The 72,089-nt window shown below is 33.7% G+C and overlaps 3 protein-coding genes and 1 non-coding gene across 7 annotated transcripts; 2 read left to right on the forward strand and 2 right to left on the reverse strand.

Annotated features, from left to right (window-relative positions):
* The first annotated feature begins 22,124 nt into the window (after positions 1–22,124).
* Positions 22,125–33,842, forward strand: LOC145555930 (potassium channel SKOR-like). Its single transcript, XM_081617644.1, has 14 exons — positions 22,125–22,397; positions 22,524–22,815; positions 27,284–27,508; positions 27,614–27,677; positions 27,911–28,250; positions 28,793–29,088; positions 29,209–29,289; positions 29,913–30,011; positions 30,356–30,577; positions 30,752–30,940; positions 31,406–31,481; positions 31,634–31,928; positions 32,230–32,351; positions 33,059–33,842. The coding sequence occupies exons 2-14, from the start codon at positions 22,535–22,537 to the stop codon at positions 33,298–33,300; spliced, it is 2,532 nt and encodes an 843-aa protein (XP_081473770.1). The 5' UTR covers positions 22,125–22,397; positions 22,524–22,534; the 3' UTR covers positions 33,301–33,842.
* A 9,549-nt stretch (positions 33,843–43,391) lies between these two features.
* Positions 43,392–44,138, reverse strand: LOC145642840 (uncharacterized). The gene has a single exon (XM_081694007.1). It carries the CDS (start codon positions 44,136–44,138, stop codon positions 43,392–43,394), a length of 747 nt encoding a protein of 248 aa, XP_081550133.1.
* A 1,922-nt stretch (positions 44,139–46,060) lies between these two features.
* On the reverse strand, positions 46,061–55,656 carry LOC145641774 (putative mitochondrial saccharopine dehydrogenase-like oxidoreductase At5g39410). Of its 4 annotated transcripts, none has more exons than XM_081692722.1 (4): positions 55,189–55,656; positions 52,920–53,296; positions 50,126–50,811; positions 46,061–46,355 (listed from the first exon to the last, which is right to left on the reverse strand). In XM_081692722.1, the coding sequence occupies exons 2-4, from the start codon at positions 53,205–53,207 to the stop codon at positions 46,322–46,324; spliced, it is 1,008 nt and encodes a 335-aa protein (XP_081548848.1). In that variant the 5' UTR covers positions 53,208–53,296; positions 55,189–55,656; the 3' UTR covers positions 46,061–46,321. The 4 variants fall into 4 exon arrangements, with proteins under 4 accessions (XP_081548848.1, XP_081548847.1, XP_081548851.1 ...); XM_081692721.1 differs by having other exon boundaries at positions 46,061–46,364; XM_081692725.1 differs by having other exon boundaries at positions 46,061–46,364; positions 50,119–50,811.
* A 16,051-nt stretch (positions 55,657–71,707) lies between these two features.
* Positions 71,708–71,814, forward strand: LOC145557071 (small nucleolar RNA R71). The gene has a single exon (XR_014092147.1). It is a non-coding gene; the product is annotated as a small nucleolar RNA R71 (small nucleolar RNA).
* The last annotated feature ends 275 nt before the right edge of the window (positions 71,815–72,089 follow it).

The raw sequence follows: 72,089 nt of genomic DNA on the forward strand, positions 1-72,089 counted from the left end.
TACAAGTATAAATTCCCTTTAAACATGCATAAAAGGTGTGATCAAGCAATAACAATAAATAAGCAACAAGCAACATAGTAATCATCATAATAATGATCAAAACAATAATCATCATAATAATAATCAAAACAGTAATCATCATAATAATAATTATAATAATCATAATCATAATAATCATGTTAAAGCATAATAATAGCAAGACCCTAGGCATGATACTAACAAGATTAATAACAACCCTAGCATGTCACTAAGCAATAAAAATCAAATTTTTAACCCTAACATGATACTAACATTAGAAATATTAGGAAGAACATAGGAAGCATCGCAGGAATCATAATAAGCATATTTGATATTATAACCTTTTCCCTAAACATGATACTAGGAATATCATAATAACAATATAAACATGATTTCTACATCATAATATCAATTAATCAATTAAAGTACTTACTTTAATGCTTCGTACCTCTTTCTAATAACAAAATACACACGTTAGTAACTTCAAGGAAAATAATAAACAAAACAATTAAATTAAATAATTGAAAGAGAGATTTGGGACCAAACCCTCAGAAATTAAACCTTTCACGTCTAGGGCGAAGGCAACTTCGAATATGGCTAGGTGTTTCTAGATCTTGTGAATGCGGAATTTTGTATTTGCACTAGTACATAATTGAGTTTATGTAACATATTTTTGGTAACACTTTTTAAAATGCATAATTATAAATTTATAAGTAACACTCTGGTAACACTTTTGTAAAAGGTGACACTTAAAGTAACACTTTTAACGTAGGTAACATGACAAAGTAACACTTTTAAAATAAGTAACATTTTATGGTAACACTAATTTATTTATTGACCCAATTACAAGTAACATTTTATATAGCCCTACGGTTTTCTTGGAATTACCCGATTTTCATTGACTCTTAAAAAAAAAAAAAAAAAAAAAACTTCAGCCTCTTTTTTCACTCTTCTTCTTTCTCCTCTATCAAGCTGATGGTTCGATGAAGTCCTTATCGAAGCTCTTGCTCCATCATTGAAGCAACTTTCTAATCTTTTCCTACATTGAAGCGACTACATTCTAAACTCTCTTCGATCCTCCGCAAATCTGAGCATTCCTCTTTATTGAAGATTAGAAACGGCTTAAGAGGTAATGTTTTTTTAAATCACCGATTTGCAATTCAAAATCCATGGTTCATCGTCAATTAATTGAATTCAATTTTCTGTCTCCTACATACATATTGATTATCATATAAACACTAAAGTACTATGATCGGCTTCCGAATCTAGATGGTTGTTGGGGTTTCCTTTTCTTTAACCAACCTGGTTGTATTAGCTCGCCGCCGCTGGCTGACTATAGTGCCCCCTTGAACCGCGCGAAAAACCTTCATCTCATAATGGATGAGCGAATCATTGGGTTCAGATTGAAATTAGGTGTGTTTTCTTTTTAAATTAAGGCCTAAAATTTTCAAATTTGTGAAACTATCTGGTAATTTCCTCTGTAAATTATTTTAGCTTGAATATGTGGGTTTATTTGATTTTAATTTAAGCATCAATAATTTTATAAGAATGTCATCTCCAGTTTCCTCTTCCCCATTTTTAAAAATTAGCTTCTGTTTTGTGTACCTGTATTACTTATTTGCTGAAATCAATCATGAATATCGGTATATATATTGTTGTATTGTTGCAAAATTGGGTGTATATTGATGTATTGTTGTAAAATTGGGTGCCAATATTATATATCTTATATTTCGTTCTGTTTGCTGCCTGGGAATAAGTTTGTGCTTTAGCTTGTAAATAAATGCGATGCTTGGATTATATCACATATTGATAGTTGCTGCGATTTTCTCATGAAATGATCTAGATGTAGCAAAATTTTCTGAAGAATACAGTGGTCAAAATTCACCTTATCTAACAAATTCAGTTTCTTTATTGACGAATTTCTTTGAAAAATTCTGTCATTTTCTGAATTTGAGTCGTCGATTGGTGGTAGACTCCTTCGAATACTCTGTCTGTGAGCGTGGAACAGCTGCTAATTTTCTAGACCGTTGATATGCTTATCTTCTGTTCATTTTTCTCCATAGTTGATTAGTTGTAAGCTTTATACGGTGTGCTTCAAATAATCTTGTAATGATCAGAATTCTCTTACTAATTTTCTTGTTGGCTTTGCTGAGCATAACATGTTGCTTAAGATTGAGTATGGATAGCTTGTTCAAGTATCTAATGTAAAAGTAAGCTATATTGAAAGTTAACCTGTTTTTTGGCTTAGTTTTTAACTGGTATTTCTGATTATGGATATTAGCCTATTTCATTGCAGTGAAACTATGTATAATCTATTGAAGGATGCATTTGAGTGAGAATTTGAACTATATTTCTCATGTAGGATTGAAATAATACCTTGTAAAGTAACTGTGTATGATATTCTGAACTGAATTTAAAGCCTATGGGGTATAGTATATTTTCTGATTAATGTGATTACCTTATCAAAAAACTTAGGTTTTATTTAAAAGCTATGAGTGCTAATGAAGGATGCAAATAAAGAAAAGCCAAGTACTTGGCGGGTCTATCACTGCTTGATCATAGTCATCTCAAATATTGGCTCTGAATTGTGGCAGCAACACTTTTTATCCTCGTCTCCCCGGTAGCAAATCACTTTAATGCCTAATAGATTGGTGAATAGGATTGCAAAGGAGTTCACTTTTAATGTATTTTCAGGTATGAGATGTTTTTTGTACTCTAGATGCTTTAAATTTTCATTTTGAACTAGATCAAATAAAAACTATCCTCGGTAACTACAACTGAAAAAAATTGAAGCCATGTGTATACCAACAATTTAGTGTCTCATTGAAGAGCTTTACTCCTGGTTCATGCTATGTTTAATGTGTTATCTTTCCCTTAGTAAAAATGATCATTTTTCTACCTTTTAGTTAATTGAAACCACATTTTCTAGGTGACTAACATCTAATTTTGTTGGGTTTTTTTTTTCTTTTTCAAATTCAATATATTTTCCAAAAAATTATCTCGCTTCTTTAATTAAGCTGGTAAGCAAAGAATTATAGTAACAATAGGCATTAAGAATCTTTGGTTGATATTATAACGTTTTTGTTATCCTCAAGAAAGTATTGTGAGCTCTCATGAGGGTAGTTACCATAAATTATGAGATAATCAGACTTAGTTAGGTATGCTAAAGTTAATGGTGGGGATTGAAATACATTTTTTTAAAAAGAAAACTTATTGATCAAAGGAAACTTATGCATCTGGCTCCCCTCGATCATCAATTGGTTTTATAACTTTATCTTATGAAATAATGCAAATAATATTCAAGTAATATTAAATTGCTCGTAATTAATCATTTGTTACTCTTGTGCTGCTATATTGAAGGGTGATGAATGCTTAAGAAATTTTAGTCTTAATCATTCATTACTTTGCCAAAATATATTAATTAGTGCTTGAATTGTTAATTTAAAATCATGTGCTTATACTACTCCCAAGATGAAATTTTCAGTCTCATTGACTTGAGAGTTTATTGACAGATGGCCTGTAAAAAGGTAAAACTCGCAAGATAAAATTTTTATTCTCATTTTCTGAAAGTTCTTACTACATCACTAACTTGATGGCAATTGCATGTATGAGGCAGCTGGAATATAATGGAATTTGTGTAGATTTAAAAAATATGGAGCCGATCATATGGAATATAATGCTAGCACAATTACCATATGGGAGGATGAGGGTCAGTAACTCAGTATCAACAGTTCATGTCCTAGGTTAATGTATTCTCTTTTAAAAAGCACTAACTCCTATTATTGCATTTTCATTTTTGTTTTAGTGGTTTGATATATGATGTATTCACACCAAGGATCAAATGGATAAAGATGAAGGATTGGGGTAACAAGTGATAATGCTAGAAGAAGCACTTACTATTACTGTTGTTTTGCTGCTGCTACTACTGTTTGTTTTGCTGCTACTACAATCTGTTGCTGACTCCTTCTACTTTTGTTTGATGCCACTGATGTGTGCTATTGTTGTCTGCTGCTACATACTGTTGTCTGCTGGTAGCTTCTGTTACTGCTGATGCGTTCTGCTAGCTAGCTGCTGCTTTATCAATGTTGTTTACTGCTATCACGCTGACTATTTTTTGAAATTTGGAAGTTTTTCGTATTTATTTCCTCACTTTTTGTTTGGAATATTATATTGTTTGGCCAAACATTAAAATTGGTGTTTGTGGATTTTTTTGTAAGATTTATGAAATAATTTCATTCAAAATTGTTGTCTATCTTGTATGTTAATATCTCATTCATAGTTGTTGTATATATTAATATTATTTTTATAATTTAAAAATAGTTATAATGAATGTTATAATAATAAATAATAATAATTATAATAATAAATGTTACCTATTAAATAATAAGGTGTTACATTAGTTTGCAAAAAGTGATACATAATATTGAATAAAGTGCTACCATATGCCAAAAGATGATTGACATATGTTACCTAATAATCAACAATGTGTTACATTAGTTCAAAAAAGTGATACATAATGTCGGATAAAGTGATACCATATGTTTGAAAAATGTTACTAAAGATAAGTTAGTGTTACACAAAAAATAAAACGTAACACTTTAAAAATGATACTAATAATATAAAAAGTGTTACATAAAAGGATTTATAGTAACACATTTGAAAGTGTTACCATACGTTACCCAAAGTGTTACATAAGACTTTAGGTAACATGGGCGGAAGTATCACCCAATAAAGTGTTACCTATTGTCTATAATATCACTTTTACCTCTTTATGTAACACTTTTTGGGTGTTACTTGAGGTTAATTTTTTACTAGTGTTGAAAACAAGGTTTGTTTAGAAAAAGAGAGAGAGAGAGAGAATAATCAAGAAAATCTTGATGAGAGTTGGTGAATGATTAAAAGAGAATTAGAGAATTAATGATTGCGAATGAAAACTGATTGTAGGTGAATGAAAACGGAGTTTTTAATACATTATTTATAGAGAAATCAGCCAAAAAGATAAAATATCAAAACACAGCACTTGGCGCACGCAAAACGAGGTTGGCGCACACAAAACAGAGCTGGCGCCAGCACCAGCTAATTGGCGCCAGGCCTGGTTCCAGGCGTCAATGCCTGGAGTCAGGCGCCAGGCCTGTTTTTGACGCGTTTTCGAAAATCAGATAAGTTTGCCGTGCTGGAGGATAAAATCGTATATTTTCCTCAAAAATGCTATTTGATTTTAATTAAAACTCTGAAAAGTCAACAAAAGTCAATTTATTAATGCTAATTGAATTAGGAATGAAAAGAACCTTCTAGAAGAATCTAGAAGACTAAAACCATTCCTAATTGCATTAGGAAAGATAAATCATATTAGGCCCTCCCCTAGATCATTGGGTCGCACATAAGGCTCAAACCGGGCCCAGTTTAGTAAATTGGTCATAACTTCCTCAATATTCATCGGAATTGGGATTATAATATATCGTTGGAAAGCTCTTTGCAAGCCCCATCCAACTACACTACTATTGGACCCATATCATGGACCAACCAAACTGGATTGGCTGTTTTCCTAAAATAAGTTTTCAAAAACAAAGAGAAGAGAAAAGAAATTAAAACTATCCGCAACACTAGACTTTCCACACTTTCGCTTCATTCGATTATGATTCGACGCGAAAGGTACTCATCACTGGGTTTGGTTTTGGGGAGACACAAATGGGTGTCTACAGTTAGGCTTACCATTTGATTATTATAGCTAATTAGAGTTTATCAAGGATGAGTAAAATTTTTACAATTTACCACTTAGAAAATTAAAAAATATGATGTTACCAAAGAGAATTTCCCTAATTTTTATCTCATAAATATAATCCAACCTAATTAGCACTACAAAGCATATTTTCTTGCCAAAGCTAATCGACAAGATGTGCAACAATGGTATAGCTACTAGCTTAAGGTTTTTTAATATTTGCAAGCTAGTCCCTTTTTCTAACCATTGGAGTTGCTCTAATATTTGCCCCATTGCAAAAATATGGTTTAAACTTAATTATAAAATTTTGACCATGAGTTCCCGTTAATCTATAAGTGATAATATATTCATGTGGAATATTATTAAAATTGTCTCATTGTATAGTTTATTAATATCAAATCTTTTATAATTTTTACGCGTATATAAATAGAGATATATACGTTTGAAAAGACGCATTTTGAATACCGTGAAAAGTCAAATGTGACAAAAAATAAGAGACTAAGGGAGTAGTCCATTTAATTTTTGACAATGTAGTGATTGAGTAGTTTTTAGTAGAGAAGGTACAATATCTTTTTTGCGGGTGGGAGGAAGGCTAGCTGACAGTTACACGAGGGCCTTTTTATTTTACCAGTGGGGGAAGGGTTTTGGGGGAATGGGAGGGGCATCGAGGGGTGGGGGAGGTGCAACGAAAGGTGTGTGGTGGTATAGTGGAGTGGTGGTGGCTAAGTAATGGGAATGGAAAATATCGAGGAGGGGAGGTGATTCAACTTGGAAGTATTTGGGGGAATGGAGAAGGCAAAGAGAATGAGAAAATTGGTGGCTAAGTAATGGGAATGGAAAATATCGGGGAGGGGAGGTGAATCACCTTGGAAGTATTTGGGGGAATGGAGAAGGCAAAGAGAATGAGAAAATTGGCCTAACAAACAACATCAAAAGGAATAAGGGTAGTTGATTTTATTTCCGAATACCCCAAACCAAACGGGCCCTGAACATTTGACGGAATCAATGCTCAACTACAACATTTCCTTCTTTCATAATTATTTATTTATTTATATTTTTACAAAAATGGGCTCCAAATTAAATTGGGTCTTATAAAATTTGAGGCCTTGTGCTAAGGGTTTGTTTACTCGGTCTTGTTAAAATATAAATTGCTTTAGTTTTCCTCCTTCTCTTGATTCTATATTAAACCTTCTACTCCGAATACTCCAAATCATAGTCGATGTTGCGTATGACCTCAACATGAATGTTGATAATTCTGAGGGGTTTGGTCCCAAGTCTATATTTCAATTCATATTTGATTTATTTGCATTATTGATTTAATTTTCTTGAAGCTTAATTACATGTGTATTGCTTTAATAGCAAGAAGGTTGAGGCATCAAAGTAAATAGTTCGATTACTTGATTATTCTTTCGATTTTGGAGTTGAAATGATATTTAGGGTGTTATTTTGATTTCTAGCTAGTATAATGCTTAGGATAACGTGTTGGTTTTATTTTTATCATACGTTTTAGATAAATAATATGTCGTTAGAAGATCTGGAAGCCTAATTTCCAACCCAATTAAAATCATATTGATATCTTTTTTAGAATTTTAGATATGATCAAAATAGTTGAAACAGTGTCTGTTTTGGATAGAGCTTATAGTTATAAAAATAAATAATAAAAAAAAACACAGACACACATACACATTTTGAAACCGAGTTATTGGCACCGGTTCTTAAAAATCGATGGGGAAAAAATTAGGCAGGATTTAGTATAATAGAAATGGCACCAGTTCAAACCAAACCGGTGGAAACCACTGGTTTGAACTGATGGGATTACTAAAAAAAACCGCCCTATTTTATATATAAACCCTTAAACCTAGCCTCTTGCTCTTCTCTCTCCTCTCTCCCCTCCCTTATCTCCTCTCCTTCTATCTCGTTCTCCTTCTCTCTCCTTTTATCTCGTTCTCTGCTCTTTCTCTCGATCTTCTTCTCTTTCATCTCCGCAACAACAACACCACCAAGACCACCTTATATCTCCTCAAAGCCCTCATCTTATTTCCTCTCTTTCAACCACCTTATATCTCCCACCACCACCACCGCTACTAACCATTGCTGCAACAACAATACCACCAAGACAAACATCAACAACAACACTGACAATTCGACATTAATATCAACAACAATTTCCGCCTTTTTTCGTACTTTCTTTTTCCTTGTGATGAAACCAAAGGTTTTCGGGTCAAATTAAACCATGAAAACTCTAGATCTAGAGTTTTCATTGTCGAATTTGGCCTCGTAAACCCAATTTCAAGGTTTTGTGCGGTCGAATGAAGGTATGTGTCTCTTTTTTATTAAATTTTGTTGTTTTATGAGAATTTTTTGAATATATGGTTATGGTGGCTGTTGGAGTTCAGGTTTTGGAGGTAGGGTAGGCATTTTAATTTTTTTTTTCATTTTTCTTTTTTTATTAATTTTTGGGTTGTGATTTGCGGAGGTAGTGGTTTTAGGTGGGTGGTGAGGCGGTTTGCTTGGTTCAGCCGAATTTGTTAGGGTTGGGGTTGTAGATCTGGGATCATTTGGGTTGTAGGTTAGGGTTAGGTGGGTAAGGATTTTGGTCCTGGAGGTTTATGCGGTTAGGTTTCGGTGTGGTGGGTTGTGGCTTGTTGTAGTGACAATGAATGGTGGTGGTGGGTTGTTTAAAATTGTAGATTTAATTTTTATTTTTATTTTTTTTTTGTTGTTCTATGTTCTAAGTTTTGAGGATTATATATCAAGATTAATTTTGTTTTAATCTTGATTTTGAGGATTATATTACTTGATTTTCTACAAGATCTGATTCAGAGTATTAAATTTTTTTGGTTTTAGAATATTAATTTATTGTGGGTTTTATTGTTGGTGTTTTAATTTATTGTTCCTATCCCGAACAACAGCTTCAAGATCACTCTCCAATCTCCATGAACTTAAACAAAAGATGCAAGATTCAAGAACGATGTTGTATTTTTTTTAAAAAAAATTGTAAATTAACAATTTATTGGTGAATATATATGTGATTTATGTATATTATGATTATATTTAAGTATCTACATATTTTTAGGTGAAAAAAATGCAATTTTTTTTTATTTTTTATTGCATAATGGGCACCGGTTAACCGGTGCTAATAACAACAAACAAATGCGCATAGGTTAACCAGTGCTATTAACTAATACTGCCATCGCTTTTGAACTGGTGGGAATAATTTTATTTATTGGCATCCCTCAAATCTAAATCAGTTCAAAATCGGTGTGAAAAGTCGGTTTTGAACCGATAAAAGCCGATTTTGAACCAGTGCTAAGTTACAATTTTCTACTACGGTAATTTAGTATTTTAATCATATCTTTTTTCGTTTCTAATCAGAATTGGGCTTATAACATATTATTGGAAAGATAATTTCATGGGCTATCCAACCATCCAAAATTTGGATTAAAATTATGAGGCACAAAACTCAGAATGACTCGGTTTAGTATTTTGGCTATAACTTATTCATTTTAAGTCGAGGATTTCGTAATCCTTGAATGTTTCTTTTTGTCAACCAAGTACATTTGTCTTGTTCTCAATAATCATATTATAAAAACACTACGGGCCTTAACTGATTGACTGAACTGAGCTGAACTGAAGTGAACTTATTGGAGCTGAATTGAACTTAACTGAATATTTTTATAAGAGAAGGAAATTAAGAACTGATATGATTTGAACTAAACTGAACTGAACTGAAAATAATCTGAAGAGAACAGGCCCTAAGTCATTAGAACCTTATCATAAAGTTCATCTTGTGTTATCATAAAAAAGACAAGGGCAATATCATGGACAACCAGGCTTAGGTCCTCTCGAGTCCATCAACATGATAAATTCAAGCGATCATCACCTTATATATAGGCCTTGTTTGGAAAATGGATGTTGGCTAGTTCACTTGGCTTGTTTGACCAGTTGGAATATTTGGCTGTTTATAATGGCTTTTGAAATTGGATGTTTAATCTGGCTGTTTATAAAAGTGTTTGGTAAATTAATTGTTGGTTGTTGGTTGTTTATTAGATAATTTGTGGGCCAACAAGCCAAAAGCCAACAAAAAAGCTACTCAAAGCAACTTTTTCATTTTGGCTTAAAAGCCAGCTTTTTCGCTGACTAAAAAGCCAATTACCAAACACATTTTTTGGCTATTTGACCACCTAAAAAAGCCAAAAGCTAACCAAAAAGCCATTAAAAAACCAATTACCAAACATTGCCATAGTCCTTATGTGTATAAGTAAAACTCATACCATTCAAGAATGCTCAAACCAATTGCATGTAGAACGCTTTGTGTAGTGTCATCATAGTGGAATATTTCAAATGTTCGAAATAAGATGATCTTTCGGATCTTAGACTTAACATATCGAAGATTAAAGCCATATTCGATGGATTTTGTGTGGTTTCCATGACCATAAAAACCACTGTAGTGACTCTTCAATTTTGTTATGCAAAGAGAAATGTCCAATTACAACCTCATAGAAAGAGGCCCATTACAAAAAAAAATTGTTTTGTGGGTGAATTGGTGAAAATTGAAAAGTATGCAAGGTTGCAAAAGTTATCAAATTTTTGAATATTGCAGGATGAATTAGATGAAAAGCATTCTCACATCTACAAAAACTTGTAAGATTGTCTCCAATCAACAAGCTTAGTGCCTGGTTCCTACAGGTGCCTGTACCGTGCATCGTACAGACGTTTCTTGTGGAAAGAACATATTATACAAATGTAAAGAATATACAGCTATAGTGAAATAATTTACATACTACTCCCTCCGTTTTTTGAATACTTGCTCCATTTCGCCATGTGCGGAGTTTTAGGAGAAATTGGACAAAGTATTAACGGCTATTTCACCAAATGTCACTGAGTAATTTTAAAATTCACCAAATGCCATCGGACTTTTCATAATTCATAAAATGCCACCCAGTTTTTTAAAAAATTCACCGAGTGTCATTAATGACCAACGGCCGTTAACTCCGTTAGTCATTAGGGGTTAATCATGACACATGTCATGATATAATTGGTCAATTGATCTTAATTCATAAAAATTAAAAAAAAACAAAAAATTAAAAAAAAAAAAAAAAAAAAAAAAACCCAAAATTTTCCCAGCCACCCCCACCACAGCCAAACCCTAGCCCCACCCTTATCTCGTCGGAAAACGGCCGGCCACCACCTTAACCACCAAAATTCGGTTGCCCGACACTTTAGCGCCCCACCTGACCCAGCGCCGACCCCCAAAACCACCCACACAAGGTGGTGGTTAAATCCCAATCCTCTTTCCCTGCGCAACGCTACCCACCGTCAAATCCCAATCGCCGGCGACCCTAAACCGACCCTAATCCCTACCCTGTCTCGACCTTTTCTCCACCTCGACCCTAAACCGACCCCCAACCCCTACCCTATCCCGACTCTTTCTCCACCTCGGCCACCACCAGAAATCACATCCCCTTTTGCTGAAACCCGTAACACCCAAAATTAGCCATTTACATGGGTTTTAATCCAATTTCAACAAAAAAAAAAAAAAACTTTACACAAATTAATTCATGGGAGAGGGGGTGGTCGAATTTTGCAAGGGACGGGGAGGGATGGTTAGTTTTTTTAGGGGAGGGGATTAGGGTGGTCGATTTGGGGATTAGGGTGCAGTGGTCGATTTTTCATGGGAGAGGGGGTTGGGGTGGTCGGTTTTCATGGGAGAGGGGTTAGGGTGTGAGTTCTGGGTGGTCGTGGTGGTTAAGGTGGTGGCCGGCCGTTTTCCGGCGAGATAAGGGTGGGGCTAGGATTTGGCGGTGGTGGGGTGGCTGGGAAAATTTTGGGATTTTTTTTTTTAATTTTTGTTTTTTTTTAAAAAAAAATTTGTTTTTTTTTTTAATTTTTATGAATTAAGATAAATTGACCAATTATATCATGACATGTGTCATGATTAACTCCTAATGACTAACGGAGTTAACGACCATTGGTCATTAATGTCACTCGGTGAATTTTTAAAAAACTGGGTGGCATTTGGTGAATTCTGAAAAGTCCGATGGCATTTGGTGAATTTTAAAATTACTCAGTGGAATTTGGTGAAATAGCCGAAGTATTTAAATATGGAGATAGTGGGGTTGGTATAAGGTGAATTAGAGGAGAAAGAATCTAAAAGTAATAAAATTGGGTCCACTAGTTGAGAAAAATGAATTAAATATTATAAAAACTTTCCAAATAAAGAAATAGAGCAAGTATTTAAAAACGGCCGCAAAAGGAAAGTGGAGCAAGTATTTAAAAACGGAGGGAGTATTAAATTATAATGAATATATACCTGAAGAAAAAAGAACATATGTACACTAAAAAAGAGTGAAAAGAACATATGTCCATGTTCTTTGATTGTCAGTATATTGTACTTTTATTTGTGATATAATGTTTGTTGCTTATTGCAAAAGGTTCTTTGAACTTTGTCTATAAATTATGATGGGTATATATACATAATGTTCATTGAATAATATTATCATGTTCTTTATTAATATTGCAGATGTTCTTTATATATATATATTGGGGGGGGGGGGGGGGGGGGCTCTCGTAAGAATAGGTTCATATGTGAGAATTCATACTTATATGAGAACTAATCTATAATTTAGAACACGTGAGTAAAAATTTAAAACATGCGACTCAAATTTAAATTTAGAATTTATGACTAATAATTTTGAACATGTGTGTGAGCAATAATTTAGAACACTGATTCAAGAATTAGAACATGAGAGTAAAAATTTTAAAAATTTGCTTTATGCAATTTAGAACATATGATTAAAATTTAGAACATCTGATTTAAAATTTAGAACATGTGAATAAAAAATTTAGAACACTTGGTATACTCCCTCTATCCCAGTTTACTTGCAACATTTTGACTGAACACGGTTGCCGATGCACATGTTTGACCGTTGATATATTTTATTATATATTTATATAAGTTATAAAAAGTTTTTATTAAGTAACTATACATGATTACATTGACTTTCATATAATAATTAAAAAAGATGGTCAAAGGGAGATGTGTGAATAGTGCAAAAAGTCAAACCGTTGCAAGTAATTTGGGACAGAGGGAGTAAAATATAGAAAATGGGAGTAAAAATATTGAACATATAAATAAAAATACAGAACATGTGAGTAAAAATTGGAACATATGCTTTCGAATTTAGAACATATAACTAAAAATCTTAGAACACACGCACGTTTTAAAATTTAGAACATATAAAGTTAAAATTTGGGAATAAGTCATTTGAAATTTATAACATCTAACTTAACTAATTTATGGTTTAGAACATCTGATTTAATTTAGAACACCTAGGGAAAAGTTTAGAACATCATATTTAAAATTTAGAGCATACGAGTAAAAATTTAGAACATAAAGAGTATTTTTATGTGAGAATTTTTCTTATGTTAGAGTTAATCTTTTGTGAGAACACACTTTATTTTCTAAATTTTTACTCGTATGTTTTAAATATTAAATAAGATGTTCTAAACTTTTCTTTAGGTGTTCTAATTTAGTACTCATATATTCTAAACCATAAATTAGTCAAGTTTGATATCATAAATTTTAAATAACTTTTTCCAAAATTTTAACTTATATGCTCTAAATTTTAAAACGTGTGCTCTAAGATTTTTAACTATATGTTTCATATTTGAAAGCGTATGTTCTATTTTTTTACTCGTATGTTCTAAATTTTTTACTCACACTTTATATATTCTATATCAGTTTGTTTTAAAATTTTATTCACATGTTCATAATCTTAAATTAGATGTTCCAAATTTTACTCATATGTTTAAAATTTCATTCGGCATAATTTTTAAATTTTTAATCACTTGTTCTAATTCTTAAATCAGATGTTCTAAACATTACTCACAAAAATGTTCTAAATTATTACTCATATGTTCAAAATTTTAATTTGAGTCACATGTTCTAAATTTTAACTCATTTGTTCTAAGTTTTTACTCACATGTTCTAAATTTTAGATTAGTTCTCATATAAGTATGAATTCTCACATATGGACCTATTCTCACCAGATCCCTCCTGTTCTTTACAAAACAATTATATGTTCTTTATAAAATAGTTACATATTAATTTCTCGTTTTTTGTCTGTACCAACCGTGGTACCACCGCCTATACCTTAAAATTTTCACTTATATATTTCACAGTTAAAAGTGGAAGATATTATAGATATTTACTCAACGACCATAGATTCAATATATACGTTATGAATCTATTATATATTTTCGTAGATGTCGTATGATTTTTTATTAATAGTAAATTTAACAATCTAAATATTGCACTTTTAAATAAAAAATAGGAATTTTTCCGGCAAAAAGACTTGCGTGGACCTGGTCCACAATAATATTATTGTAGATCCGAGGTTTATACACACGCAACTGACTTTATATTGAACATAGTGACCATTATTTTTAACATAGTGTAGGGAATAGTTTCAAGCCTTTAAAAATCCCACTAGCTCGAACCCCACTGTGATCATACACTAAAGTACGGTGGCGTCCAAAAGGGAAGAAGATAGAGCAAAAGAGTCGCCAACAAGTTTTTTAGGAACTTGTAAACCGTTCACGATGTGAAGGTTACACCCCTTAACGATCCAAGAGATCGTCAACTCCATAAGGTCATGAACCAAATAAGGGTTCGGGGATGATGGTACAAATCCAACCTAAAAGAGATTGAACCTGCCCTAATAATAGGCCTCTACTTTATTCTGCTCGTATTCATGTGCGCTTTCTGACTAACATACAATCAATAGGATTAACCCTAAACCTGTTTAATCTATGTTGGTTGAATTTAATGCACAAATAAACTATTATTGGTGATCACTTGAATTATAATCAAAATTAACCCTAACAAGATTATTAATTATCTTATTAAGCATGATTGTAAGTACCAATTCCCTTTAACATGCATAAAAGGTGTGATCAAGCAATAACAATATATAATACATCAAGCAACAATAATAATCATCATAATAATAATAATCATAAATATCATGACAATAAAATTATAATCATCATAAATAAAATAATCATCATCAAAATAATAATAATAATAATATTCATAATCATCATAAATTATAACAATTATAATAATTATCATGTTCATGTTAATATTAAAGCATAATAAAAATAGCAAGATCCTAGGCATGATACTAACAAGATTAATAACAAACCCTAGCATGTCACTAAGCAATAAAAATCAAATCTTTAACCCTAACATGATACTAACAATCATAAATATTAGGAAGAGAATAAAAGGCATCATAGCAATCATATTTGATATTAAAATTAACCTAGACATGATACTAGGAATATCATAATAACAATATAAACATGATATCTACATCATAATATCAATAAATCAATTAAAGCACTTACTTGGATGCCTCGTACCTCTTTCTAATAACAAAATACACACGTTAGTAACTTCAAGGAAAATAATAATCAAAACAATTAAATTAAATAATTGAAAGAGAGATTTGGGACCAAACCCTCAGAAATTAAAACCTTTCACGTCTAGGGCGAAGGCAACTTCGAATATGGCTAAGTGTTTCTAGATCTTGTGAATGCGGAATTATTTATTTGAGAAAACGCTAGTTTAGAAAAGAGAGAGAGAGAATAATCAAGAAAATCTTGATGAGAGTTGGTTATTGAAAAAGGGGAGATATGACCTCTATTTAAAGGAAAAAAGAAGGTCGAAGAATTAATAAAAGAATCCAAATTCGAATCGAAATAAAACTCGTAGACAACAGTTTTTGCGGATTTTGTTTTTATCATATCTTTTGATCCAGAAGTCCAAATAAGGCATATAATATGTCGTTGGAAAGCTCTTGAAATCTACTATCCAACCCAATTGAAATCAGATTAAAATCTTCTTTAGATAAAAAGATATAGCCGAAATAGTAGGACGGTATCAGTTTTGGATAAAGTTTCATGTCTCATTCATATCTTTTTCGTTATAGCTCGGATTTATTATTATAATATATCATTGGAAAGATAATTTAAAGATCTATCCAACCATATAAAATTTGGATAAAAAATATGAGGCACGAAAATAATATCTGACTGTCTTTGAACATGTTTAAATCCGAATAGAATTAGGACTTTAAAAAAGGAAAGTTTTATAAAAAAGGAAAGTTTATATTTAAATCAAATTCCTTAATCTTATCTTTTCAAAAAAGGATAATTAAGATATTTTAGAAACTTATAGAATATTCTAATCAATCCTAATTAGTTTAGGAATAGGATTAAACCTTTGGACCCTCCTCATGATCATTGGGTCGTAGGTAAAATCCGGTTTGGGCCCAGTTTAGTATTTTGGCCATAACTTCCTCAATATTCATCGGAATCGGGCTTATAATATATCGTTGGAAAGGTCTTTTCAACCCCATCCAACTACACCATTATTGGACCCTTATCATAGACCAAACTAAACTGGAATGGACGTTTTCATAAAATAGAGTGGGTTTTCGAAAACAGAAAGAAAGAATTTTAACAAAAACTAACCGCAACACTAGACTTTTCACACTTTCACCTCATTCGATTATGGTTCGACGTGAAAGGTATTCATCACTGGGTTTGGTTTTGGGGAGACACAAATGGGTGTCTACACATAGTAACCTTATTTTTAACCTAGTAACCTTTATTAAAACTACTACAACGTTTAATATTATTGTGAACTTGAAATACGACGCTATTACCCTAATTTTAACATAGTGACCTTTATTATTCATATTGATCACAATATAAAATATTTCATTACAAAAATAACCACTTAGGCCTATATATTACCAAAATGATTTTTATTTCAATATAGTGACCCTTTTTTAATTATAGTGACCCTTTTTTTTTTTATTAATAAAACAACCATACTTTCTCTAATGTTAGTGGTCCACAATAAATTAGTGTGAACCAGGTCCATTTAAGAATTTGTATTTTTCCGGTAGATTGCAAAATCTAATCATAAGTTTACAAGACACCGATTATAAAGACAATAAAGTTAATAACCCCAAATTTAGGCCCTGTTTGATTCACCTTAATTTTGCTGAACTGAAATTATTTTTACTGAACTGAACTTATTTTTACTGAACTGAACTTAAGTTTACTGAACTGAAATTATTTTTACTGAACTGAAATTATTTTTACTGATTTTCTATTATAATTCTTCTTTAAGAAAACTGAATTTTATTGAACTGAACTTATTTTTACTGAACTGAAATTATTTTTACTGAACTGAAATTAATTTTACTGAACTGAACTTATTTTTACTGAACTGAAATTATTTTTACTTAATATTATTTTTTTAAGGTGAATCAAACAGGGTCTTACTCAATCACTCAAGCAAATGGATGAGATTACAGCAATTAAAAATCCACACGGTCAATGTTTACTTAAACTTCTAAAAGCTTCTATTACAACTCATAAAAACACATCAACGTAAGATTGATAAGGAAACAATTAATAATTAATTTGTTGATCAATCCGAATATCCGATTAATCAATTCTGATTAACATCATATACTATGGTCATTCTGTCAGGTTATAACATCTGGAAATAGTAAAGAATAATTAATACTTCGTAATTAGTTGTCAAAGATGCTTGGACATTATCCGGATGTGGGTGGACGGATGGCCGTATATTAATACCCAGAAAAATCAAAATAAAATAAATAAATATAAAATCTACTTGTTTCAAAAAAAAAAAAAAAAAAAAAAAAAAAAAAAAAAAAAAAAAATCTACTTCAAAGTAATGAACATAAACTTAAAATAAAATAGGAAAATTTGTAAATTGTAGCCATTTAAAATTCGTATTTTGCAAATTGCAACCATTTAAAATTTTTTTTGCAAATTACAGCCTAAAAGTTCGTATAAATTGTAAATTGCAGCCCGATTCAACTTTTTCATTGGTTTACATGTCGAAAAATCTCCTATTAATGTTTTAGGGGTCATTGAAGTCTTTAGGGAACCGAATTGAGGTCGGAATTAGCAAAAAAATAACGTAAGTTGTAAACTGATTAAAAAGTTAAATCGGGCTGCAATTTACAATTTATACGAACTTTTGGGATGCAATTGATTGCAATTTTGTTTTTAAATGGCTGCAATTTGCTAAATACGAAATTTAAATGGATGCAGTTTGCAAATTTTCCAATAAAATAACGCATCTTATCTTCACTCGCAAAAGTAAAAGTTTTGTGTAGAACGGACTCATGTGAGTCCAAGCATACAATCAGAAAAAATAAAATAAAATTGAGTGTGGTCGCCAGCCGCCGACAAGTGGCTAGGTAGTGGCAGTGGGTAGGAATGAGTATGTGCATTATAACCGGACTCACGTGAAACGGTCTCACGTAAAACCTTCTTCTCGCGTATAAAATTATACGGTGTACGAAGTATGAGGTTATATAATAAGGGTATCTACACACAAAAAAGTATAACCACGTTGATGAGATAATCACAAAACTACGTGTTAGACCATGAGTCGTGATTAAGTCATAATTTCATTAGAAAAGCATGACAAATTTGCACAAGACATGCCTAATCCTTCATTTTTAGTGTTGGATTGTTGGAATATATAAAGGTCAAATTAAGACTAGTTTAATTACTAAATCTACACTAATCTATATATCAAAAAGCGTTTCTAAGAACATTTATATGCTACGTAGATCTCTCAATGCGCCACATCATCCACTCAACTTTTTAGCATGCGTGGCTCTCTATTCCATTTGTTTCTCATTGCCCATGATAATTCTCTTATAATGCGAAGTAAAACAAATTTTATACAAGATTTGAACACGTAATCTCTAATTCTATAACTATGTGTCTTACCACCCAAAATATATGTTATGGTTATCTTTTAAATACAAAATATTAATATATGTAGCAAATGATGAAATGAATAACAAATTTAAATATAAGAAAATTAAGATTTGAAATTGTGTCATAAATTAAATTATTATCAATCTCATGTAATAACACGAGGCATCACCTAAGCCCAAATACTACCTTTTTTTTTTCAAATGAAGAAAGTAGTAAACTTGGAATTATTTGGAAAGTTGGTGAACAACCTTCCAAATCTATGCATTTCAAAGGCTAAAAGATTTAAGTGTTTCTAAACGCAACTTATACAAGGTAATCTTATTAGAAAGACAATGATATATTCTGATAATATGTTAAAAAAAATACGTACCTCCGTTAATAGTTATCTGCAACTTTGGGGTATTATTTGTGAGAGATAAAATATTCTAAAGTTGCAGATAACTATTAACGGAGGTAGTAAATTAGATAAGGGTAATTGAGTTTTTATTTTGGAAGCAAAGGATTAATCAGTTCAAATGGACTCATATAGCTAGAACACACTTAGTCATTTGGAATTTTGGATGCTTTTCAAAACACTTACATGTATATATAATTTAATCAATCTCTATATCATAGTACTTAGGGTTTGTTCTGATACGATTATTTTCACTTCAGTTCAATTCAGCTCTATTAAGTTCAATTCAGTTCAGTTCAGTTCATCAGTTTAGTTTAGCTCTAATAAGTTCAGTTTAGTTCAGCTCTAATAAGTTCAATTCAGTTCAGTTCAGCTCCTAATTTCCTTATCTTATAAAATATTCATTTCAGTTCAGCTCTAATAAGTTCAGTTCAGTTCAGCTCTATTAAGTTCAGTTCAGTTCAGTTCAGCTCAGCTCAGTTAAGTCAATGAGAACATACCCTAATATATTAAGCTCCAATAAGTTAATAAATTAACATTATAGAAAAATTGGAATACATTTTTTTTTGTTTTTTTTTTATTTTTTTGTTTTATTTTTTGTTTTTTTTTTTTTTTTTTTTTGAGGGAAAGAAAATTGGAATACAAATAAAATTCAATATTATATTCTATAACAATAATATGCAAAAATAATGCAATAAATTTATAATACTCGCACAAAATAAAATTAGTCTATGTTTTATTTAATCTTATTTGTCTACATACTCGGTATATCTTAAATTACAGAAATTAATTTTTTCTATACTTATTGTTAATTTATTTTTTTTTAATAAAAACCTATTTTGTCAACAATTGTCCTATCAGTGCGAAATTAAAAAAATAAAAATTGTTTGAACTTACTTCTTTTGTGCTAATTAATACAATCTTATTTTAAATTAGCTGAACTAATATAAACTAAATACTAATACATAAATTAAAATAAATGAATGACCAATTTTCACTTAATATTTCGTAACTGTATAAAACAACAAGCAATATAATGTTAGCAAACTAAAAAAAAAAAAGGGAAATTCTCTTTGGTAACACTGTAGATTTAAGTTTTCTCAGTGGTAAATTGCAAAAAAAACTTATTATCATTGGTAAACTTGAATTTTTGATACCAAAGAGAATAAATATTTTAACCAATTTTCCTTAACCATGGTTAGTTTAATTATTTTCTAACAATTAATTAAATTTAGAAATATATATTTTTTTAAAAAAAAAAACAATCTCCCCTTCCACCACCAGCCAACTACTGCCACAACCAGCAACCACCGTCGGCATCCCAACCCCCCTCTCCCCTGGCCGGTGCACATCCCCTCCTAGCCGGCGACCCTATCCCCCTCCCTTTCCTCAACCACCACCAACCCAAAACCTCACACCACCACCCACGATCCTCCTCCCGCTGCAACTACATTACAACCATCCTCTCAATCTATCTCCTCCTTTCACGCAACCTCCCTTTCCTGCGCCAGATCGAACCCAAACCCACAACCCAAACCCCCGGCGAAAATTAGCGGCGCAAAAAAGGATGAAATCAATCAATTTCAATGGCGAAAATCAGCAGCGACGCTTCAGGTTGAAGGCCATGGTTCTAAAAACCGATTGGTTTCGAAGGTGGGGGATTTTGAAGCCAATTAGGGATTTTGATGGTGGGGTATTGGGTGGCTAAGGAATTTTAGATTTTCGGGGGTGGTTTCTGGGATTTTCGTGGGGAAGGGAGGTGGGTTTTGGGGAAGGGGGAAAGGTGCGGCGTGGTGGATGCTGGCCGGGGAAGGAGGGCTGGATTTTCGTGGGGAAGGGAGGTGATTTTCGGGGCTGGAGATGCCGATGCTGCGCCGGCGAGAGAGGTGGATAGGCGTCGACGTGGGTTGGGGCAGGGGAGTGAGCGCCGGCGTGGTGGATGCTGGTCGGGGAAGGAGGTTATTTTTTTGTTTTTTTTAAAAAAAATAAATTAGTTTTAAAATTATTTTTTAAATCATTTTAATGTCAAAAAAAAAAACCTAACTATAGTTAAATATTTAGTTAAATTTAGTCATTAATGTTACCGTTAGCTTAATATAAGAAATTCGAGTTTACCAAAGATAATAAGTTTTTTTGCAATTCACCACTGAGAAAACTTAAAACTATAGTGTTACCAAAGAGAATTTCCCAAAAAAAAATTGATCAAAAGCCAAATATTTTAATTTTAAACACAAGGGATAGTTTGATTGATTCAAAACAATTACTTCCTAGATTTTTGAATAGGTGCATCATTGATATTTTTTACATCATTCCAAAGTAACTTTTACCATGTTATTTTATTTTTTTTTTATTTTTTTTTTGAAAGAAGCTCAAGAGAGCATAATTAGTATTAGGATAATTTGTCAATTACTACCGCAAGTTAATACCATTTTGTAAATTACTACTGCAAATTAAAAAAGTTGTGAATTACTACCGCAAAAATTTTTAAGATATTGCGATTACTACCAAACCCCCATTAAACCCAACTATGACGTCATTATATCCCTATAACCCGTGTTTGACCATGGTTAAGGGCTTTAACCAGCCCCCCCCCCCCCCAAAAAAAAAGAAAATGGATTAGGGATATAATGACGTCATGGTTAAGGGCTTTAACCATGGGTTAAAGTGATATAATGACGTCATAGTTGGGTTTAATGGAGATTTGGTAGTAATCGCAACATCTTAAAAAATTTTACGGTAGTAATTCACAACTTTTTAAATTTGCGGTAGTAATTTACAAAGTATTATTAACTTGCGGTAATAATTGGCAAATAATCAAACCATATCGAGTTCCGCCAAGGCGAGTAGGCCTTGCGGTAAATCAATTACAAAAATTTGCTCAACAGAATGTTACTTATTGTTGTTGAGGTAATTTTATAATATGTTTTCGAAATTTTATCCATTTATCATTTTCATCAAATCATAATTAAATGTATTAATAATTTAAGTAACAAACGCGTTTATTTAAAATGACACAGCTATTAAGAAACAAACGGGGAAAGCATTTTAAAAGTTTTGATATATATTTCCAAATTGCTATAAACCATATAAATTTTACCCGCCATAGTCATTAATCACCACACCTCCCCTGCCCTCATTCCTCTCTTTTTCAAATCATTTTCATTGCCAAAACTCGAAACAATAAAATTATTCAAATATATAAAGAGGAGACTAGAAATTAATCATCAAAGCCGCTTTTCTTCAACCTCTTTCTCCTTTCTCACTTGTTCGTGTATTACCAGTACAACAACAAATAAACAAGTTGTTCATCCGTGAACTTATGAAAAAAAAGAGATTGAGAAGACATTTGTAAAGTTCGTAGTCAATCGCATTTCCCGTGATATTCTTGAATCAACTTCAATTGCGATCATATTCAAGGTTCGTTAATTTCATCTTATTTATTATACAAGTAATTCGAGCAATATAGATATCATTTTGTTATCTTTATTTTTCCCGATCTAGTTAATTTATACTCATATTACATTGATTAATTTTTTTTATTAGAGTTGATTAAGATGACGCCGAAGAAAATAGTACGGCTTATATCGGCGAAAACAATGTCGTGGAGTAGAGACGATGATGATGAAGAAGGGGTGCATAGAACCGGATCATCGAATCACGAGGAGGATTACATGGTTGAGAGGCCGAGGGAAAGGCTAAAATCGTCAAGGGGAAAACAATTTGATATGCTTGTTAATGAGTTGAATCAAGGCTCGACTGAGTTTTGTCGAGAGGGATTGTTTGATGGTCTTAAAGATCTTTATCATGGTCTTGCTATTCATCCTGAAAAAAACAGGTACCAACTTCTAACTACATTCTCCATTTTTATCTATTTTTTGAAATTTTTTTTTTTGGTGGCATTAGTAAAAACAGAGGAATGATTGAGAGAAATGAATTATTGGTTAGAATTAAACTACGAGTACAAAATTAATGATATGGAGTGGATTGGGATTAGATGTATTGTTTAAACGAGATTTTAGGGTGTTTATTGTTTGACGGGTTTTGAGTCAATTAAGGTGACATAAATTTCGTAAAACCATATTTGGAAATAAATAAAAATAATAGCATACGTTAAGTTAAGTCATGTAAATGTTTATAGTTGAAAGACAAATTGGTAATTTGTCTATAACTCTATGAGTGTACAAGACAATTTCATTCAAAACTTTTAATTAAGTCTTTTAAAAAAGCTTAGTAAATAAAAATTGTTATCATTATAATTATTAAACCGTAAAATATTATCGAAGTGATTGAATCAAGAAAAATGATCTTGCTAACGAGCGCCCGGGGCGTTAGATAAGGAGTAATTATATTGGTTGAAATGGTATTAAGTTAGGAATGCATGACAAAATCACGCGTCGTTCGGTGTAATTAATGTTAATTTTACTCTAATATTTCCACTTTCATTCTCTTATCTAACGCCCCGGGGGCGCTCATTAGCTTTTGCCCAAAAAAAATTATGGAGTATAATCATTTTGAGTAAAAGGAAAAAAAAAATAATAAAAAGGTGATTATTTATGTAAACCAAAATATGATGATCACTTTGAGCAAAATAAATAAATGATTCCAACATTCCATGCCAAGTATTATGCTCAACTCCTGATTATGTCTATAAATTACTCCCATCTTTTAATCATTTAAATTAATAACTCTCTGTTGAGTAAAAAGAAAATTGACTGTAGACTTATACATGCAATAGTCAAACTCCCCCGCAAAAGATTAAGAAACAGATCAATTTGAAGTTCTAGAGATATCTATAATTATTTTTTACAGTAAGAGAAATTATACCTAATCCAATCAGTTAAATGGATGAGATAGATCAAGCACTAAAAAAAAAAATGTGATTGAAAGATTTGGCTACAAAATTAGTAGTCAATCCTATTTTTTCAAACTATCTGAAAACATACTTTATCCCTTCAACCAGCTGTATCAAAATTTCTAAAATAATTGATTTGGGTTTGTATCCACCACTAGTTGTGCCATTTGTGTACCTCACAAGTTATACAAAAATCCCCGCTAATATTGTTAGCTAATCGAGCTTAGCTAAACTACAAATATAATTAAATTAAAATAAAATAGTAAATCGAGCTGAACTAACGAAACATTTGTAATCTTTTCATTTGTTTGGTTTGACCATGAAAAGAAATTAATTAAATTTTACAATCTTTGGTTTTTTTTTTTTTTTTTTTTTTTTTTTTTTTACAAACACTACTTTGTTTGTATTTGATGAGAGTAAGGATATTTGTTACCCTAAATTTTTTAGAGATAACAAATAAAAGGTAATCATGGTAATTATTACCACCTTCTTACTAAATACTCGATGGTATTAGTTTAATCAAATTTGTCTCTATTCCGAAAAATACACTAATAAAAAAAGCTCCAAAAGAACATAGCGGGTGTAAGCTAGGTCATTATCAAGTTGGGTCAATGTATATATATGGGGACGTAACATTTTGGAATGGGTGCGGCCGACTTATGGGTTCGGAAATCAGATTGAAGGCGTCTCTCTATCTCCCAGCTCATAGTGTGCAATTTGTTCCATTGACCACTAAATTATTTGAGTTCTCACTATACGCCAGATGGTCTGCCTAGATTCAATTCGTATATACTCATATACGGCTATTCGACAATTACTCTCTCCGTTTTTAAATACTTCCTCTACTTTTTTTTATCGACCGTTTTTAAATATTTGCTTCATTTTCTTATTTGAAAACCTTGTACAATATTTAATTTATTTCTCTCACCTATTGGACCCCAACCTAAATTATATTTTATTAATTTTATATTCTGTGTCCTCCAATTCTGTTCATTAGTTTTGCTTTTAACAATTTTTTATTCTTCCTCTTACTCTTCTACCTTTATATTTTATTACTTTCTCCAATTTATCCTAAAACTCCGCATACGGGGAAATGGAGCAAGTGTTTAAAAACGGAGGAAGTATTATAATTGTTTTTTTTTTTTTTAAAAAGAACAACTACTTCCTCTGTTTTTTTATAGTTGCAAACTTGCAACAGTTTGACTTTTACCCTATTCGTGTGTTTCACTTTGACGATTTATACATAAATAAAAGTATAATCATGTAGGATCATGTTAGATTCGTCTCGATTTGTACAATTTTAATATCTAAAATCTATAATTTTTACATATTGGTAATCAAATATATTAACGATTCAAAACATGCACGAAAAGTGTGAAAAGAGAAGTGTTACAACTAAAAAAAAAAATTTAAAAAAAACAGAGGAAGTATTATATTACTCCCTCCGTTTTTAAATACTTGCTCCACTTTCCTTTTCCGGCCGTTTTTAAATACTTGATTCATTTCCTTATTTGGTAAACTTTTACAATATTTAATCAAATTCTCTAGCCTAGTGAACCCACCATTAATCATATTTTATTAATTTCATGTTTTCTCTCCTTCACTTCTCTCCACTACTTTTGCTTTTTACAATTTTTTATTCTTTCACTTACCTCACTACCTCCATATTTTATTGTTTTTTCCAATTTCTCCTAAAATTCCACGGATGGAAAAATGGAGCAAGTATTTAAAAACAGAGGGAGTATATCGGAGTAATTTTATTTGTTGATCAATAATTTATTGGTAAATCTATTCCAAATTATTCAAGTTGTTTTATCACATCCGTCCAAACGCATGTGGCATGTCCAATAATGGCCGCGTAATCTCATTGGTCGCTACTTTATTTTTGCGTGTTACCGTTTGACAGACACTCAGAACTTGTTCTCCTCACATCAAATAAATACTTCCTCCGTTATTTTTTAATTGACCCGCTTTGACTTTTACGCTATTCATCACTTTTTTTTTTTACCGTGTTTTGTGAATAATATGTAAGTAAAAACATATTTATGTTGGATCATTTTGAATTCGTCTCAACAAGTACTATCATAATATATAACTTTTATATTTTTTAATTATGGAGAATTAAAGTTATTGAGCGTTAAAGTTTTGCATTGACAAGCGTGATAAAAGAAACAAGTCAAGTAAAAAAGAAGAGAGGAAATAATATTTTAGTAAAAATAATTTTAGTTTATTAAAAATAAGTTAGTTTAGTAAAAATAAGTTCAATTCAGTAAATTTAATTTAAAGTTTAGTAAAAATAATTTAAGTTCAGTAAAATCAGTAACTGTAAAGAAGAAATATAATCCCTTCGTCCCCCTTTAATAGTCACTTTTGGTAGAAAATCACGGAATTAATAAACATAAGTACGACGTAGAAGAAGTAGATTGAAAAAGTAAATTTACATTGGGTATGCAAAAAAGTAGAGAGGGAAAGTAATTTAATTACATGGGAAAGTAAAATTTAAATGTGAAAATTAAAATTGCACAAATATTTTTGCAAATGACCGCACCTAATACCTTTGCTAATTATTTAAGCTCAGTAAAATTAAAATAAGTTCAGTATAAATAATTTAAATTCAATAAAAATAATTTCAATTCAGCAAAAACAATTTGAATGAACAAAGCCTTATTTTTGGATGATTTAATTGAATTTAAGTAAAAAAAATTACTACAATGGTTGGAATATTAACAAATTGTTAAAAAAAAAGACTTAATAGTTTATTGAAATTGCAAGATGTATTGGTGTGAGAGAAGAGAAAAAATTTGGAAAATAAAAGTGATAGTGGGTTAGAATGAAGATCATGAGAGGATTGTTAAATAAAGGCAGAAAACTTTTAATCAGATTCAAATTTCTTACTCATGCACAGAATACGTACATAAACAAATACATACCAATTACACAGGGTTGTTAATTACTCTATGAAAACTTGAGAAGTTATTATTTCATTTTTAGACCTAGCCTCTTTCTTATAGTATAAAAGCCCCACATTGAAAGATAAAGTAAAGAACTTTCAATATATAATCCGAGTGATTGAAGATTTGAAGCTATAGTATTGTCTATTGGTTTTAGGATAGGTAAAATTGGTTTCAACACTAATTATGACTTGGGTGCATCCAACACCCTATACTTTGCGTAGTAGACAAAACCCCACAAGAATAGTGGCGGGAAAACTCAATGGTTCATAGTATTGAGGCCAATTTTGCCTTTAGGATACACAGAAATAACAGACTTCATAAAATATAGTTTGCCTGTGAGATAAAATTCTGATTGAATATTAATTTGTCATTGTAAATCCAAGCAGCAAAATGTTGTGATGGTGCTCAAACACACACACTAGTGTCGTTCTACATGCTTTGTTAGACAAAAAAAGGGTAAACTGAACCAGGAAAACGCACCATAATGGCAAATGCAGGTGGTACAAAGCATGGGACAAGTTTATACTATTATGGGCAGTTTACTCTTCTTTCTTTACACCCATGGAGTTTGGATTCTTTCGCGGACTACCAGAGAACCTCTTTGTCTTGGACATTGTTGGACAAGTAGCTTTCCTCGTCGACATTGTTCTTAGATTCTTTGTTGGATACAGAGATAAACAGACTTATCATATGGTCCATAAACGCCGTTCTATTGCATTCAGGTGCTATATTCTTTCTTGTTTTTGTTTTCCCTACCAGTTTTCAGTCACACAAACAAGAAAGTTGTTACTGATTTAATTTGTACAAATTTCGTTTCCTACTTACAGGTACTTGAAATCAACATTTATCCTCGATTTGTTAGCTTGTTTCCCATGGGATCTTATTTACAAGGTATTACTCAATACAGTTTCTCAATCGTATAGCTCGATCACCTCAAAGTTGATCTCCTTCAGAGCTCAATTTACTGTGGGGACTCTGTGTGCCACAAAACTTCATTTCTTCTTGACTTATTGTACTTTGTATTTAAAATTTACTATTGCATTACATAAGCTGTTAAATACGTATATCAAAACCATAGTATAAATGTATAATTTATATTAATATACTCCATTATATATTTGCAGGCATCTCACAAAAAAGAAATAGTGAGATACATGCTGTGGATCAGGTTGTGTCGGGTACGCAAGATTACTTTCTTCCTCCAGAAAATGGAGAAGGATATAAGGATCAAGTACCTTATTACAAGGATTATAAAACTTCTTACTGTTGAGCTCTATTGCACACATACAGCAGCTTGCATCTTTTACTATTTAGCCACTACAATTCCTGAAAGCCAAGAAGGCTACACATGGATTGGTAGCTTGACGTTAGGAGACTATAGTTATTCCCACTTTAGGGAAATCGATATTTGGAAGAGGTATACAACCTCTCTATACTTCTCCATTGTCACCATGGCTACTGTCGGTGAGTTGTTCTGTTTCTTTCTCACATGTTAAGTATATCAGTTTGATTTCAACATATAAATATATGTATATTTGTATATATGATGAAAATGTGATACAAATATTACTATGCCGTGGATACTGTAAGAAATTTTGTATGCCTTAGCTAGATAGCGTTACTCATACAATTGATCATCTGGTGTGCTATAAGAAATGCTGACTAGAGATTATAGAATAATTACTAAGCAAATGAGTGGCATTTTCTAATCCAAGGATCCAATAATATCATTTATTTTGAGGTGAAGAGAGTAATGATTTATTATGATAAGTCAGATTTGATTTACATTTATAATGCTAAAAAGCTTTGGCAACAGTTTTGATTGATTATGGCAGGTCATGGAGTCATAATAAAGAGTGTTTTTAGTGTAAACTTAATGAGAGTACTGTGTAGTAATGTAGTATGAACCTACTCACAAAAAGATGTTACAGCAAAACTACTCAGATATGTGTTCATGATTGATTCTAAAATGTCATTAACTCATGAATAATGTTGTTATTTTACAGGATATGGGGATATACATGCTGTCAATATGCGGGAAATGATATTCATTATGATTTATGTCTCATTTGACATGATTCTGGGTGCTTATCTGATCGGTAATATGACTGCATTGATAGTTAAAGGCTCTCAAACAGAACGATTTAGGGATAAAATGGCAGAAGTAATGAAATATATGTACAGAAATAGGCTTGACAGGGACCTTCGTAATCAGATTAAATCTCATCTGCGTCTGCAATACGAAAGTAGCTATACTGAGGCTTCTGTTTTGAATGACATTCCCATTTCTCTTCGAGCAAAGGTAATGTCAAGAACCAGCATTAAAAAACTGCTAATATCTGTATCTGAGAAATTGGGTTGCTTTTGTTCCTGTAATATCCTTACTAGGATGAGCTAAATATATACTCTATTGTTTATGCAGATTTCCCAAACATTGTACCTGAAGTACATAGAAAATGCTGCAATTTTTAAAGGATGTTCTATAGCATTCATGAATCAGATTGTAAGCTCCTAACTTTCTATCTATTTTTCGACAGATTCTAATTTTCTGCATCTTACTGCTGTAACAGATTCTTGAAATTAAAGCACAAATTATGCTGTCATACTAAAATGACAACTAGTTTCTGGGTGCAGCCATACAGATCAATGGTTGTCTACCTATGATCTTGTGTGTTTTGACATGTTTCTCATAGTTTAATGAGGAGATTCTGCAATTTGGTGATGAAGGTTAGGCCTTAAGATTTTCGGTCTGTTCATCACCAAATCATTTCCTTTAACATATAGGTTCAGCCATACAGATTAATGGTGGTCTACATATGTTCTTGTATGTTTAGACATGTTTCTCTTAGTTTAATGAGGAGATTCTGCGATTTGGTGATGAAGGCTAGGCCTTGAGATTTTCGTTCTGTTCATAACCAAATCACATTTTCAGTACAAACTCAAAATTGATTTTTCGATTTGGTGATGATGGTTAGGCGTTAAGATTTTGAGAAGGTTATAACCCACAATAAGAATGAAAATGTGATTCCTGTTGCTGTATAGAGATAGACAATTAGACACAATGGTACGACATCTCTACATTGTGATAGTTGGATTATATGTTAACCTATGCTTTTGGTCTTGCAGGTGACCAGAGTTCATGAAGAATTTTTCCTTCCTGGTGAAGTGATATTGGAGCAGGGAAATGTAGTAGATCAATTATATATTGTCTGTCATGGAAAGCTGGTATGTGTACATGCTTCTTTTATCCCAATAGATTTATTTTTGTAATACCAGGAATTGTAACTTTTCGTAATCTAATACTTTACACATGATAAAGTTCGCTATTCCAATTTGACATCAGATGCAAAACTATAGACATGGTTAATATTGTACTAGCTAGCTTCACAAGTGGCATTTGATGGAAATGACAGAGTTCATCTTTTGATGCAGTTCAGACTTGAACTAATGTACCATCATGCTAGCTCTTTTCTTTAATAATCTCTTTACATTACTTCTCCTGAATGGATACTAGTTTTTGGATAGTGGTTGCAAGAATTCACATAGTTATATCTGTTGCTCTTCTGCAGGAGGAGGTAGTCATTGAGCAAGATGGGTCAGAAAAGACGATTTCACATCTTGAACTTAATAGCACTTTTGGACAAATTTCCATTTTTGGCAACATCCCTCAGACTTGTACAGTCCGAGTTATTGATCTCTGCAGGCTTCTGCGGATAGACAAGCAATCATTGAGTAATATTATTGACATATACTTCTATGATGGGAAAAAAATCTTTGACAATCTCCTTGAGGTAATTGGAGGACTGAGTCCATAATGCCAAGCATATTTTGTCTTTTAAAGATCAATTTTGCTCTCCCTTTTTTATGTTCTTTAGATGTTGCTTAACTAGTAAAGCTCAATACAATCTTTACTTTGTATCTAACTGCACAAGTAATATATCTGCCATTGTTCATTGATTTGATAGGGCAATGATGGAAAGTTCAACTTCAAGGAAATTGAATCAGATATCGCATCTCACATAGAACAACATGAATCGGAACTTGCTCTCAAAGTAAATAATGCTGCATACCGTGGTGATCTTTATCAGCTAAAGAATTTGATAGGTGCTGGAGCTGATCCAAAGAAGACAGATTACAATAAAAGATCTCCTCTGGTATGTTGTTTCATCAACTATTCGTTACCCTTTCTTGCTTTTACTCTTATTCCATCTTTTTGGATTATGATCTGGTAGTCCCTTGTATACTTGCTTTTCTAATAATGCATACTACATTACTACTGTCATAACCTTATCATGTTCAACAAGTTTATAAGTAATAGATATCCCTGTATAAAGTTTGCAGCAGTGACAACTTCGGCATGAATCTATGTTATGTATCCTTAGCAAGGTTGTCATTGTAGTCTTTAATTTTTTGGATAGGAAATAACTTCTGGTCTTGGTCTCTGTCAAGGAATGCAGGACACAAAAGTGATTGCATGTTAACAAAATATGTTTGTAGCTTGTAATCTATACCTCATGATTTCTATAGGTTATAATGATAGCAGAAGATTGTATAGAGTTATATTTCTTCTTGCCTGTTGCAAACTGTGTACATAACCTAGAAACCTCTTTTGGCTACAGCATATTGCAGCATCTCAAGGACATGAAAACATTATTCTTTTTCTTATTCAAGAAGGCGCTGATGTCAACCAGTCAGGTGGCTTTTGCATTCAACTTCTTTGCTTTTTTCACTCTTTTTTTTTTTTTTTTTTTTATTATTATTTTTTTTTTTTATTTTTTTTTTTTTTTTGTGTGTGTGTTATTTACTATTATTTTGCAGAATCACTGATAAATTTATTTTATCCACAGATGATTTTGGAAATACACCCTTACTAGACGCTGTGAAAAATGGACATGACCGAGTTGCTGAGTTATTATACAGAGAAGGAGCTAGAATTGATTTAAAAGATGTTGGTACTTTTCTCTGTACAGTTGTTCTAAGCGAAAATCTGGAATTTCTGAAAAGACTTGTGAACAATGGAGTTGATCCAAACTCTAGAGATTATGATCGTAGAACTCCACTTCATGTTGCTTGTTCTCATGGGTTATATTTGATGGCAAAGTTTCTGGTAGAGGCTGGAGCTCTTGTTTTATTGAAAGACAGGTAATATTATTTCACTAACATTGTTAACAAATTTCATACTTAAATTAGCATGTAGTCTAAAGCTATCAATTGCAATGAAGCTTTCATGGTTATTGCTGGACGCCTTGACCTCACGTTTTGTAGCTGGTGCTCGAATAAATGACAGTTTCTGCTATAATGCATTATATACATCTTTTTGCTTCCTTTGATGGATGTCTAAACTCTGAATGATTGTAACGTCTACAATGATACATGAAGATGCACAAAGCCTTTAAAGCATACTTTTTTCATATTTCTGAATTATGAAATCTGAAATCTGCAGATGGGGCTACACACCACTGGATGAATCCAAGATGTGTGGACATAACAGTTTGATAAAGCTACTGGAATCTGCAAAATCTACTCAACAGTCTGAATTTGGTGACCACGATGAAGAAATTCCTGGTACTGTTTAATATTGTTTTGAGTATTGTATCATATATCCACTTTATGATTCCCAATTCCCTCCTCCTGTAAGATTTAAAAGAGAAGTGAAAACAAGTGTTGTTTGAGATTTAAAAGCCACCTTGGCCTAGGTCTTACGAAAGCTGAATAAAAACGTACCGTATCATTATGGACCTACAGTTTTCTACAATGGATAGCTTAAACAGGAGCTTCGATTGTGGCTGCCAGTGTTTAAAATAAAGCCAGAGGAAAATGGAACTGTAGTTATCTGAAAGTAGAAAAAAAAAAAAAAAAAAAACTGATGGTTAACATACCCTTTCCCTCTCTGATTCGATAACATTCTATTCCTTTTACTCCAATTATACCAAATATACCTTAAGGCTCTACCTCAATACTCTCCTACACATAGGTGCACATTTCTGGATTTCATTCACAGGCTTTGTATTAGCCTCTACGAGGGAAGGTCTTGCAAGCTTTCGAACAAGCTTGGATGCAAGTTTCTTAAAAAGAACAAGAACTAGATGTTAAAGTTAGTGGCTTAGTGCATTTCCCAGAAGACTAATAAATTTAATGCATTTGCAAAAGGATTAGAAATCATTTTCCTAATCTTTTGAAAGTAATTAATGGGAAAGCAGTTTTATTGTCAAATTGATGTGTAGGAATAGGACTACATAGCTTGTAAATTTAATTATATTACTTCCTTGCAGATAAGAAACTCCATAAGAAATGTACAGTGTTTCCATACCATCCATTTGATGCCAAAGAGAACAGAACACCAGGGATCGTTCTATGGATTCCACGGACAATAGATGAGCTGGTAAAGGCGGCATCAGAAAAGTTAAACATCCCAACTGATTCTTGTGTTTTATCAGAAGATGGAGGTAAATTATTTGATATAGAAATGATTGATAACGGTCAGAAGTTGTATCTGATAAGTGAAACAGAATAGAAATCATTCAACTCCTTTTTCGCCTCTTCTTCACATGTACAAAATTTGGTTCATTCTTCCCTTTCATTCATGTATAATAGCTGTATAAACAGGCAGTTGAATTTTTGAAGTGTATTAGATTTAGTTATGCCATGGTTATATACTTGTATTCTGAGAGACTGAAAAGATTGGATAGATCCGAAGAAGGTTGCCTCATGAGCTGATGGTTGGCGCGAACATATGTGAATCAGTGAATGTACTAGCTTATCTAAAGTGATTGAACTGCTCCAATTCCGTGGATTGAAAGGTCATTGAACGATATACATATTTGTTGGGAGCTATGTTTAGTAATTCAAGAGTTGCAAACTTGCAACTGATTATTATGAGCTATGTAAATTGTAGTTTACCTTTTGAAAGACATCAATTAATAAAAACTACAATTGCACAATGTTTTTATACACAACATTGTCAGGTATACTATCATACGAAGTACTTCATATATATTAATACTAATCTGCTGTATGAATTATGGATTTTATGTACTTTATCATGGAAATTAAGCCTTAGCTTTTTGTTAATTACCCCAATTTACTGTCATTTAGCTCATCTAATATGTTTTTGTTAGCTAATATTTTAATCAGAGTTAAGGTGCCAGAATTTTGTCATCTTGAAAGAAATGGCATATATGCAGATATGCTGTACAAGGGTGGGTTGTCAAAGATTAAGGTGACATTAGATTGTACTTTAATGAAGTTTGAGGATTGAGTTTTCTTAAACTCATTCAGAATATTTGACAGTAGTACCCAAAGGCCTCGTGTTGCCACTTTTACATTCGAATTCACAACTCGCAAAAAGATTTGTCAATTGAGATACTAACACAATGGCCAATTGACCAGATTGGTAAATAAAAAAGAGCTTCCCCCCAGCTAATATGTCATATTATGATGGCAATTTTGTAAATATAAGAGGTGAAATTAATTTTTTATTTTTTTTATTCTGTTGTCTTCTTTTTCCTCTTCTCCTTCGTCAGTGTTAAGTGCTCAACCATGCTCAACCTAGCAACACCATCTTCCCAGCTTCGCTGATGGCAAGATCTTAAATTGTTAAGCCATGCTCAACGCTAATTGATAGGTGTTAAGCCGCCGAATTTAACGAAAAACCCTAAGAAAATTACATTAAATAAGGGCATAATCAACCCTAATTGGTAGGTGTTAATCATTGTTTGAGAGTTGAGATCTTGTTAATGGTGAGTTGTGGAGACTTGACGGAGATGTCGGTCGGTAGTTTGTTGCTACTCTGTTAGATGGACTTCGTGCATCTTGACAACTTTACCCTTTCTAAGTAGGCGGAAAGGACACCTTAACCCTCATAACAGGTATTTTCTCATAAATAAGACCCATAACGACAATTTGGTAAAAATACTCCGGCAACAATCTATATCTATACTTAGTATTTAAAAACACAAACCACAAATTTTTCATATGACAAATGGCATCACAATTTATAAGTCACTCATCACCCCATATGCCACATGTTATCTCCCTTAATATTTATGTTTAAGTTTTTATGCATTATACAACTTGCAAATTCAAGTAAGAAAATGAAGTGTTTCATTTCCACCATAATAAAATAATGTTTTAATTAATACACATTACATAAACATATAAATTATAATAAAAATTGTCTTTTCATCTCCTAGACTTTAAATATAATTTAAAATAATATGTCATTTTATATCCCACAATCGTCACGCATATATATCTAACTAAATTTATTCATCTTCTTTCACGGTTCTACCCTCTCTCTTTTTTTCTTTTAAATTTAGAAATGAAACAATTTTTCTACATATGAAAATAATTAACCCAAGTAATAACCCGTGCATTGAACGGGCCAAAAAACTAGTTTGGTAAAAAAATGGTAATCATATGCGAAAATTTGATAAAAACATTAAATTCGGTGACATTAAGACCAAAAAAATCTAATTTTTTCTGACAAACTCTTTCAAAATCCTAATATAATTTTTTTTTTTGTTTTAAAATTTATTTTTCCTATTCAAAATTTTGAATTAATATGTCATTCCCTTTATATTTTGCTAGATTTCGATATCAAATTTATTTCCAACCCCTTTTTAAAAAAAAAAAAAAATCGTTAATAAGGGTATGAAACTTAAATGAAAATTTATACTAATTTTTTTTTTTATTGAAATTGTTATTTTCATAAAAAGGATTGGTAAAAAAATCACGAAAAACAAACTAAGTTAAGCATTCGCGAGTAATTTATCGAAAAATTTTGTATTTTTTGGGTTAATTGTCACCTGAGGTTATATTATTTACCAAATTGTAGCTTAGGGTAAGTTTTTTTTTTTTTTTTTTTTTTTTTTTTTTTTTTTTTTTTTTTTTTTTTTTTTTTTTTTACCAAATTATTGCTAAGGGTCTTTTTTATTACTAATCTGGTCAATTAACCTTAATACAATTATCACTTTTGGGTCATTATTACATGTTTAGATCGAGTTATGTTGGGTCAAGTTGTCCTCATTTCGGGATCGCATTCAGGTTAAGACAAATTTGGTTCAAGTCATGTTAGGATGTTTTACCATTGGATGGGTTTGATTTAAGTTGAACTTTGCTTTGAAACATTTGATAGAAGTTTAATTTTGAATTTAATGCCTTTCGGATGCGGGATAAATTTTGGGCTGAAAATTATAATGTGTGATAAACTTCAAGTTAGGTCAATCTCATGATCAAGTCAAACTCAAGTTGAAAAAAATACAAATCAAATCACTACTTGGTTGAGTCAAGTTTGGATTGGATCACTATTACATAGTTAAAGTTTGAATGGAAAATATTTTTCTAAACGACAACTTAATACACATTAATGAAAACAAAGCTTACAGCCATACATAGAGTTTTATGGTTTGAAGAAAAGAGTTTATATGAAAGAGAAAGTTGTTAATTTGATCACCATTGTTCAATAAATTGTTTCACACCTAAAAGAGGCTATTGATTTGATCCCTATCTTTATTGAATTTATAATTTTAGTCTAAAGAGGCTATTGATTCGATTCTTATCTTGAAAGAATTTGTAAATTTAGTCTAAATAGGCTATTGATTTCCTCTCATATCTTGAAATAATTTATATTTTTAGGAAATTTTGACTTTTACCACAAAAAAAAAAATCAAAAAATTGTTTTTTACCACCAAAACTTCTAAAACTTTTATTTTACCACCAAAAAAATTTCTAAAAATTGTTTTTTTACCACCAAACGTCAAGAAATCCGTTAAATCTAACGGTTTAAAAAAAATTCCTTCGAATTTTGTGCGCAAAAGATGTTTTTCATAGGTTTAGGGGGGCACTTTGGTTCTACGGGACCAATTTGAGGTCAAAATTGACAAAAAATGATCGAAAATGCCTCGTTTTGTGTGTTCACGCAAATCGAGGTTTTTTTTAAACACGCAAAATGAGGCATTTTCGATCATTTTTTGTTAATTCTGACCTCAAATTGGATCCGAAGGGCTAAAGTGCCCCCCAAAACCCCTAAAGAGCCTGTGTTTGACACGAAAGTCGAAGAATTTAGAAAATTCCGTTAGGTTTTTGACGACAGGTGGTAAAAAACAACTCTTAATTTTTTATTTGGTGGTAAAATAAAAGTTTTAGAAATTTTGGTGGTAAAAAACATTTTTTTGATTTTTTTTTTGTGGTAAAAGTAAAAAAATCCATATTTTTAATCATGCATATTTTTCTTATTATGGTATTGGATTAGTAAATTTGGAATTTGAGTTCAATAAAAAAAAATAAAATAAAACTCGCTCCCATTGCTTTTGATGTTCTTGTAACTATTTATGATGTGTGAAACATTTTTAATTAGTCCCAATATATAAGAAATAAAATAATTACATGGAGTCTTGTTAAATTTGTCTCATGCTAAAAATATCAAATTTAAATAGTTTTTACATAACTCAAAATAATTATCTAAGTGTTTTACAACAAAGGATTTCAAAGAGATCAAAAGAAAGCTTTTAGATACTCCGATAATTGTTGTGTATATTTCCTTCAGATTATGCAAGGATTTATAGTACCCTTGCATGAATAGTGTTTACTCGATATGTTAAACATGCAGTGAAATGTCTAATCGAGCATGAGGTTCTGAGCGGCGATATTTAATTTGCATGGGAAGCTAAACGGTGGTGTTTGGCGGTATTCTTAATCCGTTCATATTACGCAATACGGTGCGTATTACAACAATCCCCCTTGAATAGATTTCTATAGGGTGACTCCTAATTTACATGTATGTAAAATTAAATATTACCGCTATTTTACCTATATGTTTATCTGCCTCATTAAAACCTTGCCAAGAAAAACCCTGTGGGATAAAAACTTGGACGAAGGAAAAAGAGTACAGCACATATAGGGCTCCCCCTAAGTTAGCACAGATCACAAAGACGACACATGTCGGTCGAGTTCTTGAAATTTGCTAGGTGGTAATAATGCCTTCGTGAATAGATCGGCTAAGTTGTTGCATATATGACTGAATCTGCTTGACATCGATCTTACCTTCTTTTTCCAAGTCATGAGTAGAAAAGAACTTGGGGTCGATGTGTTTTGTTCTATCACCTTTGATGTAGCCTCCTTTAACTTGTGAGATGCAAGCAGTGTTGTCTTCAAATATTTTAGTTGGGTCTTCTTCAACTGTTTTAATGTCGCTTTCTTTTAGTACGTATATGTTGGGTCACAGATCGCAACCATATACATTCCCTACCAGCTTCATAAAGGGCAATCAATTCAGCTTGGTTTGATGAAGTTGTTGTTAGTGTCTGCTTGGTTGACTTCCAAGAGATTGCTGTATTGCCATAGCTGAAAAGATAACCAGTTTGTGATTTTGATTTTACTGGATCTGATAGGTAACCTGCATCAGCATATCCCACGAGAGTAGGATTTCCATTTCTTGGATAGAAGAGCCCTAAATCAATTGTTCCACGTATATAGCGAAGTAGGTGCTTCACTCCATTCCAGTCTCTGCTTATAGGTTTAGAGCTATACCTTGCTAATAAGTTTACCGAAAATGCAATGTCTAGCCTAGTGTTGATGGCCAGGTACATCAAAGCTCCTATTGCACTTAGGTATGGCACCTCTGGACCAAGTACAGCTTCACCTTCTTGTCGGGGTCTAAATGGATCATCTTTGATGTTTAAAGCACGAACAATCATTGGTGAATTCAATGGGTGTGCTTTGTCCATATAGAATCTTTTTAATACTTTCTCGGCATAATTGGATTGATGAATTAAGATACCATCTTTCAGATGTTCAATTTGTAACCCGAGACAAAATTTTGTTCTTCCAAGGTCTTTCATTTTAAATTCTTTCATCATACATTTAGCGGTTTCTTCGATTTCCTTATGTGTTCCGATGATGTTAAAATCATCAACATACACCGCTATTATGACAAAACCATTTTCAGACCTTTTGATGAATACACATGGACAAATTTGGTCGTTCTTATACCCTCCTTTGAGTAGGTACTCACTTAAACGGTTAAACCACATCCTCCCAGATTGCTTTAAACCGTAGAGTGATTTTTTCAATTTTATGGAATGTAGCTTTCGAGGTTGTGACCTCAAAGGTTCAGGTAGTTCAAGTCCTTCGGGGATTCTCATATAGATGTCGGTATCAAGTGACCCATAAAGGTATGCAGTCACAACATCCATCAAACGCATTTGTAGTCCTTTGCATGCTGATACACTTATGAGGAATCTTAGTGTCGTGGCATCTACCACAGGTGAATATGTTTCCTCATAGTCGATTCCCGGTCTTTGAGAGAAACCTTGGGCTACAAGTCTAGCCTTGTATCTTACAATTTCGTCCTTTTCATTTCTTTTTCGTATGAACACCCATCTGTACCCGACGGGTTTCACTCCTTTTGGAGTCTGGACTGCAGGACTAAAAACTTCGCGTTTTGCGAGAGATTTTAATTCAACTTGAATGGCTTCTTTCCATTTTGGCCAATCACTCCTTCGTCGACATTCATCTACAGATGATGGCTCGGTGTCCTCGACATCAGTGATGATTTTTGTGGCAATTGAGTATGCGAACACATCATTGACATAGGTTTTTACTCTATCCCACTGTTTTCTAGTGTGGATGTAATTTATTGAAATTTCATGATTGTCGACGATTTCGTTTTCACGCTCCCCCTCAGATGTACTATCCGACTCTTTAGATTCATCTTGGGGGTTGATGATATTTTTATCAATTTAGATTTGATCTACTTTATTTGAGGAGTTTTCACTCCTTTTATTCCTCATTTCCACTCTTTTAGATTTTCTCGGCTTTAGATCTTTAGCTCCGAGGGGTCTGCCACGTCTTTTGCGTGCTGCAATTTTATCTGAAAGTGGATTATCTATTTTCTTTGCTGGGATTTCAATCCTAGCAGGGGCATTCACTGAAGGTATATGTGATTTTGTCACTCCTTTTGTATCAGTGAATGTGTCTGGCAATTGGTTTGCGATGTTTTGCAAATGTATTATTTTTTGCACTTCTTGTTCGCACGCATTTGTCCTTGGATCAAGGTATGATAGATTTTGGGCATGCCATGATATTTCTTTCCAGCATGGGCCCTCTTAATCTCCCCCTAAGGTTGGGAAGAATGTCTCATTAAAGTGACAATCTGCGAACCGAGCTGTGAAAAGATCACCAGTCAATGGTTCGAAATATCTTGTGATGGAAGGTGATTCATAGCCAACATAGATTCCCAACCTTCTCTGTGGGCCCATTTTAGTACGCTGAGGCGGTGCTATGGGAACATAGATTGCACATCCGAATGTTTTTAGATGTGCCAAGCTAGGTTCCTTTCCAACTACTAGTTGCATTGGAGGTAACTTATGTGTCGCGCTCGGTCTTAGTCGTAGTAGAGCAGCGGCATGTATTATTGCATGTCCCCATGCAGAAGATGGGAGTCTTGATTTCATGAGTAATGGCCTAGCGACTAATTGTAATCGCTTTATTAATGATTCTGCAAGGCCATTTTGTGTATGAACATGGGCTATTAGGTGTTCCACGTCTATCCCAATTGACATACAATAGTCATTAAATGTTCGGGATGTAAATTCTTCGGCATTATCTAGCCTAATCCTTTTGATCGGATAATCCGAGAATTGAGCCCTTAAACGTGTGATTTGCGCAAGAAGTTTTGCAAATGCAACATTCCTGGTGGAGAGAAGACTAACATGTGACCAACGTGTTGAGGCATCAATTAACACGAGGAAATATCTGAACGGTCCGCATGTCGGGTGTATTGGCCCGCAAATGTCTCCTTGTATTCTTTCTAGGAATGCAATATTTTCACCTTCAAGTTTACCTTTTGAAGGTCTAATGATCAGTTTTCCAAGTGAACAAGCTTTACAATGAAGTTCATTTGATTTTGGGATCCGTGTATTATTTAACGGATGTCCATTTGAACTTTTAATGATTTTTATCATCATGCTTGTTCCAGGATGACCTAAGCGCTCATGCCATATATTAAACATTTCCTGGTTGTCTACCTTGTGGTTAGACACCAAATATGTTTCAATTGGGCTGATATAAGTAAAGTACAATCTTGAGGAGTATGCTTCTAATTTTTCAAGAGTCTCGTTATTGCCAGATTTTCTTTTAACGAGGTACATATACTCCTTTTTATTTTCATTAACGGTTTCCATGTGATAACCATTCAGACGTAAATCTTTGAAGCTCAATAGATTAAGTCGTGTTTTGCTATAATATAATGCGTTTTTTATTGTTACTTTTGTACCTTTTGGTAATATTACTGTAATACCCGAATATTTTAAGATTTTATTAGGATATATTTTATGACTTAAATAATATATTTTAAATTATTTTATGAATTTTATTTTATACTCTATTTTTGTTATCCTATACATTATAAATTATCTTAAACCCTATATATATATATATATACATAGCCGTATGTGCAGTCGTGTTTTACCTTCTCAAAAACTCTAATCTTTGACCTCTGCAATCCATGATCATCATTTGATCAAACCAATTACTTTTTATTGAAAAGTGTTTGGAGTCGTGCGCATTAACTGTGATCAAGCAGTCAAGAACTTCCTTTAATATTTGGTCAATTATTTCCGAAAGGTAATCACACGAACCTATTTAGAGATGTTTGTATTACTAGCATATGTAATCACACTACCTTAATTAATTTTTTTGACTTGTTTGTTTATAAATTGCTAGTATTAATTGTACTCCGTATTGTTATGTGTAAATTTTATAATTTGTGAATTATATATGATCATGATTTATATGTATATGATTAGTGTGTGGTATTATATGATTTAATTGTCGCATTGATTGATTGTGTTGTTTCTAGGATTTTTATTGTTGTTGCTATAGGGAGTATTGTTTTATCGAGGTTTAGGGTTACTAATGCAGAGTATTATTTTTTGGTTAAGATTTGATTATTTTTGGGAACTAGTTTTATTTCCCTAAGAGTTGAGATGTTTTTGAATTGAATTGAGTTGATCTTGTTATGTTATCTGGGAACATGTGCCAATATAGAGATACTATTTATTATCAAGTTTATGATTATTTGATCAAGTATGAGATCAAAAGGTTGAGAATTATTATTTTGTTATTGGTTTGAGGCTCGGCGTTATAGACCTAGTCCTTGGTATGTTGGTAATGAGATAATGATCATGAGTTAGGAATGAGGTACAATCTTTATCTATTTTTCTATGGTCCCCTACAGTGGGAATTGGCCCGTAAGTGGTCTGGTTTAAGGTGTTTTCTAGTTATTGGGAGTATTCAAGTTTTTATACTTGTTGGTTTTATTCGAATTACCCATGTCCAAGGCTAGGTATAAAACAATGAGCATGGCACACTTATGGGATATATTGAGTAAAGGTTCGTATTATTATTCGAGGTTGAGTTGATAAAGGTTATTTTCCAGAGTACAATGTGTAATGTAGTTTCGAACTACATTGTTTAAGTGAGTTAATTATATTAATTGTTATATTATTCTTTGTATTCTGATATGTGGTGATTACTCAGCTTTTTGCTGACGTGTGTGTTGTTTTATTGTGCTATTTGTATTTGCGGCCATGTCTTTTTCTTATGGTGGCCCTGCGACGATCTATTTTGGAATTTGTCCTTAATGGTGAGCAGTCAAGATTTTCTAAGCAGGTTGATCAAGTGGTTGTAGCTAAAGGAGCTCAAGTGTTTCGATTAGTGTGATGTCATGAGTTTATAAAGTTGTATAAATAGCTCACCTAGTTTATTGGGTTGTAATTATTGAAATTTTGTAAGTCTTAACACTTGACAGGTTGTTGAGTGTAGCGGTAATACCTCTGATTTAAGTGTATGCTTCCGCAATTTTATTTAAAGATTGTCTATTTTTCCTTTATTTCTTATTTATTATTAGTTAGTAAATCGGGGGTGTTACAATTACGCAAGCTTTTCCTGAGCCCTCAACCATATTGACAGTGCCGACAATTGTGTTGAGATTGGTACTTATTGGCTTGATATGAGTAAAGTATGACTTGTTGCTCAAAATGTTGTGTGTGGTTGCGCTATCAATCAGGCATTTTTCAGCATTTGTGTTGTTATTTTCCATTGTCTTCACATGAATAAAGAAAGGATTAGTAACTATCATCTATAAAAACACGTATGAAAAAAACACATCTTTATTATAACATATTTTACAATATTAAAACACACTTGATACTAGGAAAACATGCTTAAAGAAAACTTAGGATTCTGGATGAAAAAGGGGAAAAACAAATACAACAGACAAACAACTCGAAAAATATATGACAATGTCGACGAAGCAAACACCACAGGACAAGCACATGATCGATGTAGTCTAGACATTTTCTATGTCATCAACAAGATAATCGGCTACATCGAGTTCTGGGTTAGGGGAACTTTGTGTGACAAAATTAGTTTCTGCTTGTTTCCCTTGGCTTCCTCTTGAGGCAACATATAGGTCCACAAGGTGTTTTGCTGTACGACAATCCTTAGCCCAATGACCTTGTATTCCGCATTTAAAACACTTTTCTTGTGGCCTTCCTTGGTTTTGAAAATTTCCCCTTCCTCTACCGCCTCTACCTCTACCTCTCAGGGTGGGAGTATTGGAAGTATTTTGACGCCAATTTTGACGTCCTCTACCCCTTCCTCTACCCCTATTGGGGTTTTGACTTCTGCCCTGAAATCCTCCTCGTACAATATTATTATTCCAGCGCTTGCCTGTTTTTGTGGCATTTTTTGCGTTTCTGGTATTGCACTGGTACCTGCTGGTCTCTGATTATGATTAGACAACAGGATTTGACTGTTTTGTTCTGCGACTAATAGTATAGAAATTAAGTCACAAAACCTTTCACAACGCCTCTCTCGGTACTGTTCTTGTTGTACCATATTATTTGCGTGCATTGTAGTGAGAGTTTTCTCGATCATGGCTCTTTCAGAGATTGGTTCTCCACATAATCTCAATTGTGAAGTTATGCGGAGTACGGCAGAGTTATTTTCACGTACTGAGCTGAAATCTTGAAGTCTCAAGGTAGACCATTCATGTTGGGCCTTTGGCCCAATTATTCTCTGTAAGTGTTCGAATCTGTCTTGGAGGCAAACCCAAAGTTCTCTAGGATCCTCAATGAGAATATACTCAGCTTTTAATTCGTCATGAATGTGGTGTTTGATATACACCAAAGCTTTAGCTTGTTCTAGAGGAGTAGGGTTTCCCTCTTCGACAATAGGGTATTCTAGGCTTTGTGCGCTTAGGTAGGCTTTTGCGTCCACCCGCCATTCCAGGTATCTTCCTCCGGAAATGTCTAAAATTTCAAAGTCCCGGTTTGCAATTCGAGCCATTTCTGATTACACGAGAATTTTAGAAATTAGTAAAAGGGAAGTCAAATATTTTTGTATACATATAAGGTTTTAAATATTAGAAAATATCTCTATGGAATGCAAGCCGTGGTGGTCCGAGTACCCAACTTACAAATAAGAGGTTGGGGGTTCGAAACTTGGTAAAAGCATAAACCCCGCAAAATTAATAAAGGCTGCATATTTTTATTTATTTTTAATTATTATTAAAACTTTAATTATTTAATATTGTAGGATTATTAAATGATAAAACAAAGTTTGAATTGTGTACTGTTTGGGAGTTACAACACAATGGGCATTATATAATCGTTGTAAGCTAACACAAAACGAGAATATAATTGCATGTTGTAGCTGACAACACATTACAACAACAAAGAAAAAACAATACTTTTAATCAATCAACACATTACAACAACAAAGAAAAAACAATACTTTTAATCAATCAACACATTACAACAAGGCAATGCATGGTGTAAAACAAGTAACCAACGCATGCAACACTTCCAAGAAATGCGTGCACATGCATACATACTTCCAATGCATGTATTTATGTCAGACAAACTTTTATTTGTAATATATATCCGATTAGGGGAGATATGCGGTTGAAATACATGTAATACATGTATTTGTAACAGTTTTATTTCCTCTCTTCATGCATTCTTATCCTTTCTCTTCATCCATACTCATTCTTACTCTCTTCCTTCCTTTTTAAAGAATAATTCATACAAAAATAATTAGGAGAAGAAAATTGCTTATAGTCAAAAATAAATTTGCTTCATGAAATAATAGGCAAAATTAAATTCATGTAATAAACGGAAAATTTGCCTTCGTACTTCCGGCCATAAGTTGCCTACCATTTTAGGTGGCCTTGTTCTCAAAATAAAACATAAGCCGACCATCAAGGCGACATTTTGAGAGTTTGGCCCGTCCATATAGGCGGCTTAAAATGCAAATCTTGCCCTCCATAAAGGAGGCTAATTTGCTTAAAGTGGCCTATTGGTCGCCTTGGCGGCGTTTACTACGAGTAGTAGCGGTTGTGGCGGTATCTGTTTCATCTCTTCCGCTCTTACTAGTATATGGAGGAGGGGGTTCGGTTTCGGTTGGTGGTACTGGGGGATTTTCATTGAGGTTAGGGACAACTTGTGGAATTTCGATGGCTTCGGCGGCATTAGTGTTTCAGGCTTGATTTGTACTTCCTCGGGCTGGTTGTATTGTACCACAAGGTATGGCATTACGCTCTACTACGAAATATATATGTGAAAGTAATATATTATTCAAAAATGTATTGACGCCATTATATTGGTGTTCCATTTTTAAGTAATGAATAATTTGATAGTTAAATTTAAAATTTGAAAAAGCAAAACTACCTTTTGAGTAATTTGAGCAAATCCGTGCTGATAACGTGTTTTACAACAAAGGATTTCAAAGAGATCAAAAGAAAGCTTTTAGATACTCCGATAATTGTTGTGTATATTTCCTTCAGATTATGCGAGGATTTATAGTACCCTTGCATGAACAGTGTTTACTCGATATGTTAAACATGCAGTGAAATGTCTAATCGAGCATGAAGTTCTGAGCGGCGGTATTTAATTTGCATGGGAAGCTAAACGGTGATGTTTGGCGGTATTTTTAATCCGTTCATATTACGCAATACGATGCGTATTACAACACTAAGATGTTTATTGACAAATATCCTATATATAAAGTGAAAGGGGGGTTTTGGCTGATAAATTTCACTTTTGCAAAATACCCCTTTTAACCTTTTTTTTTTTTTTTTAGAAAAATCAAATTTTATATTTACCTTACGTATCATCATCATATTTTTTTTTATCATATTTTATTAACAATTTTTAAATTCACTAATATTTTTTAATTAGAATTAAGGAGATAATATAGTGGAAAACAAAATCAAGTTTGGTATTTTACTTATATTGCACACGCGCGTATTGTGTGCGTCTCTTAGCTTGTAGTATAAATAAAACGAGAACTTAAAAAAAAAGGAGAGTAATGATTTTACCCTATGTTATTTGTTTATAATGTATTATTTTGACCAATACATTTGTTGAAATGAATGTAATTACTCCCATCATACATGTTTTCAACCAAAGTAAACGGAGCCTCCGAAAATGAATACAATTCCGTTGCTTGGATCATTGGTGCCAATTTCTTCAAAGATTGGAGGCTAAAATTTCATTTTGAGGCCTATGTATCCTTGTCACCAAAAAAATTATAAACACTAATCAATAAGTTTATCATGATTCCGGTGTGAATTACAATAAGGGAAATGGCATGAAGTCAAATAAATAAATACATGAAGTCAAATAAAACATTATTAACAAAAATCTAAATAGTAAATGTTGTCCCTTCAAAAATTGACAAATGACAATTTTAAAAATTATATCATGTAGCAATCAAATCCTTATAGTGAAAGGGACATCAATGGACATCAAATTTACTTGAAGCTCAAGAAATTTGGTTGTGAAATCTGAATTTAACTTTCCTACTCGTAAATTTTTAGGGGAAAATTAGAATTTAACTTAATTAAATTTAGAAGGAATTTAACTTAATTAAATTTAGGTTCCTAATTTAGAATTTTGGACCCTAATTAACATACACACAATAATAAATTCAGCATAATTGGAGCATAATTATTCCAAATAGACGATTATATGCATAATAAGGATCAAATTCAAAAGTCAACTCAGACACATTGGTCTCCATTCGTTGATCACATTTAATGAAATAAGGACACTACATAAAATTAATCAAATCTTGAGTAATGACTCTAAGAGCACATGTTGGTATTTTACATGATACCAACTACAAATCATATTGATATCAACAAAACATTTTTACGTTCGTTGGTATCACTGAATAAGGTGGTTGGTATCATGGAGATACTATCTACAGTACAATGAAATACCAGCATGTATTATGACATTTTTTTTCAAGTGCGGTAAAAGTGAATTTACAATTATCCCCAAATGACTCTAACAATTAGAGTCCAAGAATTCTTCAATAAATCACTCCATTTCCTATAATTTGCTGACAATACATTAATTTCAGAAGTCGTTGGTCCAAGATTTGTACTGTACTTTATAAAAAAAACAATCCACCATACTTAAATACATGCATGTCCGCCTCAATACCCAGCAAATTTGCCACACCACCTAACTCTTTAAGTAATAAACTAAGGCAAACTTCTTCCAAGTCTACCGTTGAATTCACTACCTACTCATCCCAAGTATATTAAGCTAAGGCAAACAGAGTAATCTGCTTGAAAAAAATCCTACCAAAGCCACAGCTTCTCAACCCCAATGGATTTGACACCCACTCGACCGGCACATGTAGCTGTATGCCCAAGCGCAGGCATCGGACACTTAACACCGTTTCTACGACTAGCATCCATGTTAACCTCTAACTCATGTAGTGTCACCCTTGTCATCATCCGCCCCACTCTATCATTTGCTGAAGCCAACCAAATCAACACCTTCTTATCCACACACCCTCACATTACCGCCTCAGAATTCCACATCCTTCCTTGTGAACCATCTTCAAACTCCAACGTCCAAGACCCTTTTTTCCTCCAATATGATGCAGTCTCCCGTTCTGCACACCTCCTCGTTCACCACATCTCCACACTCTCTCCTTCACCCTCAGCTGTATTCTCTGACCTGATGTTCGCATCAGGTATCAACAAGCCAATCTATGACCTCGGCATCCCAAACTACAATGTCATTACCTCTTCTGCTAGGTTCTTCTCTTTCATGACTAGTCTTACTCGTCTTCGAGTAACAAGAGGTGACGATGTTGTGATACCGGGTTTAGCTCCACTAAAAGGAGACGACATTCCACCTATATTTTCTAATACAGACCATATGTTCACTCGACTCATAGAGACAAGTTGTAGGTATCTTCAAGATGCTAAGGGTATTGTACTCAACAGCTTTGACTTCTTTGAACCTGAATCAATCTCAGCCCTTCAAAATGGCAAGGTTCTTCCAAGTCTACCGTCAGTTTTCCCAGTTGGACCATTCATTCCAAATGGGTCAATAAATGGTAAGTAAAATTTTGCTGAAGAATTTTCTATCAAAAACATTTATTATATTATTCAATACATGATTGAATTCTGATTAGCCATATTTTGTTGACTTATGATAAATAAATAAATGAACCACCTAATCACATTGATAATTTGATATATAAATTGATGATTTAGATACATAAGTATCAAAAAAAAAAAAAAACCTATCAATTTGACATAAGAAGTACTATTAAATATTCTTTGAGAGGATTAGAGCACATTTGTTGACTTATTAATTGCAAATTTCACCCATACATTAGTAATAGTTGTGTTATTTAATTTAAATAAATGATTTTTTTAAGCATTACGGACTTGTTCTAAATTTCAAAACAAAGAAATGAAAAAAAAAATGTACTATATATTTAAAAGTCCGTATTATGGACTTGTTCTAAAAATAAATTGCCCCCCATTGTGAGAATAAGTACTTACCGGTTGTTGTCAAATACTAGTAATATATACCCACGGGGAAAAAAAATTTAATGCTATTTCTGTTTGTCATAGATGCATCATTTTAACTTTACATTGTTTATAAACTTATTTTGGCCTTCTACATCTTTTATTATATAGTTTTTTTTTTTTTTTTTTGAAAGATTATTATATAGTATTAAAAATATTAAAGTTTGATAATTTAATAATATACATTGAGATTAAACTAATAACAATTAAAATCATGACATTTACCACTATATATTAGTAAATAGGGTGATCAAGATTATAATATGAATAGCTAATTGAAATATTTTTGTACACCCGTAATTTGTACAGGCGATAACATACCATGGCTGGACAACCAACCATCAAAATCTGTTGTGTATGTCTCCTTTGGAAGCAGAACGGCAATGAGCAAAGACCAGATAAGAGAAATAGGGGATGGGCTTGAGAGGAGTGGGTTGAGATTTTTATGGGTGATCAAGACAACAGTAGTTGACAAAGAAGATAAAGAAGAGCTCAGAGACTTGCTAAGTGAAACATTTTTTGAGAACACTAAGGAAAGAGGGTTGATTTTAAGAAAATGGGTGAATCAAGAGGAGATCCTTGCACATCCGGCCATAGGAGGGTTCTTAACTCACTGTGGATGGAACTCGGTCATGGAAGCTGCTCAAAGAGGAGTACCTTTGCTTGCTTGGCCCCTACATGGTGATCAAAGGGTCAATGCTGGAGTTGTGGAGAAGGCAGGATTAGGAATATGGGAAAGAAGCTGGGGTTGGAGTGGAGTAAGATTGGTGAAAGGGGAAGAGATTGCAGTGAAAATACAGGAGATTATGACGAGTGAGAAGCTAAGGAGCAGTGCAACAAAAGTTGGGGATGAAGCTACGAAAGCTTGGGAAAAGAATGGAAGCTCAAGAAAAATGTTTGAGACTATTATTGGAGATAAAAGCTAGTAGGCTGTGTGTTTATAAGTTCCTTTAACAACTGCTTATCTAGTATTATGTTATGCTTGAGTTTTTAAGTGTTATATGGGTGGAGGGTCCTTCCTAATTAATTGTCTTGCAGTTGTATTTCTTTCTTCTTAAGCTGGACTACTTGAGACAAAGGCAGTGATCAGAAAAAAATAAAAAATAAAATTTTTTTATAAAAAAGGTCTCAACTATATGGCCTATCTATTAATTAAGGATAGTCCCAACAATAACGAAATCTTCTTAAAACAGATTTTTCTCTAAACTATCCTATTATGTTGCCATGTTCCACAATTTTATCGTCAAAAGTTTCCAATACTTCAAGTAAAAGTTCACTGTGTTCTGAATATAGAAAGCATTAATTCTGAATCTCGAAAGTTCAATGTGTTCTGTTACAGTTATGAGCTATTATCTACTTTCACACAACATCTTATTTAAAAGCAGATATGAAATCTAAAAATTAAAGTGGGAAGGAAATGAGTACCACTTACAAAGACAAAGCACGTTTGGATATCAGATTAAATGATATTCCATTCTGTTGAAGCCGTTCTTGAAGATCAGTTGGTCCAAAAACAATTCCAGGGGTAAGAACGCCTCCTTTTGGCAGATTTTGTCTCTGATTAAGGGTAATAAGAGCACACTGAACCAAAATAATTGGGGTGGTTACGTAACCAATCTCTGGTCCCATAACTGTAGTGATTATTTCAGTGTCAGGTTTTTTGTTTTCCAGGGATGCAGTACTGCTGTCACTAAAGCCGTGACCAACAAACCACATTTTGAAGCTTGCATTACTAACCTCGGCTTCAGTGGGGCCCTGCTTCCTGAACCCCCCAAGACTGAAAACTGAGGGAAATTTTAGAAGCAGCCACCTTCCAAAGGAAAATTTACCCAAGAGCCCAATGAACACACCCACAGTGATAAATTTCAAGATGCCTAGCAATGATTTGGTGCCAATCTTCACCCCGAAATGCGCTGGCTTCACAGTTGACCAAAATGTCTCTCTCTCAGCTATTTTATCAGCACTCTCATTCACCCCACGAAGTCCACTGGGATTTTGAGTCAGTATGGCAAGGGTTCTTCGTACAACGGCAGAATCTGCTGAAGGTAGCCTCACAGCCCAAAGGCCAACCTCTTTTTGTTGTTCAATTGTCGATCCTCTAGGAGGAGGACCTGGAATCTGCGAGAATAAGAATGAGTTAGCTCTTAGTCTTGTAGAAACTCTGAAACAGAAAGAGTAATTCAACCGCCCACCAACCATCAATTCCTCCTCCCCTTTCAGATTAAATAAAGTAAACATTTTCCCTTTTACAAAAATGTTCTCAACAAAAGGCACATGAAAGCAAGGATAAGAGAGCAAAACCAAAAACTATTGTTCCCCATCATTAAAATTAGAAATAGTCAAATGAGTACAAAATATATGCTTTACAAGGTTCACGTCTGAACAGTGCTTTACGAGTAGAGAGAATTAATTGCATTTCAATTTCAAAAAGCTCCAGGGTTTACACCAGATACACTCTTAATTTGAAGTAAGACTGAAGCATGTACCAGAAACTACAAAACTAATGAATACTACTAAAGTATTTATAAGGATTATATACTTTTATTTTATGCAACATATAAGTAGACTCATTCATTCAGTTCTTTGACCTCCTGCTAACACCAAATTTACAATATACTAATATTTCAATTGCCATGCAAAAACAGACTTAAGGAATATCTTCACTTAATTGGATTATCTCTATATATCTCATGTCCCATATACTAATAAGAGCAGCAATTAACTGTTATGTACTCTTGAAGTAACCAGAGCATGTCAACAACTCAGCACCCTAACAAAAACTATATGAATTACTTTGTATATTGCCTGACAGAAAACCATAATTTCTTTGTGCACGTATATACCTCTAAAATGACTTAGCTTGTGACAAGGGCTAAGAAATTCAAAGATCTTTCCACGTAATAATCCACTACGGAGTACAAACCTTCTTGCTCCTCCACAAACATTCTACCCAAGAAAGCAATACGCAACATCAAGTATATGAAATAAAACTTCAAAAACAACCCTTTCCACCACAACCCCTTCAACTCGGATAATATTTGCAGATTGAAAAAAAAAGACGTAAACTTGCAAAAGTAGTTAACAAATTGCAGCACTAGCTGCCCATGTTGGATAAATATATCAGCAACTCAATTCACGAAATTAAAATGAGAAATCAATGGAGCTCAAACAACTAAATTAGGAAAAACATACAGAAAAGTTTCTACCAACTAAGAAATCAATGGAGCCCAAACAACTAAATCAGGAAAAACATACAGAAAAGTTTCTTCCAAATAAGAATTCAATGGAACCCAAACAACTAAATTAGGAAAAACATACAGAAAAAATAGACCCAGACCCAGACCCAGACCCATTGAACTTAGACCACGAGGTTGGGTAATGCTAATAATGGTAAGTGCCTATCTCTCACGGTAGCAATTATAGAGATACTTGAAAGAAGAGGGGAAGGGATAAGGTTTTCAAGTCTTGGTTTATAGGAGAATTTGAAAATAATTAAATTTATGTTATACATCTTTCTCAATCGGGAAAATCAGCTCATTTTAGATCTAATACTGCCTCTCTTCAATAATCGACCACATGTGAGTGGGGGTAATTAAGCTAGACTACGTAACATAATTCTACTTCGTAATTAGAAGTTCTATGTGTTCAAACTACTGTTGTCTCAATTTTGAGAAGCAGAAGCACTAAATTAGAAATGTGACCCATAGTAAAGAACGGAAATGTAACATTAACACTACTCAGTATGACACATATACGCAATATTGGTACTCCATAATTCCATAACAAAAAAATAATGACAGAAAACTGTATGGAGTATTTAACTATCTAGCACAAGCTGTAATATGTCTGTAGTAGCTTGCAAAATCAGAGAATATGTACTTCTTCTCAGATGGTACGCTTAAAGGAGGTAAGCATGAATAAAAGTGATAACAGTTGGACTGTTGAAGCTCTTCGAAAGGGTTTTTGTTTTCAAATTGCTAAGTATTCATACCTCATCACAGAAGTCCCTTTTTATCTCCCAGTCCTTTCTCACAAAATGTGCATTCCCACATTGCAATTAAAAGAGAGTGGGGAATGTAATCAATAATTGCATCAAGTAATCACATTTGCTTCCTCGTTCTATAATCATGCTAGTTTAGTCAATTCTTACACTACTATAATCAAATCAAGCAATAAAACTCCCAAATTATAATTAAATCATACGAAAAACACCAAAATAAATCAACCTGAGGACGAGCCTTCTTGGGACGAGACCGCCTCAACAGTCTAAGAGAATCAGCATTAGCAACACCAAGAACAGCAGACTCATAAGTAGCAAAATTACCCACAATCCTTTTATCACTCTCCAAGCTCAAGTAAGCCTCAACAGTATTCGGCGCCGAAGGTGAAACCCATTGGCGAGAATTAAACAACAACCCCAATTCAGCCGGAACCGAATCAAACCCACAAGCAGAAACCACCAAACAACCCTTATCAAACGCCTGATCATGATATTTAACCTCCATCTTCTCCATAAACTCAGGTTCCCCACAAATGTCCAAGTAATCGGTGCGAGTCTCGAGGCAAGCTCGAACCACTGGATCGCCATGAAGGCGGAAGGGTCCTACACAATTTAGGATGAGTTTAGTTAAGGAAGCGATGTGAAGGAGCGAATCGAAGTTCAAAGTATGTGCAGTGAGGATTGTGATGTTGGGAGGTGGGTTTGGGTGGGATGCCCATGAAAGAGATTGAGCTAGTTTTGTGGGGTTTCGACCTGCGATTGCGAGGGATTTGAGAGGGGAAGAAGAAGAAGAAGAAGAGTTGAGGAATTTGAGGGATTCTTTGAGGACATATTTGCCAGTGAAGCCTGATGCACCGAGGATGATGATGTCGTATGGTGGTGGGGTTGAGAGGTGGGTTTCTGCCGCCATTTTTTATGGGTTTGAACTTGAACTTTGAAGGAAAAAATGGAGGGATTGTTTTGTGATTAGTTAGTTTTTATTTTCTTTAAGTGATTTGTTAGTTTAATTTGTATGATGCTATGAGTCTATGACATATGGCAAGAATACCTGCCCCCACCAACTACTACACGTTTGCATCTCACAAACATTGGCATTTTCTTGCACGCAAATTGAACTACTTTTTTTTTTGCAATTTTGTTACACCTCACTTAGAAGCATTTTCTTATATGCAATTCAAGATTTTTTTTACCAATTTCGACACAAATGTTGGCAATAAGAGCCAAACTGATACCCAAAACCATTAATTGCGGCTTGCAAATGAAGCACGTAAAACAAGGCATTTCCTAATACTTAAATCAAGGTGTTGTCAAATTAAATATATATTTCTTACCCTTTTTTAATATTGAAAGCTCACACTATTTCCCTTATTTATGGTAGATACATGACCCACTAAATTATACTTCTAACAACCTCTCCATGTCCCCAATATTAATGTTAACACTACTACGTACTCCTAAAGTAACCAAAGCAAGCCTACAGTCAACAACTCAGTACCTTAACAGCCACTATTGTCCAACAAGATATCATAATTTCCCTAATTAATTGTGCACGTTATCAGGGCTAAGAAATTCAAACTTCATTTCACCAACCACTGCAATAAAACTCTTGTTTACGCCTCTAGACACATCTTACTCAATAGACATAATCAAGGCCGGGTGTTAATGAATAAGCGTGCAAGAAATAAACTTTAAACATAATCTATGCCATCACAAACCCCGCTCATTCGATAATCTTTGCATAGATTGACAGAATAGGATCTAAACTTCCCCAAGTAGTTTTTAAGAACCATAATAAATTGCAGCGCTAGCTACTCTTGTTGGATAAATATATCAGTCACTCAATCCACATAATTAATCTGTTCAAGCCATACTACTGTCAAAAAATTGACCCAATTGAAGAATCAACCATAAACTAAGATTGACGATGCCCAAAACACCAAATTAGGAAACACATTCAAAAAACTAGAAAAGTTTCTCCCATGAAAGCACAGCCTAAAGGATTCACATAAAACACTTTCATATTGTCCAGATACAACAAGACAACCTACATTCCTATACATTTGTTGATCATACCCAACAATAATCATGTGGTACAAAAGGCAGAAGCATACAATACATTATGTCAAAATCCAATAAAAAAATCACATCCCTACAAAAGCAAATACTTCCTCCGATTTTTTTTAATCACAACGCACTTCTTTATGGAAAGTTAACAATACTTTATTTGGCCAATGATTATCTCAATCTCTCTTCAACACATGGGTCCCTTCCCACAAATAATATGCATCCCCCGTTGCGATTAAAAGAGAGCGGAAAAGTAATCAATAATGGCATTAAATAACAACAAAATTGAACCACATTCGCTTCCTCGTCCTATAATCATGCTAAATTAGTCAATTCTTATACTCATATAATCAAATAACAAGGGCAACAAAACTCCCATATTATAATTAAATCATACCAAAAATAAAATAAAATAAAATAAAAAAATCAACCTGAGGACGAGCCGAGACCGAAGCTGTCTAAAGAATCAGCATTTGCAACATCAAGAACAGCAAAATTACCCAAAATCCTTTACTCTCCAAGCTCAAGTAAGCCTCAATAGTATTCGGCGCCAAAGGCGAAACCCATTGGTGAGAATTAAACAACAACCCCAATTCATCCGTAACCGAATTAAACCCACAAGCAGAAACCACCAAACAACCCTTATCAACCGAATCAAACTCAGGCTCCTCACAATTGTCCAAGAGATTGAGCGAGTTTTGTGGGGTTTCGACCTAATTGAGAGGGGAAGAACAAGAGTTGAGGAATGTGAGGGATTGTTTTGAGGATTATGAGGTCGTATGGTGGTGGAGCCGAGCTGCTGAGAGGTGGGTTTCTTCCGCCATTGTTGATGGGGTTGAAGGAAAAATGGACGAATTGTTTCAGAAACTTTTGAAGTTTTTTTTTTTACCTAAACTATATCCAATTTTCGTTTTCATATGACCATTTCTTTAGAAATCCACACTATATATACTACCTCCGTTACATATTATTTGCAACGATTTGACATAAATTTGAGAGAAAAAAATGTCTAATCGTTGCAAATAATATGTAACGGAGGTAGTATATACTCAACTTTTAAAAGCTTTTAAAAAAGACAGGTATGTAATTGCCAAGTAAAATGATCATTTATAATAGACTGTATGTTCATTATTACATGACTTTATTCTTAATTGCCATGTTGAAACCCTATTGAAACACTTGAAAATTGCTTGGAACACTTGGATGACATTGAACATATCTTGGCAAACTCATAGAAACTTGATCAGTTCTTAGAGCACTTGAAGGAACTGGACTTTTCATAGATCACTTGGAGGAAGTTGATTATTTGTTGCAATAATTTGAACACCTTGAACATTTTTTTAAAAAAAATGTTCATTAATATAATACAAAATGATCAAATATAAAACATTGACATACATGTTCAATATCTATCGTCATAAATGATCATTTATCATTACGTATTTGATCATAATTATTAAAATGAATAACTTAACATTATTAATGAACATATAGCATCATAAAATTGTTCATTTATCATTATCATTTTGCTTTATGAATATTCATTTATCATGAATAAAACTGAACATTTATCGATTAAAAATTTTCATTTAAAAGTAATAAAATTGATCTAAAAGTATTATGAAGGATCATTTAGCATTATAAATTGATCACAACACAACTATAAAAATAAATGATTGTTTTGCATTTTTATTATTATTTTTTTAAAAAAAACTTGATCGATCTTTCATTGTACAGGATAATCAAGTAAGGATGTTGAAGGCAACATATATATTGTGCTCAAATTGTAATTTTCATCGAAAACACACAAGTATATGATTAGAGTTGCAACAAGGAGAATATATACATACACACACTTTATTATATTAAATATAACAAATAATGTTCATTTAGCAAGACATATATATATGTACATTTTTTGGTTCAATTTCATGTTTATGGAACAATTACATTTAATAGTATAGCTGTATAGAAATGCGTTATCACTGTAATTAAAAAATTATTTTATATTGAAAATTATTTGTTAACAACGTTTTATTTAAATAAATAGATATCTAAGACGTATGTATTGGCATACATCTAACTATGAAACTTACACATAACTCTTAAAATGAACATTTGGTTATACAAAAATGAACTTCTGTTGTAACACGGATAAACAAAAATGAACATTGAATTATGCAATATTTCTTATAATAAAAATGATTTGAATCCAGTAATCCTTATAAATAAATTTGCTCTCATTTTTATTTATAGAAAATTCTTAAAATTCAATTCAAAATATATATTAATTTGAACAAAAAACTCCTTGTAATAAAAATGAACATTTTATTATACACAAATGAACATTTACCAATACATTAATGAACATTTTATAAACATTTGTAGGTAATGTTCCCTGCCGTGGGGTGTAGGTAAAAATTTGTAAAAATATACTATGTATTTAGTTTCTATGCGATAACTTTGTCGTTATGACCCGTTAACAAATTCCCATAGTGGAGCCCACTCTCCACTCAACAATTTTTTATTGATTTGCGTGTTGGAAATTGTTCCATTAAAGGTTTTGGTGGCTATTTTGGTTCTTAAGAAACCAAATTGAGCTTATATTTGACAAAAAAAATTGACGCCAATGTCTCATTTTGCGTATTAAATACGTAAACACGCAAATCAAGACATTTCTTAATACGCAAAACGAGGCATTTATGTTATTTTTTTAGTAGTGCCCAGTTACTCTCGGTGATTTTTTTTTTTTGTGTTTCTCTCACGTGCCACGTAGCACCGGTTTATATTTTATTATATTTTGTGAATGTTGGGGTTAGTGGGGGAAGTAACGACATCAAGTCTTCCTCCCCCCCCCCCCCTCCCCAACTTTGTCGCTCCTCATCATTCTCTCTTTCACTTTCGCTCCTCTTCACTTGTTCCTCTTTCTTCATTTCATCTTTGGTTGTTGAGCTCGTAGAATCGCCATTTTGCCATGGCTTAGATCGCCATGGATCTGCAGCTGCTGTTAATGGTCGCTTCGAAGGTTAGGTCAAATTATACTAAATTTTAAGTTGTTGAGTAATGAACTATAAATTGTTTCATTTCAGTTACCTGCAAATTTGTGTTTTGAGCTTAATTTCAGTTACTTGCAAATTTGTGTTTTGAGCTTGAATCATAATCAATATGTAGGTTAAATTACCTTTAATAGCCGCATAATCTGGTCAAATTGTTGTTATATAGTGTTTTTGATTGTCTGGTGAAATAAGTGTTATATAGTGTTTCGACCGCTTGATTTGTGTATGAAATTAACTGTAGGCTTAAATATACTTTTTTTTTTAATTTCGCTGCTAATTTTTAATATAGCCTTAACGTTTGAACACGTGACAATAGCACGTTAGTAATTCTCTTACATTTTGTTCAGGGTACTCACAGGTTTAAAGAGAGAATTATTGTGCTTTCACCTATCAACACACACTTACCTCATTGCACCTGTTCACAAATACCAATCAACACAATACAATGACTAGACCCTTATTAATTCATTTTTCATTGATTACGCATCGAACGGGTTTCCACCTATTAACCTCCCCCAAATAAATTTGAGGTTAACTGGCACGGGAGCTAACCGTGCCAGCGACAAACCACACAAAGGTGGCGGAATTCCTGCGCATAATAAATAATAAAAAGGAATATACAGCGTCCTGTACTCCATTGGAAGTTATGGTTAAATATAAAACCCCATAACCCCTCCCATTGTTCAAACTCAAGGTATATACGTTCTAAGAGTTTTGGTGCGTAATTTCTTTCACTTTACGTTATTTACATATTATTAGACTTGGTGATGACTCTTAAAGTATAATAAATCAATCAACAATAATTATTCAATCACACAAACATACCAATTTAATTCTTGAATAATTAGTGACCACATATTATTTAATGTTGAACCCTTTTTAATTCTACCTCAGTGTCAAAGACACCTTAAACGCATAATGCGCCAAAAATCCTATCCCTCGGTGTTAAAAACACCTTAAGTGCACAAAGGCACCAACATACAATTTATTCCTTGTGTACCTAGACACTTATATAGCTCCTTCCTCATGCTTAAAGCATCAATAAAAATTATTTGAACCATAATAAAATTTCTTTTCAATATTCCAAATATAATTAAACATGTAGTTTAATTAATCATGCCCTCTAACATGTCATAAATAAAAATGTGGTTCAAACACAACATGCCAAAAGTACAATTTCCCAATCCATAAACCATCACAAATGATTCATGCTTCACCATTCAATCACAAACACCATAAACTCACAATTCCATACATAAACCTTAGCATGATTCTACTTATAATCAATTGCAACCAAACCTAGCATGATTCTACATCACCAAATTATGCTAAGTACGCGTACGTACCTTGAGTACGTTATTAAAACTGCCACAACTAGAAGAAATCGCTTACTTCAAAGTATCCTACACATTAAATCCATAATAGAGTATTAATATCCACTCTAAACAAATTTCCAGCAATATATACTATTTTAAAACCCTTCATAAATTAATTAGAATAAGCTGAAATTATATTTAAAACACCATAAATTAAGTCCCAATTAATGGGTAATTAAAATTTCTTCAAGAAACCTAATATCAAGTGTTCTACAAAAATTCCAGCACTTTATTATACTTAAAACTTGCTGTAATTTGGTTTTAAAACACTTAAAACAAAGGCCTACCTTATAATACATCATAATCTTTCAATAAATCATGAAACAAGAACCTAGGGTTTAAAAAATTGGGGCTTTTTAATTAAAAACCAAATCTGAAAATTAATTCACACAATTACAATAACCAAACATCAAAATTAAATCCCAAAACTCATAAATTACAATTAGATCTAAGCATAGATTAAATTAAAATAAGAAAGCTAAGTTTTTATTTTATACTCGAAAAAGGGGTAAAAGGGGGGAAGGAAAACGGCAGCCACCGGCTGCTGGCAGCGGCGGTGGCCACCTGCTGCCGGCGGCTTGCACTGCTAGCGGTGGCGGCCACCAACTGCCGGTGGCTGGCAGCGGTGGGGGAAAAGGGGCAGCCGGAAAAAAATAAGGGGAAGGGGAAAAGAAAAAGAAAGAAAAATAAGGAGGAGAGAGAGAAGTTTACCTTGGGTTTTCTCCACTCTGGGCAAAGTTGATTTGCCTCATAAGAGGGATATTTATACCCCTTCTCTATCTCCCCTTTTACCCTAACTTTCCTCCTTTAGTTTTTCCTAATCCCTTCCCTACTAAAACTTGTTAAAAAATCATAATTTCCTAAAATAAAACCCCAACTTCTATTAATTAATTAATTAAACGACTTTTCCTTTTGTAAAATATTCCAAATTTACATGGGGTAATTAATTAAAACATCATAATTAAAATGCTAGAGTTATTTAGATACCCTTATAAAATATATATACTAAATAAAAATACGTATAAAATGTATATACATTAAATAAAATACGTATAAAAATACGGGGTATTACAGTCTACCCCCCTTAAAACAAGTTTTGTCCCGAAACTTGGGGAAACGAAACTCAAAACTTTTCCTTTTTGTGTATATTATTGCTGTACTTTTTGTCATTTATCACTCCTTTGTGTCTCTTTGAGAGCACTAATACCTAAAACACTTGATAGAATTTGTGTAAAAAGCACCAGAAGTATGTAAAACATAGGGAAAAAGCGCGAAATTCTATCGCATTCCTCCCCCCTTAAAGAAAACGAGTTACGCCCCCGTAACACAACATACCTGAAACAGTTCTGGGTATTTCTTTTTCATTTCATCTTCTGCCTCCCAAGTGTCTTCCTCATATTCTTGGTTAGACCAAAGTACCTTTACAATGTTCACATTCTTATTGCGTGTACTACGCACTTTACTGTCGAGAATCTTGACAGGTCTCTCTTCATAAGTTAAGTTTTGATCTAACTCAATTGTTTCATGTTGTAGCACATGGGATTTATCAGGGATGTACCTTCTTAGTTGGGACACATGAAATACATCATGAACTTGACTAAGCTCCATAGGTAATGCTAACCTATAAGCTACCTTGCCTATTCTTTGTAGTATTTCATATGGACCAATGTATTTTGGACTGAGCTTTCCTTTCTTTCCAAATCTCATCACCCCCTTCATTGGTGACACCTTTAACAACACCTTATCACCAATTTCGAACTCTTCTTCCCTTCGCTTCGAGTCTGCATAGCTCTTTTGGTGATCTTGAGCTGCTTGAATTTTAGCTTGAATTTCCCTTACTTGTTTAACTGTGTCTTCAATCATTTGAGGCCTAGGATCATGGTCTCACTAATGTCATTCCAACAAATTGGACTTCTACATTTTCTCCCATACAAAGCCTCAAATGGTGCCATTCCTATGCTTGCGTGGTAGCTATTATTATAGGAAAATTCAATTAAATCCAAACTGTCTTCCCAACCTCCCTGGAAGTCTATTACATAAGCTCTCAACATGTCCTCCAAGGTTTGAATAGTTCTTTCAGTTTGCCCATCTGTGGCAGGGTGAAACGCTGTACTCATCTTAAGTATTGTACCAAAATTTTCTTGTACACTTTTCCAGAATTTTGAGAGAAATCTGGAATCCTTGTCAGATACAATATCTTTTGGAACTCCATGTAACCTCACCACATGTTTGATGTAAGCTTTCGCAAGTTGCTCCATCTTCCAAGTTTCTTTCATTGGTATAAACACTGCTGATTTCGTAAGTCTGTCCACCACTACCCAAATGGTATCATTTCCACTCCTTGACTTAGGTAAGAAAGTCACGAAATCCATTGAAATGCAATCCCACTTCCATCCTGGAATTTCTAGTGACTGCACCGTTCCCTGAGGCCTTCTGTGCTCTATCTTCACCTTTTGACATGTTAAACACTTCGCCACAAACTTAGCAACCTCATTTTTCATTCTTGGCCACCAAAACATCTTCTTCAAATCCTTATATAGTTTGTCTCCTCCCGGGTGTATAGAGTAAGGTGTATTGTGGCCTTCTTCCATCAACTTCCTCTTCACCTCCTCACATTTCTGTGGTACGCACCATATATTTTTGTACCTCAAAATCCCATCTTCGTGGATCTTGAAATCTGTAGTCTTTCCCTGCTTAATTTTCTTGCGAATCCTATCCAACTTTACATCCCCCTCTTGATTGACTCGGATCTCGTCAAAGATAGTTGGTTGGATGCTTAGATTTGCAAGAATACCCGCTAGTAATCCCCATTCTACGACCTCCAGATTTAATTTCATCATTTCTCTGCAAAGTTCATTAGCCACTACCAACGAGTTGATTCCATGACTAGTCTTACGACTTAGAGCGTCCGCAACCACATTCGCTTTCCCTTCGTGGTATTGTATGTCTAAATCATAATCTGTTGTATACTCTAACCATCTTCGTTGATGGGAGTTTAAGTCCTTTTGGGTGAAAATGTATTTTAAGCTTTTGTGGTCCGTGTAAATTCTACATTTCACCCCATACAAATAATGGCGCCAAATTTTTAGCGCAAAAATGATTGCAGCTAATTCCATATCATGGGTGGGATAGTTTACTTCATGCTTCTTTAACTGTCTCGATGCATATGAAATCACCTTCCCATTTTGCATAAGCACGTATCCTAAGCCATTCTTTGATGCGTCACTGTACACATCATATAGTCCACTATCATCCGGGAGTGTAAGTACTGGTGCTGTGATTAGTTTCTGTTTCAAGATTTGGAACGCTTCTTCACATTTATCGTCCCACTCAAAATTTTTGTCCTTCTTCATCAAGGTGGTCATGGGTTTAGTAATTTTGGAAAAATCTTTAACAAAACGTCTATAATACCCTGCTAAAACTAAGAAACTTCTCACGTCAGATACTGTCTTGGGTGTCGGCCAACCCTTAACTGCTTCTATTTTGGTTAGATCTACCTCCACTCCGTCTTTGGACACGTAATGTCCCAAGAAGGCTACCTTTTCCAACCAAAATTCACACTTAGAGAATTTTGCGTAGAGGTGGTTTTCTCTTAGTGTTTGCATAATTGCCCTTAGGTGTTCTGCGTGCTCCTCCTTACTCTTCGAGTACACTAGTATGTCATCTATGAACACAACTACAAACTTATCCATAAATTGATGAAACACTCTATTCATCAAATCCATAAAGATTGCTGGGGCATTGGTCAATCCAAAAGGCATAACTGTAAATTTGTAATGTCCATATCTTGTCCTAAATGCAGTTTTTGGAATGTCTTCGTCGGCAATCCTTAATTGGTGATACCCAGATCTCAAGTCGATCTTTGAAAACACAGTGGCACCCTTCAGCTGGTCAAACAGATCATCTATTCTTGGCAAGGGATACTTATTCTTTATGGTTACTTTATTTAGTTCCCTGTAGTCAATGCACAACCTCATACTCCCATCCTTTTTTTTCACAAACAGAACAGGTGCTCCCCAAGGAGAAGCACTTGGTCTAATGTACCCTTTGTCCAACAGATCTTGTAACTGCTCCTTTAATTCACTCATTTCTGCAGGTTCCATTCGATATGGTGCCTTGGATATTGGGGCTGTTCCGGGAACTAAATCTATGGTAAAGTCGATTGCCCTCTTAGGTGGAATTCCAGGGATCTCTTCCGGAAACACATCCAGAAATTCGTTGACCACTTCTATATTTTCTGGATTTGTTACTTGTTTATGGTTCATATCCCTAACGCTGCAGAAATATACTGGATGTCCCTTCTTCATGTACTTTGCTAATTTCAGCACTAATATTACCCTTGGGCACTTAGTTTTACCATTCATCCAGTAAGTTACTGATTCATTTCCACTTGTGACCATCTTCACTTTCTGTGATCTACAACTAATCTCAGCATTATACTTACTCAGTCAGTCCATCCCCAAAATAAGGTCAAAGTCGCTCAGCCCGAACTCAATGAGTTCAGACGGGAACATCTTTCCCTCTATTTCTAAAGGCACATTTCTAAAAGTTTTGGTACAATTTACTACCCCACCTTTTGGAATGGTTATTGGTAAATCTACTACCTCTACTGTCTTTAAACAGTCCTTAAGTTTTGCAACAACAGCCTTAGAAATAAAAGAAAAAGTTGCACCAGAATCAAACAATACTTTAACAGGAATAAAATTAATAGAAAAAGTACCAATGATAAAATCTTTCATGGCATCCGCCTCATGCTTACTCAGAACATTCAGTTTCCCTACAGTTCCATTCTTCTGCTGGTTATTCCCACTGGTAGTGTTACTGTTCCTTGCCCCATTTTGTTGTACTCCCTTGTTTCCAGCAAAGTTGTTGTTGTTCTGTTGGAAATTCCTCTGGTTTCCCCCTGAATTATTACTGTTTTGTCTGTTCCCATTGCTATTCTTGGAGAAACACTCATATTATCTATGCCCAAGATTATTACAGAAACGACAAGTGACCGCATTGCCCTCACAATCCTTTCCAGGGTGGTTATTCTTGCACCTTTTGCAAAAATAAACTCTTCCATTCTTGTTGTTTCCCTGGTTATTGTTTCTAGCCCCTCCATTGTTGTTACGGTTCCCTTGACGGTTATTACCATGGAAGTTGTTATTGTTATGGAAGTTATTGTTATGGTGATACTTCTGTTTCTTAAAACCATTCTGGTTTCCCTGTTGGTTTCCAGAAACTTGTCCCACTTCCTTCCTCTTCTCTCTTCCTTCTATTTCAGCTAACTCTTTCTTCTTCTTTTCTTCCAGAGCATAAAGGTGTGCGGCCCTTCCATATACTTCATCCAAGGTCTCAAATACCTGCCCGCACAGCTTTAACTGCAAATCAGTAGTTAACCCACTCTCAAACTTCCTAGCTTTTGCTTTCTCCGTAGAGACAGATCCTTCAGCAAAACAGGATAACTCAATAAACTTGGTGTAGTATTCCGTAACTGTCATCTTGTCCATCCTAAGGTTTGAAAATTCCTCAGCCTTCTGCTTCTGCAAAAAGCTAGGATAAAACTTGTCTCTCACTTTTTCTTGGAATTTGGTTTAGTTGAACCCAGGTAATGCTCTAATGGTAGCCTCGTTTTGTTGCCACCAAAGGTCAGCTTCACCCCTCAGGTAGTAGGTAGCACAACTCACTTTTGAGTTTTCAGGGCATCCCACAGCTCCAAACAGTTTCTCAAATTCCCTTAACCAGTTTTCCAACACAACTGGGTCAGGCTCGCCCTGATAGGTTGGTGGCTTGCTTTGCGCTACCTTTTTAAAGAGCTCCCCTTGAGAATCCCCATTACCAGTTGAATTCCTTGCCAATTGTTGGGCAACTGCTGCCAACTGCCTCACTACTTCATTCAAATCGTTTCCACCACTACCTGAACTTCTTCCCCTTGCCATTTTGTTTCTCCTGAATATAGGACAAGGATAACTATTAGAAATGGCTAAGTTTAGCTCTCAAGACGTACACTCGTCTATTACCTAACGACTTTTAAACATTTACAGTAGAATTTGAAGCTAACAATTTGGGATAGCAGTTGCTAAAAATTCCCTTAATGTAGCTTTATCAATTAGTATTGATTGCTAACCAACCATGCATTTAATAAAGCATCAAAAAAAAAAAAATTCCCATAGACGTTCGCAGCTTATAATTGTTTGTTGGAGATAAGTTGCTTGGAATGGTGATTACTGGAATAATGGTGTGAAATGGAAGATTTGTGAAACAAAAGAATTTATTAATAAAAATTTATCAAAGAAATAAATAAGGTTTTATTAATTAAAATAGACTGAAGATATTAAAATAAAAAGTGTGTTCCAAGAACTGATGTGGTCATGCCACTTATTAGCTAAAACTGAAATAACAAATAAATTTTAAAATAAAGAATATGAATTCGTGGCGAGGAAAGTCATAGGATCTAATCCTTTCGAACGTTGTCCCTTTTGTCGGTGGATTACTTGTAGCTTGAAGGATCGAAATTAGAATCATTTGACTCTTCCATTGGTTCAGGTGACTCAGGTTCAGGTTCTACTTGTACAAACTCCCCTTCTTCCTCCTCATCCGATGAAATATCTATAATTATTGGAGTTGGAGGTGGATTTGGATCAGAAATGTCCATAAGTGAACTATTACCCTCTTGTTGTTCTCCATTCTCTGCTTGATTAACCCCTGACGAAGAAGAAGAAGAAGAAGAAGAAGCAGAATTTTCTGGTTGTTGATTAGGAGGAGGATTGTTCCCTACTGGGTTATCATAGTAGTAGTTAGGGTAGGGAAGGTTTAAGCGCTGACAATAAGCTTTCTCCACCCTTACGAGATATTTAGTTAAGAAAATATAGTCTGGATACCACTGGCCATAATAGTCTCTGTATTTATGGTAATTTGGGACGTCTCCTGGAAGATAAAAATCAGAAAATCTTTGTTTGACAGCAAAGTAAGGGGGCTCCTCTGGAAGACAATGGACAATCATTGCCGAAATACGATCAGGGGTGTCATAAACTTTTTCCCGTAGGACATTTCTCATGTAGGAACAAAAGTATCTGATCTTTTCTACAAAGTCATAGGGGTGTTCATTATTTTTCTTTACAAGAGATCCCATTTGGGTAAATTTGCTAGGAAAGATTGGCATCCTGTAGAGAAAAAGGCTTAGAAAAGATTTCCCTTCCCTAAAGAAATAAAATAGAATAAAATAAATAATACAAAGTTCAGTGTTCAATCATACAATCTTTAGGGTTCACAAAGAATAATACATATTTTGCATGCCTTCATCAACAAATATCTAGTCAAATCACATGCTTGATACTCAAAATAAAATTATGCACATAGAGAGAAATTTAAATATTAGCCTATATGTCCTTTCTTTCTCCTACCCAAGCCCACCAACATGTTAATAAAAGCTTTTAACACATAATACTTACCTTAATCCTTGCTTCCTGCAATACATAATAAAAAATAAATAAAGTATACAGATTTACCCCAAAAAAAAAAAAAAAAATCAAAATTTCGGCCGTAAAAAATTTTTTTTTTTTTTTGACACAAAAAAATCGTGTGTTTCATAAAAAAAAAATTCGGACCATGAATAATAAATAAACGAATAAATAAATAAAAAAAATCGGCCCTTATATATAAAAAAAAAAAAAAAATAAATATATATATGTATGTATATAAAAAAATAAAATTAGAACAATCATCGTTAAATAATTAAATTAACACTTGGCCAAGTTTAAATCAAGTAAGAAAAATGTTTTCGGGTTAGTGGTAATTTAAAATCTCAACCTAAGCTCCCAGATACCACTTTGTAACACCCTAGAAATTCCTTCCTTTAAATACTCATTCTACTCTTTTAAAAATACGATTTAGGAATAACTAAGACATTACCGCCACCGTGAAAACGGCTAAGGCAATTATCAAAGATACACAGCGGAAGACTCAAAATTTAAAACCGATTAAACAAGTCAACCCAAAGTCAACCAAACAAAAATAAATTTTAAAACCAAACGAACAAGTCAATTAAATTCAGATTACAACTTGGAACCATTAAAGGCCCTTATTCAAAAACCGTTCCCAAATCAAACCTTTATGTTAGTCCACACATAATATATCATAAATAAATAAAGCATAAAACACATGGTACTCTAATGAAAACTAATAGGAATCACTCTTCACTCATGCCCCATCATGATCATGCTTCAATACCTGAAAAGTTTATCTCTACTTGGTTCCACTACTCTCCATTAAAAAATGGGTCATCATATGGCCAAGGTAAAGACATGGCCAAAAACACAAACACACACACAATTAGCAAAGCTGAGTACATAAGTGTAAAGTAGCCACACGAACATGCTTTCACCTATCAACACACACTTACCTCATTGCACCTGTTCACAAATACCAATCAACACAATACAATGACTAGATCCTAATTAATTCATTTTGCATTGATTATGCATCGAACGGATTTCCACCTATTAACCTCCCCCAAAAAAATTTGAGGTTAACTGGCACGGGAGCTAACCGTGCCAGCGACAAACCACACAAAGGTGGCGGAATTCCTGCGCATAATAAATAATAAAAAGGAATATACAGCGTCCTGTACTCCATTGGAAGTTATGGTTAAATATAAAACCCCATAACCCCCCCCCCATTGTTCATACTCAAGGTATATACGTTCTAAGAGTTTTGGTGCGTAATCTCTTTCACTTTACGTTATTTACATATTATTAGACTTGGTGATGACTCTTAAAGTATAATAAATCAATCAACAATAATTATTCAATCACACAAACATACCAATTTAATTCTTGAATAATTAGTGACCACATATTATTTAATGTTGAACCCTTTTTAATTCTACCTCAGTGTCAAAGACACCTTAAACGCATAATGCGCCAAAAATCCTATCCCTCGGTGTTAAAAACACCTTAAGTGCACAAAGGCACCAACATACAATTTATTCCTTGTGCACCTAGACACTTATATAGCCCTTCCTCATGCTTAAAGCATCAATAAAAATTATTTGAACCATAATAAAATTTCTTTCCAATATTCCAAACATAATTAAACATGTAGTTTAATTAATCATGCCCTCTAACATGTCATAAATAAAAATGTGGTTCAAACACAACATGCCAAAAGTACAATTTTCCAATCCATAAACCATCACAAATGATTCATGCTTCACCATTCAATCACAAACACCATAAACTCACAATTCCATACATAAACCTTAGCATGATTCTACTTATAATCAATTACAACCAAACCTAGCATGATTCTACATCACCAAATTATGCTAAGTACGCGTACGTACCTTGAGTACGTTATTAAAACTGCCACGACTAGAAGAAATCGCTTACTTCAAAGTCTCCTACACATTAAATCCATAATAGAGTATTAATATCCACTCTAAACAAATTTCCAGCAATATATACTATTTTAAAACCCTTCATAAATTAATTAGAATAAGCTGAAATTATATTTAAAACACCATAAATTAAGTCTCAATTAATGGGTAATTAAAATTTCTTCAAGAAACCTAATGTCAAGTGTTCTACAAAAATTCCAACACTTTATTATCCTCAAAACTTGCTGTAATTTGGTTTTAAAACACTTAAAACAAAGGCCTACCTTATAATACATCATAATCTTTCAATAAATCATGAAACAAGAACCTAGGGTTTAAAAAATTGGGGCTTTTTAATTAAAAACCAAATCTGAAAATTAATTCACACAATTACAATAACCAAACATCAAAATTAAATCCCAAAACTCATAAATTACAATTAGATCTAACCATAGATTAAATTAAAATAAGAAATCTAAGTTTTTTTTTTTATACTCGAAAAAGGGGGGAAGGAAAACGGCAGCCACCGGCTGCCGGCTGCTGGCAGCGGCGGTGGCCACCTGCTGCCGGCGGCTTGCGCTGCTAGCAGTGGCGGCCACCAGCTGCCGGTGGCTGGCAGCGGTGGGGGAAAAGGGGCAGCCGAAAAAAAATAAGGGGAAGGGGAAAAGAAAAAGAAAGAAAAATAAGGAGGAGAGAGAGAGAAGTTTACCTTGGGTTTTCTCCACTCTGGGCAAAGTTGATTTGCCTCATAAGAAGGATATTTATACCCCTTCTCTATCTCCCCTTTTACCCTAACTTTCCTCCTTTAGTTTTTCCTAATCACTTCCCTACTAAAACTTGTTAAAAAAAATCATAATTTCCTAAAATAAAACCCCAACTTCTATTAATTAATTAATTAAACGACTTTTCCTTTTGTAAAATATTCCAAATTTACATGGGATAATTAATTAAAACATCATAATTAAAATGCTAGAGTTATTTAAATACCCTTATAAAATATATATACTAAATAAAATACGTATAAAATGTATAGACATTAAATAAAATACGGGGTATTACATTCTCACCCGGTCTAGCGGTGTTCAGGCTGCGATGCGGCTTCCTGACATACCCTGTGGGACGCCAAATCACCTTATCTGGTGGATCCTCCTTGACTTGGACTGGGGGATCTTCAATGCTACGCACTAAAAATCCTTCTTCGATCGAAGGTTGCTTCAAATTGTCATTGCGTTCAACGCTTGCAACCCGATCTTGCGGAACACTTACCGCAGGCTCGATTCGCACAACTTGCTCGATCGGTTCCACTTGTTCATCCTCGAAACCAAGACCAACATTGTAGAGTGCTCTTTCTATTGCATCGACTTCCTTCTGCCATTTGACTATCTCATCTGAAAAGGATGCAACACAAGATACCGCCTCCAAGGGATCTTTTTCAAGAGCTTGGGGCTTGTTAGAATAATTTACAACCACATTAACACTGAAAAATTTCTCCTCAGTCATGGAGCTTTTAGGGGCATTATTCAGATTAAAAACAACTTTATCATCCCCTACTGATAATGTTAACTTACCACTTCTTACATCTATGACTGCTCCTGCAGTGTTAAGGAATGGTCTACCCAAAATAATTGGGGTTTGCATATCCTCAGCCATATCAAGAACAACAAAATCTACAGGTATATAAAATTTACCTATTCTAACGGGGACATCCTCTAAAATACCTAAGGGGTATTTGAAAGAACGGTCGGCCATTTGTAGAGTTATGTTGGTAGCTTTTAATTTACCCATATTCAACTTAGAACACACAGATAATGGCATGACGCTAACACTAGCACCCAAATCACATAATGCATTATCAATCAAGAGATTGCCAATATGACAAGGGATAGAAAAACTACCCGGATCTTTTTATTTAGGTGGAGACTTATTTTGAAGTACGACACTACACTCTGCAGTGAAAGCTACTGTCTCTACCTCACTAATAGACCTTTTTCTCGTCAATATTTCTTTCATAAATTTTTCATACGAGGGGATTTGTGTGATTAATTCAGTAAAGGGAACTGTTACCTTCAAATCTTTTACTACCTCCAGGAACTTACCAAACTGCTTATCCAAGTTTGTCTTCAATTGACGATTGGGGAATGGAAGTTTGATAATTGGCTTTGGAGCATTATTACTCTTGTCTGGAGTAGTCACCTTCTCTGGAGTTGTACCCTGCAATGTAGAATTAGATATGTTAGTATTATCCTTTAGCCCTGCAGGGCTATCAACTACATTGTTTGGTTTAACGGAATTAAGATTAGCATTATTTAATAAAACAGGTTCATCAACTCTGGGCATAGAGGGTCCTTCATAGTCTGAACCACTCCTTAGAGTAATTGCAAGTGCTTGATCCGTAGGCCGCGTTGGCTGTGCCGGCAGAGCTCCCTGTTGGCGGGCTTGTAGGGTAGCGGAGAGTTGCGCAATTTGATTATCTACAATTTTATTATGCGCTAGAATTTGATCAATTGTCGCATCTCTGCTCTCCATGTGCTTTTTCATATTAACCAACATTGCTCTAATTTCCACCAGAGAAAGGTCAGAAGATGAGGAGGGTTGTTGTGGTTGGTTCTTCTGGCTAGCATTGGGATGGTAATATTTCTGCTGTTGTTGCTGTGGTGCCTGTGGTTCTTGTGGTGGTGGATTTTGAACATTAGTGCTCCGGTAAGAAAGGTACGGATGATTCCGATACCCAGGATTGTAAGTGTTGGAGTATGGGTTATTCTGCCTATAAGCTTGGAAGGCATTAACTTGCTCCACGGAACTCCTGCAATCTTGCTCCCAATGACCTACAATACCACAATTTTCACAGAAAGCCTCATTAGAATTATTATTAATCGCAGAAACATTGGCTACATTAGCAGTGCTCAGATTATCTAATTTTTGGCAAATAGAGGTTAGTTGAGCTTGCAAAAAGGATACAGAGTCGACACTATGCTTCCCCTTGTTAGCAAATCCTCTAGGGTTCCCATATTGGGAATTGTGTATCGCCATGTCTTCAATAACCTGACCTGCATCTTCAACATCAAGATTCATAAATCTCCCACTAGCTACAGAGTCTAAAATTATTCGAGAAGAATTCCCAAGGCCATTATAAAAGGCTTGAATTAACTGCCATTGCGCTAAATTATGGTGGGGGAAATCTCTTTGTAAATCCTTGACCCTCTCCCAAGCCTCATATAAAGATTCATCGGCTTCTTGGGCAAAATTCTGGATCGCACTCCGTAGTACGGCTGTTCTCTTTGCAGGGTAATACTTGTTATAGAAATTCAAAACAAGAGTTTCCCAGTCAGTTATACCAAGTGTAGTTCTATTTAAGCCATTAAACCACAATTTAGCTTTTCCAGTTAAAGAGAAGGGAAAGAGAATCTCCCTGATTTGGTCTTGAGTGACCTCGGCTTGCCTGATGGTGTTACAATATTGAAAGTAGTCGGCAATGTGAAGATTCGGGTCTTCACCCTTGGCTCCACTAAATTGCTTCCTCTCTATCATCGTTATAAATTGAG

This window comes from Chenopodium album, chromosome 8 (assembly GCF_948465745.1).
Source record: "Chenopodium album chromosome 8, dcCheAlbu1.1, whole genome shotgun sequence".
NCBI classification, from domain to species: Eukaryota; Viridiplantae; Streptophyta; class Magnoliopsida; order Caryophyllales; family Amaranthaceae; genus Chenopodium; species Chenopodium album.

Bases quoted from the DNA above. Each gene is read 5' to 3' on its own strand.
- LOC145555930 (XM_081617644.1), top strand. From the start codon at position 22,535: ATGACGCCGAAGAAAATAGTACGGCTTATATCGGCGAAAACAATGTCG. The intron at 30,941-31,405 runs GTATGTTGTTTC...TTTTGGCTACAG, and splicing joins ACAATAAAAGATCTCCTCTG to CATATTGCAGCATCTCAAGG. The intron at 32,352-33,058 runs GTACTGTTTAAT...ACTTCCTTGCAG, and splicing joins CCACGATGAAGAAATTCCTG to ATAAGAAACTCCATAAGAAA.
- LOC145641774 (XM_081692721.1), bottom strand. From the start codon at position 53,207: ATGGAGAAGATGGAGGTTAAATATCATGATCAGGCGTTTGATAAGGGT. The intron at 50,812-52,919 runs GTTGATTTATTT...TTATTCTCGCAG, and splicing joins CCAAGAAGGCTCGTCCTCAG to ATTCCAGGTCCTCCTCCTAG. The intron at 46,365-50,125 runs GTAAGTGGTACT...TTTGGTGACAAG, and splicing joins TCCAAACGTGCTTTGTCTTT to GATACATAGGCCTCAAAATG.
- LOC145642840 (XM_081694007.1), bottom strand. From the start codon at position 44,138: ATGGCTCGAATTGCAAACCGGGACTTTGAAATTTTAGACATTTCCGGA.